This window comes from Durio zibethinus, chromosome 20 (genome assembly GCF_047325235.1).
Source record: "Durio zibethinus cultivar Kanyao isolate XHJ-2024 chromosome 20, ASM4732523v1, whole genome shotgun sequence".
In the NCBI taxonomy this organism is placed as follows: domain Eukaryota; kingdom Viridiplantae; phylum Streptophyta; class Magnoliopsida; order Malvales; family Malvaceae; genus Durio; species Durio zibethinus.
In genome coordinates, this window is record NC_143181.1 from 5,180,726 (window position 1) to 5,252,814 (window position 72,089).

At 29.0% G+C, this 72,089-nt stretch overlaps 4 protein-coding genes and 1 pseudogene across 8 annotated transcripts in view; 2 read left to right on the forward strand and 3 right to left on the reverse strand.

The window, feature by feature from the left end:
- Positions 1 to 1,402: 1,402 nt before the first annotated feature.
- Positions 1,403 to 4,587, reverse strand: LOC111314972 (G-type lectin S-receptor-like serine/threonine-protein kinase At5g35370). Its single transcript, XM_022916588.2, has one exon. The coding sequence runs from the start codon at positions 4,395 to 4,397 to the stop codon at positions 1,689 to 1,691; it is 2,709 nt and encodes a 902-aa protein (XP_022772323.2). The 5' UTR covers positions 4,398 to 4,587; the 3' UTR covers positions 1,403 to 1,688.
- Positions 4,588 to 19,832: 15,245 nt separating this feature from the next.
- On the forward strand, positions 19,833 to 25,851 carry LOC111315619 (DIS3-like exonuclease 2). Of its 2 annotated transcripts, none has more exons than XM_022917482.2 (7): positions 19,833 to 20,359; positions 20,700 to 21,100; positions 21,655 to 21,708; positions 21,800 to 21,868; positions 22,000 to 24,189; positions 24,715 to 24,786; positions 24,874 to 25,851. In XM_022917482.2, exons 1-7 carry the CDS (start codon positions 20,245 to 20,247, stop codon positions 25,264 to 25,266), a joined length of 3,294 nt encoding a protein of 1,097 aa, XP_022773217.2. In that variant the 5' UTR covers positions 19,833 to 20,244; the 3' UTR covers positions 25,267 to 25,851. The 2 variants fall into 2 exon arrangements, with proteins under 2 accessions (XP_022773217.2, XP_022773219.2); XM_022917484.2 differs by having other exon boundaries at positions 20,700 to 20,782.
- Positions 25,852 to 34,303: 8,452 nt separating this feature from the next.
- LOC111315622 (E3 ubiquitin-protein ligase RZF1-like) lies at positions 34,304 to 35,410 on the forward strand. The gene has a single exon (XM_022917489.2). The coding sequence runs from the start codon at positions 34,444 to 34,446 to the stop codon at positions 35,278 to 35,280; it is 837 nt and encodes a 278-aa protein (XP_022773224.2). The 5' UTR covers positions 34,304 to 34,443; the 3' UTR covers positions 35,281 to 35,410.
- A 594-nt stretch (positions 35,411 to 36,004) lies between these two features.
- On the reverse strand, positions 36,005 to 41,258 carry LOC111315621 (uncharacterized). Of its 3 annotated transcripts, none has more exons than XM_022917485.2 (12): positions 41,113 to 41,258; positions 40,547 to 40,606; positions 40,395 to 40,448; positions 40,219 to 40,279; positions 39,990 to 40,066; positions 39,476 to 39,525; positions 38,555 to 38,637; positions 37,904 to 37,974; positions 37,619 to 37,817; positions 36,709 to 36,851; positions 36,526 to 36,624; positions 36,005 to 36,302 (listed from the first exon to the last, which is right to left on the reverse strand). In XM_022917485.2, the coding sequence occupies exons 1-12, from the start codon at positions 41,149 to 41,151 to the stop codon at positions 36,231 to 36,233; spliced, it is 1,008 nt and encodes a 335-aa protein (XP_022773220.1). In that variant the 5' UTR covers positions 41,152 to 41,258; the 3' UTR covers positions 36,005 to 36,230. The 3 variants fall into 3 exon arrangements, with proteins under 3 accessions (XP_022773220.1, XP_022773222.1, XP_022773221.1); XM_022917487.2 differs by having other exon boundaries at positions 37,670 to 37,817; positions 41,113 to 41,256; XM_022917486.2 differs by having other exon boundaries at positions 37,664 to 37,817; positions 41,113 to 41,256.
- Positions 41,259 to 69,737: 28,479 nt separating this feature from the next.
- The window catches only part of LOC111314974 (ethylene-responsive transcription factor ERF014 pseudogene), a 3,035-nt pseudogene continuing 683 nt past the window's right edge, over positions 69,738 to 72,089 (reverse strand). The window contains exon 1 of the transcript XR_016330680.1: positions 69,738 to 72,089. This exon is cut by the window's right edge and continues 683 nt beyond it. The product of XR_016330680.1 is annotated as an ethylene-responsive transcription factor ERF014 pseudogene (transcript).

Genomic DNA, 72,089 nt, shown 5'->3' on the forward strand with positions numbered 1-72,089 from the left:
GTCAATTATTAATAAATTTTTTATGCTTGAAGTTGTTAAGAATTAAATCTTGGTTACTAGCAAAAACAAAATTATAAATTTCATCTTAGGAGTTTAGGATAAATCTACCATAAATCTATTTAATAAAAATTTTAGTTAAAAATTTTAAATTTGAATAAAACAATAATATTACTATATCAAAAAATTATCTTATACTAGAATTGAATCCTCATTTTTTTATGAGAATTTATTGTTAAATATATGATTATACATATTTTATCAATAATTACCAAAAGTATATGATAAGTTACCAAAAAATTACTAAAATTACATTAAGAGATTACCAAAATTTTATAAAAAATTATCAAAATTTATCAATGGTTACCAAGATTATATCAAAAGTTACCAAACTAATATTAAAGGTTATTAAAAGTGTATCAAATGTTACCAAAATTTTATCAAAATCAAAATTATATCAAAAGTTATCAAATTGTATCTATAGTATAATAATATAAATTAAATTGTTAATATTTTTCATTATTATCAAAAATATATCGAAAGTTATCAAATTTTACTTATATTATATCAAAATCAAAATTAAATGGTTAATATTTATTATTATTATCATAATATCAAAAAAATTATTTATTGAGATAAATTTTTAAAGATAAAGTTCACACATTCCTAAAACTAGTAATAAGAAAAACTCCATGTATGGGTTGCCTTCAATCCCTTTCTTGAATTTGGAAAGTAGAAAATGATCAAGTTTCAATATAGTAGCTGAGGTATAAGGGTTTGCTTCAGGCGACAACAATAAATCAGGCGGAATAAAAGCAAAATATGTTATCATCTCACCAATCAAAATTTAACCCAAACCAAATAAATATATAGATATATATTAGCTGATTGATATGTCCAAAGAATAAATCCCAAGCATGTTTAAAAGCTTGCCTTCAGCTTCTTGGTCTTGGTTTAATGAATGACAAAGAGACATTAAAGAAGATGCTGGCCTTCGAGCCAAACCATCTAAAGAAGGCATGGATGCTTGGGTTTGAACCAAGCCATCCCCATCCCCATTCTGATCCCCATCTATCAAATTCCATAAACCAAAGAAATTTAAACAATGCATAAGGAAGGATAATGTAAATTAGATAATAAAAAAATTTCATTCACAATTCATGTCTTCCTTGCATATTCAATTCCAGCCAACAAATTACTACTGCAAGGAAGAGAATAATCTATAAGGAGTCTGGTCAATCAAGAGCCTACACAAACAAAAAAATTAATAATGTAACTAAACAACCAAAGACCAAAACAGCATGGTAACCACACTGTGCCAGCCCCCTAGAGCAACGCTCAGCAAGGTGGCACCCTCGAAACTTTCAGCAGCCCTAACACTATAGGTCAGCAACAGTAGAAAAAAAAAATAACATCAAGTTCAAACAGATAAAAAAACAGAGGCAAAATGAACATCTGATTTCCATGTGATCCTAATATTTACTCGAGGAAATATTTTACACAAGCCGATTAAAATACATTCACCCACCCACCCACCCTACATTTGGATTTTTTTGAGGAGACATACAAAATATTGTCAATTCTTGTTCATAGAATAGTGACTTAAGTTTAGTTCCCAATGACAAACACCTTACAACCTCGCATTCGCTACAATTACTATATGCAAGATGCATAAGTTGCAACCATTCACGTTATCTAGGGCCAGAGATTTGTTGTGAAGAGACGTAAGAAAGGCAAGTATTTGAACCAGTTGTACTACTATGAGAAGCATTTGCTTGTTGGAATAGTATGAAATCACTTTGCCCACTTTGATCTTCTATCATCGAAGCCTCAGTAAATCTGCGGCCATAAAAGCGCAAAAAATTCAAGGATTCCAATCTTGGCTGGCCTAAGGGAAGCCCACCTTCCAACATCCCAACAACAGTGGCCATACTCGGCCTTAGTGCTGGCTCCTCGTGAACACAACACAAAGCAACACGGACTAATTTCTCCACCTCCTTATTTGTTATCCGCCCCTCAAGTCTTGGATCTGCAAGCTCCAAGTATCTACCTTGTTCATGCATCTCTAGTGCAAATAGTGGAAAGTAAACCAATCCCGTCACTGATGAGGATGACGAGTTGCCTCCACCACTGTTAGTATCATCCATGCTAAGACTTTGTGATTTCGTTGAGCAATTTTTCCTCCCACTCACTAATTCAAGCAGTACCATTCCAAAACTATAAACATCAGTTTTTTCAGAAATCGCAGAGTTAGTGAGCCATTCAGGTGCAAGATAGCCACGAGTGCCTCTCATTGTTGTGAACAGACCGGATTGTTCAGGGCTTAGAAGCTTTGAGAGCCCAAAATCAGAGATCTTTGCCTGAAAATGATCATGCAAGAGAATATTTTCAGGTTTGACATCACAATGAATGATCTTATGTTCACAGCCGCTATGCAAGTATGCAAGGCCACGAGCAATTCCAAGTGCTATATCAAATCTCGCTTGCCACTCTAAGAAAGGCCCACTGCCAAAGAGGGTTCTGTCCAATGAGCCCTGGTTCATATACTCGTACACCAAAAAGCGTTGTCTCCCTTGGGCACAAAATCCTCTCAATTTGACCAGATTGACATGGTGAATATTTCCAATTACTGCAATTTCTGTACAGAATTCTTTTTTCCCATGGATGCCTGGATTTGTTATCTTCTTGACTGCCACAACAGTTTTATCAGGAAGTGTACCTCTGTATACAGCACCAAACCCACCCAATCCTATTAGGGTCTTAAAATTATCAGTAGCCACCTCAAGTTCTTCATGATCAAACTTTTGTGGCAAGCCGGGAATGTAGAAGTCATCCAGATCTCCTGAAGAAAATGAGTTTAGGTGGCCTAATTTTTGCTCTCCAGCTTTATTGAGTATCCATCTTTTCCACCAGAGAAAAACTAGAGCAGCTAACAGGAAAAACCCCGTGGAAGGTAAAAGCACAACAGCAGCTATGGGAAACTGTTTCCCTTGATTGCTAAAACTATTGTCACCATCGGAATCTGTAGAAGTAGGTCCAACAAGTACTTTAACATAGACCTGAAGATCATTTTCCACTGTATTGCTCAATATAATGGAGCCTAAGTCATTTTCAAGCACATAGCAAGAGCCAGAAGAATTGTCGTAGAAAATTCCCCAGCAAGCACAGTACCCCAAGCATAAATCTTGACAAACTGAAGAATTTACACCATATCTTACAGGCTGAGAGAAATCGAGAGAAAAATAATCCATACCAGATCCCAGTCTCAGATATGAAACAGCGGAAGAATTTGACTCACTAACATTAATGGTTGAATCACAAGCAGTAGGTAGAGAAAAAGAAGGGTTATTTGGCAAACAACCACCAATATTTTGTGAAGCTGAATGGAAATCAGATGGACATGAACAAGTGGGGGCATTTGACGTAGAGTCAATCGTACATAATCCCATTTTGCCACAGCTGGTTGGAATTTGACAACCATCAATTGGCCCAACAAATTCCTGGACCCATTCACCACCAGAAAAACTACGTACAGTAAACTGACCCGAAAAATCCAAATTGGCAATCCGGAAGTTGGTCGGCAACAAGTTAACCTGAATTATAACAACTGATCCGTTACGACCAAAGAGATAAAGGCCTGTTTTGTTTATTGCCATATACTCAACTACATAATCAGAATTCATATAGGCCTTCGTATCCATTGTCAGCTTCCAATATACCTGTCCATACCATTTTAATATTGCATCAGAAGCAGCAACCATGAATCTGTAATCACCAGTTGACAAGTTACTTCCTGATACAGCACTTGACAGATTTGCCCCAACTGGAAGCTGTTGTCCTATCACAATTGTATCTGTTGGATAGTGGAAGCTCTCCCAAAGAGAACCACTAAATTGATCAAGTAGAACAAGATTACCCATCTCTGTCAGCAGTAATGCATAAACTGTTGCTTGTAATTGTGGAGTTGACCATTTGAGATTACCAGCTGGATCAGCAATGCTAATTCCATTGTTAGTGAGATCCATATTACCAGAGTCGGAGATAGGAGAATCACGATTAGCTGACCAGATGATGGTGTTGGATTCAACATGTACGACGCACAAGTAAAAGTTGGTTTGAGCTTCAGGATTGTAGATAGCAGCTTTGAATGTTTCATTCTTAGAGAACAAGAATGCCCCATCTTTGTCGACAAATTGAAAGTATGAAGCACTGAAATTTGGGTAGATAAATTCTGAGAAAGAAATCCCAGAGACAGAAGGATAGAAGAGAAAACCAATGATAAAGAACAAGAAGGATCCCATAGAGGTGTAGAAAAGAACAAGGAGTCCGTAACAATGGAGGACTCGTCTGTGAGGCTGGAATATGTCTGCCTTGGTTTTCTGCTTTTTTTTTTTCTTCATTGCCGGTGCTCAGTACACGTTGACCAGGGAAGCTCTCTCTCTCTCTCACTTTCTCTCTCTACATGTTTAAATCCTGATTGGTAGAAGTAAATCATTTCACCGATGCTAACATCAGCTTGGGACTTAAGACAATTCCAGCGCTGGTCAAACCTGAGGAAGTTTTTATCTATTCTAATTAATCGGATAGGTGTTCCCATGCAATGAAGCCACCTTTCTCACCTATATTATTCCTTCTAAACACCTTCCGTCCTTTTTTTAGTGTAATATGCGGTTGTGTAGGTATATAAAATTTCCATAAAATAAAATAAAATAATATTATAAATTAAATTAAATTAAATAATATTATTTTATTATATATTTAATATATGTAAAAAATAAAATAAAATAATTTTATTTATAGATCAAAATTATTTTTTTAAAATTTATATAACTTAAATATATGATATAAATTTTATGAGTATAATATAATATAATTTAATTTTATAATTAAAAATAATTTTTTTATTTTAAAAAAATGAATCATTTTATAGCAAAAAAATTATTAATCTTTTTCACGATCTTCTCTCTATCTTAAGATATAAATTAAATATAATATAAAATAATTATTATTTATTTTAAATAGCACAACAGGAGCTATCCTACCAAGTAAATGCTTACTTTCCAGTCTGTCCTAACTAGCTTCTTCTTTATTCCAAAATCATGGATGTGGCCTGCAGTAGTACACTTCATAAGTCCCTCAGTACCTATATTCTATTCACTCTCAAGTCTCAATAATTAATCAAACTCTTGTCACCAAGGCGACGCTTCAACGATTAAAACTTCAAACTTTAAACTATGAAATAGTATATTCAATCTTGCAAAAGGTGTAAACTTTTATAAGAAAGGAGAAAGTTAACTTGGTGTATGTAGCCCTAGTCAAATGCGCTTTCGGCCTTTCACATGGACCAAAATTTATTAAGGGAGGCAAAAGATAAATTCAAAGAAACATCGCCTACTATTTTAAAAGTGAATAAACAAATAAAAAATACCAAATTTATTTAAAAAAAAAAAAAAAACTACACTAACCTGCTGAGTTATGATGCTACCTTCCCCAAGTGCCCAAAGCGACAAAACAGCACGATGATCGGTCCCAACTGGATCGACTCCAAAATGTCCAAACAAGCGACGGTCCTCATAAACAACGATATGGCTTCCATATATGTTTAGGATAAGCTTTGGTCTGAGCTTCAGCTTCATGTGAGAAAGCGATGAGGTTCTGCCAACGAAGAGGGAAATCGGGCAAAAGGGCATTGGAGAAAAGACGAAAACATAAAAGGGTCATTGAGAAAGCGAGGAGAAGCGTAGTTCTTGACTGGGGTGATGGGTCTGAGTGGAGAAGGATTTTAGGTGGAGTGAGTTGACTCGTTGGGAAAGCAGCTAGTCGGAGTGAGTAGGAGATTTCAGAGAGTAGAAAATCAGGGTTTTACTGAAGAGATTTTGCGGAAAAATTGGGGTTTCACTCAGAATCAAGCTGTGAGTAACAAAAGCAGCTAAGCACTTTTTTTCTGGTTCGTTGACTGGGTAATAAAATTGTTAATTGGTTGCAGCAACGGTCATAAACAGTTAAACTTAAGAGTATTTGGCGGGATTGAGCAAAAGCGCCAATGCCAAGAGTTTCTCTCTTCATAATTTTTCTTTTTTTTTTTTACCATAAGTTTTTATTTGTTTATTTTGTCTGAGAAAGAAAATACAAAGGTAAAAAATTAATAAATCCTGCCTTTATGTGACTTTTTAAAAAATATATATTTTTAATATTTCACCTATAATTATTGTAGTACAATTAATCAATTATAATTTAAAATTATATAAAATTCACAAAAATAAAAAGCATTTGAATCACAATTTAAAATTATATGAAATCCATTTTAATTTTATATAGAGCCTATGTTTATAAGTGATGGATCCTTATATAATTGTTTATTATTATAATTAAACAATTGTAATATTGTAAAAAAAAAATTATAAATGATATGATCACTTTATGTGAAGCCAGCTCATAAATAATGAAATTCTATATAATTTTTTATTATAATTAGATAATTGTAGAATTATAGTAAAAAAATTATAGCTGACATACTCCTTTTCTTTTGATAATTTTTTTTTTCTTTGGTGCCTCAAGCTTGAATTCATTGAAAGATTAGAAAAGAATAAATTTTTATAAATTTATTAGGTTTGATATAAATAAATTTATTTGAATTAACATAAAAATAAAATGTAATTAATGAAATTTAAAAACCTTTTACCGTTAAAAAAAAGTTGTAAAAAAGATACAATTAATAGCAGGTAAGATCATGTTGTATATCTTATCATATGGTGAAATTAATTTTGAAATTTCAATGGTTATAAAACATTTAATAAAATTAATTTGATTAATCAAGGGTTTGATCATTGTGGGCATGTTTAAATCATCACTTTGGTACTAGACTTCTTTTGGTGATTAAAATATATTTTGCAATTATTTGTTTAACAAATTATATGAGCAATGGTTCCATTTAAATTTGTGAAATTTACCATATATTTTTGATGTGAAATTATTTAATAAATCACAGTTATTATTCATAATAATATAATATATTCATATAATCTTAATTAATTTTGATTTTAGTACGTAATTATCTACTAAACTTAAAAATTCGTTGTTCGTAGTAATATTATCGAAAGCATTTTACCTATAATTTTACATCTGTCTAATCATAATAAAAAATTATATAGAAATTCAACACTTATAAATATGAGTTTTACATAATATTTTAATTAATCCTATATAATTTTAAATTCTAATGATCAATTGTAATATAATTATTATAAGTGCTATGCTTCTTATCACATTAAATTAATTAAGTTTTGATTCCTACAAACTATAATTTATAAGATGCTTACCTGTATTTTTTTTTTTTTAATGAATACCATAGTCCAAGGAGAAATAATTACAATCATTCTCAAGATTACATGTAGGAAATCGATAAATTAAATCAAATAGAAAAATTAATCAATGAATTAACATATAATTGAATAATTTTAATATAAAATTGAATAAAATCCAAATATAATGAGATTAAACTTGAGATGTTCCCAATATAAAGACTTCCTCGAACTTAAAATTTAATTTAATTAATTTAGATAATCATTTTTAAAAATATTATTTAATAAATTTAAAATTCAAATATAACATTTACAAAAAAAATTTAATCTTAAATTATGACTTTTTTTAATAAAAAAATTACTGATTATTATATATCCTAAAAATAGGGACAGTTGGCGAGTAGAGATTGCATTGATTGCCAACCAGCCTACATTTTTTATTTTGGCCTGCCGAAGGTGCAAAGGCTCAATCCAACTCTTCGATCGAGTGTCGACCACCCAACAGCACGTTGTTCCATTCGATGATTATATAAATTTAGAGACCTCTTGAGATGCATGAATCTTCGAGGGTTCCTCGGCCTGCATGCCCAGAATCCCACCATAGCTGGTGGCGACAACTAGGATTCATCCCCCTTGTTTTTGTCGACCCATCTGTTGAAATTGAATGTCAATTATTTTAGCATGTTCTCTTTCTCCACGAGTTTGCATGTTTCAAATTTTTTTTAGTTATTTCATTATTTATTGTTTTCTTGTTGAGACGCATTATCAATACGACTCTGGCAGTCCTTCAATGGGCCTTTTGGGCAACTTTGGACATGACACAATTTTGGGACCTGATTATATTATTATTATTTTTATACAAAATAAATAAATTGAATTTAGAATTTAATTTAATTTATTTATATAATTTTTTTTAAAAATAATATTTAATTTATTTGAAAATTTTTAATCATTAAATTATGATATTTTTGAAAAAATTGATTTTATCTTTTAACTAGTGTTCAATTTTCAAATTTAAAAACTTGTTATATAAGAATGAGAAATTATATAATAAATAGGTGTTTAATTCTTTTTCTTTTTCTTTCTTTCATCATTCATTCAAAAATTATGTCGTTGAAATCTTGCCAAATTGCCAATCATATTTGTTTCACCTAATTATTGAATGAATAACATCAACTTTTATATTTATCTAGTCAGTATATGCTTGATTGTCATGTCACCGTTAAAAATGATCGATAAATAGACTCCTCATCATGATACAAATTCGCTTCTACTTACTCGCCTACCAAGATTTTTTCATCCATAGAAAGAGTTTCTCCGACTACCCTCCACTAACATTCTATCAGTGTATCACTTCGGTACATATTAATTGTCTCTAACTTGTTTGATGTCATTAAATATAATTTAAGTTTATATATGATCATTAAATATAACCCACGCTCACCCATGTAGATGGTGAATCCTGAGCTTCATATAAATTTTTCATCAACTATCATTAACTCTAATCACATCATTATCTATTTTCTCATATATAAAATAAAAAGAATACCTAAATACACATTATGAACTATTCTTCTTTAAGCTTCTTCCATACTTTTTGTAGCCTACCTTCTTCATTCAAGAAACATTAACAATCAATTAACTTAAGCATTGAAACGCATCTTAAAGAATGATATCCGGCGTCCCTCATCGTGGTTTTTTATCGTAGATCCAACTAAATTTACGAACCAGCTCACCACCTCCATAAAATCACCATCAACAATATTATTTAATACTATCAATGACTTTTGCATGTCAAATGAAATATTCCACGAGATATATAGTATATGTTTAATAAGTTTATAATCAAAACTTCGTGATCAATGAACATGACTCCTAGAATTCTATGGCAAGTAAAAAGTCGAATCCAGATTTCAATACAATAAGTAAAAGATTGAATCAGTCTAACCATTAATTTTTTTTAATAACAAATTTTAAAATTTTTTCTAACTTTTGTATTTCAAACTTTTCCATATGAGCAGTAACAAACAAGAAAACAAAATGTTTCCCTAGGAACCGTCCACTATGACTTTGTCCAAATATAGAGTAACAACATTCAAAATTTAATTCACAATAATAAAGGTGTAAGTGATAACAGTTTAATAACAAGAAGTTTTTAATTAATTAAAAAAAATATATTGCTATCTGAAAATAAATAAAAAAAATATGTGTTAGAGATTGAATCTAAAATTTATTAAATTACAGGCTCGTAATTTTTTAAAAATTTCATCATTAATCAAATTTTTACTTATTTCTAAATTATTATTATTGTTAAAAAATAAAAATATATATTAACAATTATTTAATTATATGAAATTATATTCTTGATATTTTAAACCTTTAAGTTTTCATCAATTAAAAATAATTAATATATAAAAATAATTAAATAAATAAAATAAAAACTCATGCAAGGCTATAGAAAAAGTGAACCGAAGATAAATTAAAAAAATGTAAAAATTAATATTTGAATCTCACACTTATTATATCTCATTTTTAAAAAATAATCGCATGAATTAATCAATTTAAAACTCTACAATTAGTGTTTAATTGAATTTGCCTAACGAGACAACATGGATGACATACATAAAGGTCAAAAGAAAATGACAAAAATATAAAAATATTTAAAGGTTTTCAAAAATAGCTACTGTCAATTTCATATGGTATACAGTCAGATGATGTGAGTGTACACTAATATATAAAATGAAAAATAAAGAGCAATTAAAATTTTTTTAATGAATTGTTTATAAATGATTACAAAGAAAGAGTCCACTTAACCTAAGTCGTGCCCTCAACAGTTAATAATATAATGTGGGGAGTTCACATTATAAGCTAGAATGGGATTCCATATCTTTTTTCCAAGCATTTTTGTACTAATTAATGTAAAATTAAGATCGTAAAAGATATTGTTCAGGAAAAAAAAATAAAGGTGAGGTGAGAGTGGGATGGATGTGTAAAGGTGTCAATGAATTTGATTATTTATAAGTTTGTGGACTTAGCTGGACTCAGGTTGAGTTTTAATATAATTTTTTGAGATTTGGATTTGATATGATATGATCTAAAAATATTATTATATTAATAAATATTTTATTTTATTTTATTTTATTTCAAATTACAAAAGATTAATATTAAATACTGTAATAATAAACCTAAATTAATGAGTTGAGTTAATGTAACACTTCCCCTGACCTATTTTTTTTATATATTTTAAAATTATGCTTAATGTTTTTTTGAACATATAAAATTTTTATTTTTTTTCATATTTTAAAATTATTTTTTTATAATTTTTTAACTGTTTGACATTAAAAACCATAGGGCATTTGTTTAATAAAAATATTTTAAAATTTAATATTAAATATATTAAAATTAATTTTTTTATATTTTATAAAAATTAATGTATGACAAATATTTTAAAACAAAAAAAGTATTAATAAATATACAAAGATGCAGTCATCGATTCTGGATTATTTAGGTAAGGCCAGCCTAGCCCACGAATTGATGCCTTGTACTTGGGCCTCATTTTTGGAGATTGGAATCAAGCTTGATTTCTTATTACTGTGTGACAAAATGATAATTTCACTAAATTAATTATAGTTTTATTTATTAATTATTTATTATTATATGTGAAATTTAAATGAAAATTATGGGATAAAGTATTGAGTAATATTTTATATTTTAATTAAAAATTTACTATTACCATAATTATTTTGATTATTTGAAGACCATGGTATCTTTTTTTTTCCTATAATGATTATGACATTACGATTTTTTTTTATACAAAAGAAAACCTACCTTGAAGATTTTTATTTTCTCTGTCATTGATATGAAATTAGCTTGCTTGTTTAATAAGCAAATAAATTAAAATAAGGTAAATAGGGTAAAGTAAAGGAAACAGATTAATATAGCTAAGGAAATTAAAACTTAATTAATTGAAAAAATAGAAAAAGGAAATTAAAAAAAAAAAACCAAACTCGTGCAAAGTGAAATAAATAAGGAAATTAAAGTTGAAATTATTGCGCATGTGAAATGTTAATGTCGGGAATCTTAGCGGGGGAAGAGAGGAAGCTAACAATTCAACCCAAGTAATCAATATACCTCTATATAAAAAGTATCTCGTAAGGGATTTGAGATTGTCACGTGTACTTTTTTTTTTTTGTTCTTTTATAATTTCTTGTTATTTGATTGGAATAAATGGGATGTTTATCGAGATCAAAAGCCAAAATGTTTTTTGACAAGTTACACGTGTCTTCCTTTATTGTTTTATGTTTGACACATATTTTAAGTGAACTTTGAAACTTATTTCTCGGGTTTTTATTATTGTTTCAGATAATGAAATTTTAATGTTAAACAAAGATTTTTCTAGGTTCTTTCCTTATTTTTTTTTTTAGGTATTTTTGGATAAAATTTAGTGTTATTTTTTGTTATTTAATTGAATGTGGATTTTATTTTTTTGGGTTGATTTTGTTATTACACATTTTTATTTTGTTTAATGGAGTTTGATTGTTAAATGAGATTTGGGTTTTGTGATTATCAGATGTACGTGTTGTTGTGAATATGTATATTTTTTTGAAAGAATTTCTCTTTACATATTCTATGTTGGATAAAAATCAAATTGTTATTTATAGAAACATAGTTTTGTAGTGCACAATTTGTGCCTTTTTTAAGAGTATTTTGTTTTGTATGTTGCTTGAATAAAGTTGTAATTTTGTTTTCAATTCATTTTTTTTTTTTTTTGCCTTAAGGTTTCTTAAAACTCTTTGGATATTAAATTTTCAAGTTAGTATAAATTGTATTATGTGTTATTTTCTTTTATTTATTATGTATTTTGGTTATATTTGATTTCTGCCTATTAGGTAATTGACCTATCTTTTTCAAGATCAAAGAGTCTTTTTTTGGAGATTCCAAAATGATGCCGTTTTGGTGGTCGATATCATTTTAGCATTTGCCTATGCTATCTAATGTTTCTTAGTGATGGTTATTCCTCCAAATGTTCCTTCCATTGATGTCGATGCCTCTGATGGTATGTATATGGATACAAAACATATGTATAAAAAATTATGCTTTATTTATAAGAATTTTTATACTTGCTGAAATTAATAATTTTTTCTTTGAATTTGTTTAACACAATGTTGGATGGCGAGAACCAAACTTAAGAAAACAACTTTATTTATGTGGGTGTATTTCTCAATTGCTTATTTGATTTTTTTTAATTATTATTTGAATTGTTTTTCTTTTATTATCTGATTTTACTCAAGAGATTCTAAACTTTGATATGATTTCTGAACGTGTCATAACCCAATTTTTCTAGTAATAATAATAATGTAAATGTTTATAAAAGTCTAGCTTTTCCCTTCATTTGACATTCGTTAAATCATGCTACGTACATGCATGACACATGGATAAAGCAAACCCTAGATCAAATTAAAAATTACTTTTTATATATTATTGATAAAATTTTTAAATTTTAGAGAGTAGTTTGTATATTGTTAGAAAACACATTACTTTTTAATTTTAAAGTTTCAATTTTATTCTTTAAAGATATATTTTATTTTTTTATTTTGATGTAAAATATTTTATTTAAAAATTGATTTATTTATAAAAGAAAGTAATTCATAATTTTAAATAAATTGTTTATTTGATTTATTTTTTTTATACATTTGTTTACAAATTGGTAAAATTTATAATTTTGTAAAATTTTTATTAGTATATGCTTAAATATGTTTATACATTAATAAATATGATAGGATACACTTTATATATATATATATATATATATATAAAACTAGTGCATAGAAAAAAAACATTTAAAACTAGAAAAAGTTCTTCCACAAAACTTTAAAATACCACATGAGAATTCTGTTTCACCAAAAAAGAAAAATTGTAAATAGTATAAATAAACTAAAAAACTAAGTATAAATTTTAAGTTATTAAAAGATTTATCTTTAGAAGTTGAGATTAAATAACCTTTAAAGTTTTTCAAACTTTAAAGTAGCAAAATCTCTTTAACTTTTACTTTAATCTATATAAGAAATTAATATTAAATAAAAAAACCATTATAAAATTTTAAATATATAACAAATAGAAAGAAAACATGAAAGTTACTTACCTTTTTTTTTTTTTAAGATTATAGAAGTTTCAGTACTAATCACTACCACAAAGCAACATTCGCACGGTACCAGTTCCCAAATATGAAATATATGCATCAATAACTCTATTATTAGCACTAAAAGTTGATTCTAAAGCCATTGTGGTAATGGGAATAGACAAAATTTCACAAGCTATTTTGGACAAAATTCAAAACTTAAGGTTATTTGTCTTCTGTCATTCTAAAGCATCAAATTTCTTAAAAATTTTCTTGCAAATGAACATCCCTTCTTCTAAATACATATATATATATATCTAGTTTAGACTTAACATTGTGAATTGTATCCAAACTCCTAACATAATTCTCATACTTGGACCTCCTTATTAAAACAACTTTTCCCTTCCCAATTCCATAAGTTGTAGAAACATTGGTGGTAATACCACTTTTTTATGCATCATTTTTTATAGGTATACCAATATTAGTTGTTGTATAAGCATTTACATATTTCTTATAAAGCTCATATAAGTTGTCACACATAATTCTAATATGTTTAAGAGCTTTCTCTCTAGAATAGATAACATAAAAGGTAAAGTTAATCAATGTCATCTTATTCCTAGAATCTAGCACAACAACAATAAAGATAAACAAATTGTATTCACCTCAATATTTATCAAATTTATTTTGCATTTGCATAGCCATTAGTCTCATCCAAGGTTCTTCACTTATAGATTTTCCATCTAACAATTCTTTTATACTCTAAAGCTTAAGAAGAAATAAATTTGATGTTGGATATTCAGAACCTAATAATTATAAAAGAAATAAATAGTTAAATTGAATGACATAAAATTATAACATAAATGAAAAAAAAAATTCTAAACTTGAAATATTAAATGTTTATTACCTGAGATGATATTGGTAACTTTATTAAAAAGTGCTAAAAAAGAATAAACTTCCTCAAGTCTCATTTAATCTTCATCAGTTGGCAAGTTAAAGTAACTTGAATCTTTTACTTTATGTCATGAAAGTACTTCTTTGAACTCTAATGTACATGACAACATAGTATATGTTGCATTTCACTGTGTGTAACAGTCTAAAATTAACCTCTTATTAGGCAACTTAAGCTATTTGATAATATCACTGAATATATTCAAACGTAAAGTCGATGTTGTTATGTGCTTCATATTTTTTCTTACATTTTTAATTATGTCTTTAGTCACAGAAAAATCATCATGCACCTAAAGATTTAAGATGTACGCATAACACTGAACATGAAATAATTTTTCATCCAAAGAAAGCTTTTTATAAAAAAAGACTATCTTTCAACAATTTTACGGTTAGGTTATTTTAAGAGTTATTGTCCTCACTAATTATGCATATTTTTCCTTTAATAACCTATTCTTACAAGCATTTGTATAACGTATCATAAATGACAACTCCATTTTGAAAAGGAGGTACATCAACAAAATTCAAAACTTTTTTTTGTAACTTCTAATCAGAGTCCATAAAATGAAAAATCAACACCATGTATTAAATATTCTGACCTGACTTTCATATATCAGTTGTAATGCTACCTCTGTCAATTATTTTTTGCAATGCATTTAACCTCTTTTTTTTTTTACTTCATAACTTGTCCAACAATCAACATTGGCTGTTGTACGAGAGATCCTTTAATAATGAGGACTTACAGTTTTCATCAACAAAGTGAAAAGCTAATATTCAGTAAATATAAATGGCAACTTATGAACTATAATCATATGAGAAACAATCTCCCTTAGCATTGTTTAATCATACTTTCAAGTCTAAATACAACTTATACTATCTAATTTAGGTGTTTGCAATAGCAAATATATAGTGTTTTGCCCATGTCAGTCAATTACTGTTTAGGACAGCTAGTTAAATGCCTCTTATATTGCATAATTATACCCTTTTTATTTTTGCCAAGCTTGATTTTACAATGATTAAACTACATTTTTAAAGTCTCATCAGCAAGTTTAATTATTGTAAATTCTTGCCAAACATTTGATGTCTTATTTCTTGGATTTTTTACAAATTGACAATTTCAACTTCATCCTCTTTGAGACCAATATGTCTTTCATCATTGACCATTTCATTTATCTCAATAGAAGCCACAGGAATTGATGATAAATTAGCACTAGAATAAAAAAAAAGCCAACTTTCCACAACTACAGATAATTAAGAAGTTGAAGTTGAACTAATATGATTTTATAGTAAGTAACAAGACATACATGAAAATTAGTAGTTATATATAATTATTAATGAGTAAAAAAAATACATAATAAAAAAGTTTCAAAAGAATCGAATAGTATTTTAAAAGTATAGATAAACTGGCATTATTATTTAGCAATTTTACTTCTATACATAAATAAACATGTAAAAGGCAATTTTATCTTAAAAACTTTTTTTTTATGTGCTAATTTATTTTTTAAAAAAGTTAAAATTTGTTATAAATAAAGTATTGATAATAAAAAACCCATAATAAAGATAAACAATGAGAAAATACCATAAAATAATGACTGCTAAATATGATGGTGTCTCTCTAAAACTCTTTGTGGTTTCTTTGTAGATCATTTTTTTAAAGAGACTGCTAAAAAGAGTCGATAGAGTGATAAGAGATAAAATAGATGTAGATATGAACATTGCTAAAATTTTCTATAAAAGGAAAAATTAAAACAAAATACTTTAAACATGACAACATATGGAAAGTGCACATTAAAGAAAAAACAATGGGCTGGTGGTGCTAAAGATTTTAACCTAACAGCAAAATCATATTGTTAATAATTTATAAAAAGCAAAATCACATTTGTATATGTTTGGTTTATATTCAAACTTGATACAAGAATTGATAAAATTTCACATTTGTATATGTTGAAGTTAAGCTTTTGAAAGTGCAATCCCTAGGCTGACAAGAACTAATAAAAATTAGCTAAGGTGGTTTTATACTTTTATTTGATTTCATCCTTAGTTATACCAAATCAGGTTTTGAACTTATCTCTATTTTTCAAGCCAGTTTAGGAATATAATTGTGTTTGTGTGTGTGTGTGTATATAAAACTTGTCTCTATTTCTCAAGCCAGTTTAGGAATATAATTGTATGTGTGGGTGTATATATATATATATTTTAATCTAAAACATAATTCATTATCTAACTACATGAAAGAATGTAAAAAAAAAAAAAAATCAAAATGCATATCAAATGAATCAATGTTTGAACTAAACCAACTTAAAATAAAGATTTTAAAAAGTCTAGAAAAGAAAAAAGATTAGAAAAATTCATCTACATAAAGAAAGAGAGAAAAATTATGAAATTCGAACTATGAAGAATACTTTGTTATACATTGCTAAGTTGCTTAATGGCTTATGCTAACAACAAATGCACAAAATCTTGCATACAGTGCTAGAAAATCACTAGGTATCAAAAATTTCATAGACAATGAACTATGCACAAAATAGAATCGTATCTTTAATTGATATGGTTCATTACACAGCTAAAATGTACCATAAATCCATATCCTTTTAATAAAGTTTAAATTTGATCTCTATTAGAACATAAGCTTGAACCTTATCAGTTTGTAAGTAAATTACACACACATACACACACACTTTAAATCCCTATCACCATTACTTTTTTATATATAACTAAAACCTCTCAACTAGTCTAGTGAAATACACTAGGCTTAAACACACTAGGATATTGTAAATACACATATCTTTATGGAATAAAGCCATCATAAGTGCACATTTAGCAAAAATGAAAAACTAAAAAAATTAACAAAACAGGCAACATCCCAAATCAACTAAATGTTTATAAAGGTATGGATTGACACATTACCAAATAAAGTCAACCTCTTAACCTAATCTGTATAGTATAGAAATGTTAGGTAAGTCTACTTTTGATAACTAGCTTGCATGATTATTATCAGCTGTTTCAATTAAAAGATCAACAGAGTTTTTTTCCTCACTTCGACAAATCAATTAATTCCCACATCAAAAGTACTTCCAATTCCTACATCAAGTACATAGCCATTAAAAGCATGAAGCAAAGTGTTTCAAAAGCAATAGTGAAGGTAAAAGTTATATTATTTTTAAAAATATATTGAAATACAAGCCAACCATTAAATTTAAGAGAAGCACACTGAAAAAACTAAGCACATAGGCTAAAGTGAAATTAAGGTAGGACGAACCTTGGGGTTTTGGCTTTTGGAAAGTGCACTATACATATAAAGATTTTTCTTACAAAAAATACGTAACCCAAACATATACCAATTTAACTAATTATTATTCGAAAAAAATGTAAAAAAAAAAACTATAAGTAGCCAATTTCTTAAGTCAACCACATATTGGAAAGTGCGTATGAATAGAAAACTTGAATAAAAAACTTTACCTGATGAGGAAAGAGGCAAAGAGCAATGATTTAAAATGAGACGATGAAGGATCAGTAGGTAATTAAATGAAAGGAACGACAATAGCAACAATAAAGGAGATAAAGAAATGATCAACGGTGACGATGATAAGTAAGGGAAAAGAAAGCAGGAGGTGAGTCTGTGACAAGAGGAAATTGGGATATGGAGTTGAAGTTTGAAAAATTAAAAAAAAAATGTATGATGTTGAGAAAAAAAATTGAAAGTGGGTAAGGGACTAAGGGTTAGGTAATAGGAATATTAGGGTAAAGGGTAAATATGTAATATTGTTATTATTATTATTATTATTATCAAACAAATGAATAATAAATGAGCGAGTTTTAAATGAACCTTAAATAAGTTTATTCGTGAATATAAATAAACGAACAGATGACCATTTGTGTTTGGTTCGTTTAATAAACGAACATACAAATGGTATTCAAGATCGTTTGTTTAGTTTAGTAAATGAATATAAATGAAAGAAACCGAAAATGTTCACAAACAGTTCGTTGAAATCTTTATTCGTTTACACCCTATCACCAGTGATGTTAGATTACCATATTTGATATAATATTATAAATTATTGGTGCTTTTAAATCACTATCTTTGGTATTATAAGAAAAAAATAAATCATATAGTATAAAATATTCAAAATAACCTTATAAAAAAGTAACATATTGAATACTTATTAAATTAATAATTTATAAAATATTTAAACGGTATTCTATAAAAAAAAATTACAAAGTATAAATCAATTTTAATAAAAATAATTTTTAAAAAATTATTAAATAAATTCATTATATTTTTTCTAACTAATATAAATTTATAACATAAAACTTTTTTAGAATAAGTGATTAAAAAATCGATTTTTTAAAATTTTTAATGGCTTGTTTCTTAAAGTAATCGTAATTATATTTTTTATAAGAGTAAATTAGTCAAAAAAATAATATTAAAAATTACTTTTCTATGATGATAAAGCTTTCTTATTCTTTCGATTGAAAATCATATCACTCTCTAAAATAATAATTTTATCACCCCATTAATTTAAAATTATTGTCACATAAAATTTTTAAATTATTATCAAAGAAGATGATGCAATTACTAAATGTAAATTATTATGATTTTTAAATGAATCACTCCGTACTAAACATTCTCTTAATCTTTTAAAAAATGGTAGTAAGCATGCATAATTTTTAAATTTAATTATAGTTGAGTGATTGTTAAGTATAATTTTATATTTCACAATAATAAAAGATTTAAAGAGAAGAAATCCCCAACCTCTATCTAAGGTACTTTTTAAAGTCATATGAACTTTTTGTTGCACTAATGTGATTAGAACTACCATTATTGGAGCATATTTTATTTGGCCAAAAGCACCTAACTTTCGTTTGCTAAAGTTTCTTTTTTATTATTAAAAAAAGTAATTAATTATGCTCCATCTAATTGGTGCCTTCATTATTTATTAAAAAAATAAATAAATAATAAATAATAAATCTATAAAATATTTAACAAACAAATTTAATAACTTTTATTTATGTTAAAAATAAGAACTTTTTATAACAAAAAATAAGAGCTTTTAATAAAGTAATCAATCAATTGAATATTGAATATATATATATATATATATTAGTCATATTTTAAAAAATTATAAATTTAAAAGAATTTAGGCATAAAAATAAAAATATTTAAATTATAAATAAATAATTAATATATTATTTACTTTTAATATATATAATTTTAAATGATGATTTTTGAAAAATAAATAATCATTTAAATATTATATTAATTAATAAATTTATAATTTAATTATTATATTAGATATTTTTAAAAATAAAATATTATTTTAAATATTTTATTATAATTTAATGCATTATATTAACTAAAAAAAATCATTAAAACGCAGCGTATCATGATAATTTACGACTCATAATCTGACATCTGTCCCAAGTCTAGCATTCTTAACTCCTCAGCCTACTCCACTCTTTCCTTCTTTCCTAAAGAATTACTGAGAGAGAAAAGAAGTTAAAGAAAACTAAAGAGAAAGAAAGAGAAAAAGAAAATGGGGAGGAAAGAGGGAAGACAAAGGAATCGATAGTTGGCGCCCAATGTTTCCGCCGACCAATTTTCACGTCATTGTCTCTTCCACTACCTCCACTCTCTCTCAATTTTTTATCTCTCTAGAAGCTTCCTTATAGAAACCCTAGTCCTTTTTCCTCTGGTTTTTTCTTTTAAATCCCCTAATTTGTTTTTTTTTTTTTTTTTTGGTTCGGTTTCTTCCGTTATATTTTTTTAACTCATCGGAAGTTGCCAGAGTTTTTATGTGATCTAGGATTTTAGTTTTTCTTCGTTTTATTAGATTTCTTTTGGTTTTTATCTATTTTTTGGGTATTTAATTTCTATAAAAGAATATGAGGGTTGGTAGCGGCGTCGCAGAGCAATCTGTGATTGTTGAGAAGGTCGAGGATACTGATAAGGAGAAGAAGAAAAAACGACGATCTAATCGCCGATCCAAACATAACTTAGGTATTTTTTTTATTATTGGACTGAATTTTCCTGATAGAAACCTTATCTTGTAGATTCGAACTGAATTTTTTAGTTGTTTTTACCGGCTATTTATTAGAATTTAGTGAATTTTTCTATGTATTTATAGATTGTATTTTTTTTCTAGGTATTTCTAGAATTTGTGAAATCTGTTTTCTTTTTTTTTTATTGTCTTTTTATTTTCTGGGTGTTTCTTGAAGTATAGTGAATCTTTTTATGGTATTGGATTTTTATTATCTCATGGTTAATTTGATTTGTGTGAGATTTAGTGAACTGGGATTTTGATTTTGTTTTCTTAATTTTAATCTATGTGGGGATATAGCTTGTAATTCAGTGAATGAAGCACGCGGAGAGTCATCAGATAGCTTGAAAAGTGAAGACAAACCAAAAAGTTTGACATCATCTGTGAGTTGTTCTTCGTCCAAACAAGAAGGATTAGAAATGGCTTTGAATGAACAGACTCCCGATAGAGCATCTGATGTTGCTTTTAGTTCTATGCCTGCGATGCATATAAATGAACAAGATGGCTTTGGTTTTGATGATATTGCTGTTGCTGTTGGTGGAAGAACTTTTTCGAAATCGTGTCCTGAACCAATTGCCTACATGGGGTCATCTAAAATGTGCGTAGATGGTTTTCTTCCTTTCCACCAGGTTGAGGGTTTTGCTCAAAGGAAACTGTTTACTCCATACTGGCCTATAGAGGCTGTAAATGAGGCATTAAAGGTCTGTTCGAAAATTGCTCTTATGATTTACAGCCTTTTATACTATCTAATTCTCATTAAAATTTATAAATAGTTTTTATTAATCAATAGTCCATTAGTCCTTGTTCTATAAGACTAAAACAACATACAAGAGAGTGATAGATCCTAAAAGTTAGAAAATTGAATTGAATCTAATTAGTTTAATAAAACAGCTCTTAAGTGCCCAAGGGAACACCTTAGTGGTTATAACTCGAGTTTCCAACTTGGAGGTTTCTAGTTTGAACCTTAGGATGTGTGTCTGTATAAATTGAACAATTAAACTTGAGTAAAAAATAATTACTAGAGTTCATAATCAATAAATCTCCTATTTCACTATGATAATTTTTTAAATAGTATTATTTAAATAAAACAATTAAGATTAAAAATATGATTCATGTGCAAATCACTTATCTAATAAAAACCAGTAATTGAAATATGTACTTAATCCTCTGTAGTTTGTATTGGTTTTTGGATGCATACGTATGGTTTTATTTGTGTGTTGCTTTCTTGATTACTTGTTGTTTAACCCTTTTGCAGAAAGGGGAAGCTTTCAAAGCATTGTTTCATGTGAATGCTCACAATCGACTTGAGGTTTCTGATAGCTAAACTTCATTTTATTTTATGATGTTCCTTACATTATAAATCTTGTATGCTAACATGGAAAACTGTTTTATACTGTTAGGCATATTGCAAAATTGACGGGGTACCTACAGATATTCTCATCAACGGAGTATCTTTGCAGAATAGAGCTGTGAGTATGAAATTCTCTGGGTTTATGTTGTTTATGTTAATTGTCAACGCTGATGTACCTTTCTATGTAGTCTACTCTACTAGTTTATATGGAATTGGTCTAATTGGCAATCTATTTATTCTGTCTTATAGGTTGAGGGAGATATTGTGGTTATTAAGGTTGATCCTTTGGGATTGTGGACCAAGATGAAAGGGTCAAATGGGTCCTCAAACAATTCTGCACAGGTAGAAGATTTTAATTTAGTCCAAGAAGTCGATGGACTGGCTGATAATAGCTACAAGGGTAAAGGTAAGGTAGATGCAGATTGTGAGTATGCTGATTGTAGAAGTGGAGTACTCCTTGGTAAAGCGTATTATGATGAGAAACAAGTGACTAGCACAGCAACTTACAATCATGTTAATGGGCACCACCAATCTAGTTCAGATTCTTTGTATATGGGTCTTTTGCCTGGGCAGAATGAAGGCATAAATTCAGTCGATTGGTTGACTGTCATGACTAGTCAATTCCCTCTGAAACGACCAACTGGGAAGGTTGTAGCAATTGTTGAAAAGTCTCTTCGAAGAAATGCTATTGTTGGTTTTCTTAATGTCAAGCAGTGGTTTTCCAATCGAGAACTTGGTAGAAAAGATGCAAAGAAAAGTTCAGCAAAATTTGACCATGAGTATGTTACATTGACCCCAACCGATCCAAGATTTCCCAAAATGATTGTTTTTGTGAGAGACTTACCAGACTGCATAAAGAAAAGGTTGGAAGATGGTGATATAACAATTGAGATGGAGTTGCTAGCTGCCCAAATTGAAGATTGGACTGCAGAAAGTCCTTTTCCACGAGCTCGTGTCTCTCATTCTTTTGGACGGGGTGGTGAATTGGAACCACAGATCAATGCAATCCTCTATCAAAATGCAATCCATTCTGCTGATTTTCCTCCTCAGGTGCTGTCTTGTCTTCCAGATATTCCTTGGGAAATCCCACCAGAGGAATATCAAACTAGAAAAGACCTTAGAGACTTGTGTGTGTTTACTATTGATCCTTCCACTGCGTATGATCTTGATGATGCTTTATCTGTTGAAAAGTTATCCAATGACATTTTTAGAGTAGGTGTACACATTGCGGATGTGTCATACTTTGTGTTACCAAACACAGCCATAGATATAGAAGCTCAGATTCGATCAACCAGTGTGTACTTGTTGCAAAGGAAGATACAGATGTTGCCATCTTTGCTCTCGGAAAAGCTTGGTTCACTTAATCCTGGTGTAGACAGGCTTGCATTTTCTATGTTTTGGGAATTAAACGGCACAGGGGATGTTTTGGATCGTTGGATTGGCCGGACAGTGATAAGATCTTGTTGTAATCTTTCATATAAGCATGCTCAAGACATCATTCAAGGGATAATTGATGTGGAGAGATTTAATACTTTAGAATACCCCCAATTGCATGGCCAATTCAAATGGACTGATGTTACTAGATCTGTTAAATTTCTTCATGAAATTTCAAAAACTTTGAAGGAGAGAAGATTTAGTGATGGTGCTATACAGCTTGAAACCTCTAAAGTTGTTTTTGTATTTGATGAAGATGGGGTTCCATATGATAGCAGGCTAAATGAGCGGATGGATTCAAATTTTCTTGTTGAAGAGTTCATGCTTTTGGCAAATATGACTGCTGCAGAAGTAATATCTAGAGCTTTTCCCGATAGTGCATTATTGCGGAGGCATCCTGAACCTAATATGAGAAAGCTCAAAGAGTTTGAAGCCTTTTGTCGAAAACATGGTCTGGCATTGGATGCTTCCTCTTCCGGTCAGTTTCGTCAATCCTTGGAGAAAATACAGGAAAAACTAAAGGATGATTCTGTTCTTTTTGATATTCTCATCTCTTATGCTTCAAAACCGATGCAATTGGCTACTTACTTTTGCAGTGGTGAGTTAAAAGATAATTTGAACGATTGGGGTCATTATGGGTTGGCTGTTCCTCTTTATACACATTTTACTTCACCCCTACGTCGGTATCCAGACATTGTAGTACATCGGACATTGACTGCTGTAATTGAAGCGGAGGAGTTGTATTTGAAGCAGATAGGGTTGCTTAAAGGTGACAAGGAGGATGAAGTGTCAAGGTGTTTCACTGGTATTTATTTTGATAAGGAAGCTGCAGTGTCTCCACAAGGGAAGGAAGCATTAGCAATTGCTGCATGGAAGCATGGAATTCCTTCCTCTGAACTTCTTGTTGATGTTGCTGCATATTGCAATGAAAGAAAGCTGGCCAGTATTCATGCTGAGGATGCCTGTGAGAAACTCTATATGTGGGTTTTGGTGAAGAAAAAGGAGGTATGTAATTTCTTCCTTGTTTATATTTTTAGTGTCAATAGATTTTATTTCTGTACTATAAGCACCTACCACTTTGGATTTATATTTTGGTCCATTTGATAAGCTGTCCTAGCTATGAGACTTCCTCCATCTATTCCTGTTCAATCCTTAAACTCTGTGTTTGCTTTTTATCTTATGCCTTTTGACTTTTATCTACTTAAAATGAAAAAGGGATCCTGCTAAATTCATACTCTGATTTTCCACGAAATTAAGTTATAACTGATGGTTTGTCTTCCGTTATTATTGAACATTAATTTTGCTGAATAAAACATCCTCAGGCCTGTTTCTCATACTTTTTCTTTAAACTTGTAGATGTTAAACATAAATAGCAGTTTAACGGAAGTAATGAAGGAAATCTAATAGGAGACTACTAGATATAGAAAATTAAATTGTGGGAGTTTAATAATTATTTTTCTTTTATGCTATTGCATTTTGTTGGGGTCTGTATGTTTGCATTTGTGGCTGATGCTTTTTTTTTTACCTTAGATTTTGTTGTCGGATGCTAGAGTCTTGGGATTGGGACCGAGATTTATGTCTGTTTATATTCAGAAGCTGGCTGTAAGTGATTTATTTCTTATTTTCTTATTTCCGCCATACCCTTCATTGTCGTTGGGTTTTTCAGTGCTCATGTTGTTACGTTTTCAGATTGAGCGACGAATATACTATGACGAAGTTGAAGGGTTAAATGTGGAATGGCTTGAGTCTACCTCAACGTTGGTCCTTAATTTATCAGGGCAAAATCGGTTGTTCAAGAGAGGTGGCCTAGGGAATTACATGGCTTTAGGAAATGTTGCATGGGTTGTAAATCCTTATGATCTAAGTGTGGAAACAGGTGACCATGATGCAACATGCATGGTGAATGGTGGGGTAACATTCCCAGATTTGGAGGCAATCTCAAAATCTTTTGTTGATCCTGGAACATTTCCTTTGACAGTGCGCTTGCTTTCAACAATTCCCGTGGCACTATATGCAATTGGTGGTGATGATGGACCCCTTGAGATTGGGGTACGCTTATACATGTGTTCATATTTGAAGTAATTCATGAGAGAACTGAATTGAATGACCTCACGGAGACAAAAGGTAACATAGCCTTGTATGGAATGAACAGGTTCTGTCATAGATAAGAAATTAGTGTATAGTTAATATATAAGTTCTGAAGAGAAAAAGAGAAAAAAATGAAAACCCGTGGTTTAGATTTACAGGTTCTTCATTATCTGCTTGATATTTGACACTAAGGCATGTGGTGGTGGAAGGTGTAGATAACGGTTGGTTCTGGGGGTTCGTTTTTAGGTTTTAGTGGCTGTTTTTAGCAAAAGCTGCTCTTTGGAATTGGCCCTTGTTTTAACCGGCGAGTTCCATCTAATATCCAGTAGTAACTCTTATTATTCGACACTAAGCATGCATTTGGTGCTTTATGCTGTCTCCGTTCGAATTTCTTGGACTGCAGCCTGAAAGTGTTTTTCTTTTTGGAGCTTGGATGGCTAATTTTTGTTGTTTTTAGATTCTTTTGTTTGAGACATTTGCAGTGTGTTGCACTTTCTTATTTAATTATGCTTTGAATAACGTCGACTTTCTCTCCACGAGGCGAAATAAAAATGCTTATCTAGTTTCTGTTATTGCTTATATTCTGTGTTTCTCGCTTCAATGCTACAGGGATTTTCTCGTGATAGTTAGAAAATACTAGTAAAATATTTTTTTAGGAGCTATTTTATAATTGTGAATAGAAAAAATTGAAAATGGCGTGACAGAGACAAAATAATTATGCAAAAATCCAAACTGTTTTCTATTTTTTTATTTTATCATAGCATATTTTGTTTAAGATAATATCAAATCATAATATTTTTACCTAAAATTATAAGTTTAATAGTTAAATTATTTTAAAATTAAAAGTATGATTGTAGAATTATATTTTTAAAATTATTTTTTGAATTTTAAAACAAATTGTGTAATAAAATATTTTTCAAATGTTATAACTTAACTAAGTTTATTTCAAAATCAAAAGTATAAGAGTAAATTTGTTTAAAGATTGAAATTTAAATAATAGTGATAAATTAATAGAGGATAAATTATATAAATATATCTTAAGGGTTAATGTGATTTAAATTTGTTTCTTAGATTTAAAAAGTGTTACTTAATCGTTTTAAGTTGTATATCTATAGCATTTCGTTAGTTTTTTTAATATCATTAATGCTTAATCAAGAAATCTCAACTCTTTTCCAATTTTTTTGTTATTTTTTATATTTAAATTTTTTAAAGAAAAATTAGGCTAGTAGCATGAATTTTTTATAATCTTTAGCAAGTGGGGATCAAATGGTGAAAAAATATGCTATTGTGATGTAAAATCACCTATAAGAACATTTAAAACAAGGAACAATGGTTAGGAAAATTTTATGAGTGTGATAAATTTGAAATGAGATGTACTTCATTTAATCTTGAAATAGCTTGTAAGATAATTGAAATAATGTATTAAATCGTACATTTTTGTTAGGGAAGTTGAAAATGTGATTTCTTTCAGTGGGTGGATGAAATATCATGTGATTTTCTACAAAAAAAAATAGTTAAATTAGAAGAAACAATCAAGAAAATGTAATATGAGAATTCCATGTCAAATTCAAAGAAGCAAGCATTATTTGAAGAATTTATTTTAGTTTCAACAAAAAAGATGAGTTTGCAAGAAGGATTAGTTGAAACAGAAAAAATGGAGTTGAAATGGAGGGCAAAACTTGCTAACACTCAAAATAGAGGAAAAAATGGGGTGTTTTTAATTTGTTTAAGTATTTCGCTTTTATTTATAGTAATTTTGTATGATTACTTTAATATAAGAAGTTGTAGAAGCCAATTTACGAAACTAAATAATTGAAATTCTAGTGTTGAAGTTAGTAGAAAAGAGTTAATACTTTTGTGTACCAAGTGTTTGTGGAAATAACCCAATGAACTTTGTGATTAATATATACCGTTTTCTTCTATTGTAGCTATGTTAAATCATTTCTTCTATAATAGCTATGTTATTTGATTTATAACACAACTGGTAAACCTGTAAAAAGCCACATTTTCCATCAATTACCACATTTCTAACACCTAATAACCACATTTGCAAACAATCACATTTCCATTATAAACATTGTTTGATTAAGAACATAGCAAAGAACATGAAAGCTTTCAATTCATATTGATATGAGAAACAAATTGTGCTTTAACAAAGCAACATGCACGTAATGAAATTGGCTATAAATAAAAAAAGATTATACCCTAAATAGTTCATTCATATTTACCCAAAAAGAACTATACCACATTCACCTAAAAAGAACTATACCCTAAATTGATTCCTAACTTCCACCCAACAAGAACTATATATCAACATATATCATTAGAATAACATGTACGAACCATTCCCAAATTGCACCCAAATTCCTTGGCTACTAGTTTCTTGGCTGCCAATTCTTTAGTTACTAGTTTTTTTATTTCTGTCAGTAGTGTGATTGCCAACTGGTTGGTTACCACCAACAGTAAACCTATCCTTTCTTCTAATTGGTGTAACTTTTGGCCTAAAATTTCTTCTTTTTCTTCCTCTAATAACATTTACATAGCTTTTCCCATTAGATTTGTGCCAAAATTTGAAGTCGTAGCAATAGTTGGAATTTGTGTATCAACATTTGCAATATTTCTTCCTCTCATACTAACATTGGCATTAGTTTTTCCTCTTGTAGTAACATTAGTAGTAGCTTTTCCTTTCATACCAACATTGTCATCATTTATTCCTCTAAGCTATTATGGTCATAAAAAACTCTAAACTTAACAAAAATAACTCATGTATAAAAGCCCTACAACATATTTGTAATTAAGTTATTCAGAATAAAAAAACTTTAAATTTCTTAAATTTAATAAACCCCAAATAGATGATTTCAACCAACCTTAATGAAATGGAAGTGAGAATCGGATATGCCTTGTTAATTTGTGAAAGTTTGCTCCAATACACAGTAATTATGCCCCACTATTTATTTGCCAAATGGTTTCTAAAGTGCTTTGACTACTATCTTTTCAACCAATTTTTGATTGATTTTAGCCTAAACCTTACCTCAAAAAACTCCTTTTAATTAGAATTAAAAGGTTTTTTGGTTTGATTCTTAAATGAAAACGTTTGATCACTTTCAAATGAGATGATTTGATTGTAATTTGAAAGATGATTTGATTGTAAGTAACAAAGTTTTTCTTTCCATTTCAAATGCTTCAAGAACTAGCCATGGGTTTTGTAGCAATAACGATATTCTTATCATTTTAAGATAGATGGCGTTCAAAGAATACTAACAGAATATCATGGATACACAATTTAAGATGGTTAAGTGTCACTTTTTAAATATCATGGAATAAACTCAAATTGCGCTAAATTTCAGGGTATATTTATGTAATTTACTTATTTGTATATAATATTCATTCTAAAAATATTCAAATTGATTTCATAAAAAAAATTCAAATTTTTTTATGCATAAATTCTCACATAATCAAGATTTAATGAATAATAATAATAAAAAAACAATTGGAGGACTTAATTGAAATCATATATAATATTATATTACAATATATATATATATATATATATATAAACCTAATAAGGTTTGCTTACATGTATGTTTAGGTGGATGATTTTTTTTATATACGTAAAAAAATTTTAAATTTTTTTTTATAATGACATGTAATATATTTTTTTAATTTTAAGATAGTTATAAATATATATATATTTAAAAATTATTTAATTATTCAAAAATTTCAAATTTAAGTGAAAGAGCAATTCAATTATTTTTAAGTTGCTAGCAACAAAATCTAATTTAAATATATTATTTTTAAAAAATCCATTTTCAAATAATCTAAATATATATTTTTATAAATTTAAAATTTTCAAATATAGTGTTATATTATCTTTTAAAATAAGTTTGCTAATAATATTAATATATATCTTTTTAAACTTAAAAATCTCAAATGTAGTGATATTATGAAGTGAATTTTTTATAATTTAAATGCCATTTTAAATTTGAAATTTTAAAATATAATTTTTATTTTTAGAGATTTAATAATAATCATTTATTGTTTGATTATTTTAAAATTTAAAAAGACTAAATCTCACATATATTAGAAGATCATAATATATTCTTTAATGATACTTTTAATGGTAATTCTATTTCTCTTTTTTTTTTTTTTTTAACTTTTATGCTTGCAAAGAAATATTTTTTTTAACTTGTGAGATACATTAATTTTTATTATATTTTTATAATTTTTTTATATATGAGATGCATAATTTTTTTTAATATTTTTGTAATATGTGTACTTGCGTGTTAAAAGTTAAAATCAATGTTTTTTTACTTTTAAAATTTTTATGAAAACCTTCAATATTTTGTTTGTTTAAGTTGTATGCATGGATCTTATAAAAAAATTTATGATAATTTATAGATGGAGTAGAGGAAGAAGATCGATTTGGCACAATAATAACACTTTTGAGGTATTTTGACAATTGAGAATAAAAATATTGATTTAATTACTTAAGCATTATTTGTTGGTTTTATTTATTTATTTAGAAAAGATTGTATAGGTTTACTTTTAATTATTGATTTTGTTATGTTTTTCTTGTATTTTTTTAAAATTATAAATAAAAGCAAATGACTATAATGTAGTACTAATTCTAACTTAATTGTTTTATATAAAAGTAAAATTATGTTTATTTATTTGAAATTAATTTTTTATAATTTAATTTTTTTATAGTATTATTGATTTTTTTTTTTGAAAGTGAAATGTAAGTAGTAAAAGTAAAAAACAAAATTTTTTACCTTTAAAATTGATTATAAAATCTTGTTAATGAGAATTGACACATTTTCATTGAAACATTTAAGCAATAAGATTTTAAAATAATTATTCAAAATTTAATATTATTACTTAAAATTTAAAATTATTTCATTTCAACTTTTACATTAACATAATTTTGCATCAAATGTAGTGTTTAAAACAAGTCACTACAAAATATTTTTCATATAGTGACGGTTAAATTACATTAGTAAAAGAGATTTTATTGATGAATTTTTAATGCCATCAGAATCTATCATACTTATACTAATATTTTATTTAATCGTCGGTATAAATAAATTTTTTCTGATGGTATATGACTAACTAACAGTATAAATATATTATATATTGACGATTATTAATGTAACTGTCAGTATAGGCTCAAAACAAAAAAGCTATTAGCTTACAAAAAATTAAATAGGATTATTGAAAGTATTTTTAGTAAAAAAACGCTTTCAATAATCCATTTAAAAAATTTTAGAGAGGAATTATTGAAGGTATTTTTAGTAAAAAAAAACCTTCAATAATTCATACAAAAAATTTTTGTATGAATTATTTACTGACAATTAAATTTCATCAGTAAAAGAGACTTTTATTGATGATTTTTTAATACTGTTAGAATATACTATACTTATACCAACATTTTATTTAATCATCGGTATAAATAATTTTTTTTATGGTATATTGCTATCCATCAGTATAAATTTGTTATATACTGACGGTTATTAATGCAACCGTCAGTAGAAGCTCAAAACATAAAAACTATTGGCTTATAAAAAATTGAATGGATTATTGAGGGCGTTTTTGATCAAAAAAGCCTTTAATAATTTATTCAAAAAATTTTGGTGAGAGAATATTGAAGGTATTTTCGATCAAAAACGCATTCAATAATCTATACAAAAAATTTTGAAGGAAATTATTGAAGGCATTTTTATCCAAAAACGACTTCAATAATCAAAACAAAAAATTTTGTTGAGGTTGAGAGTGTTTTTAGCCAAAAACGCCTTCAATGATTCCTAAAAAAAATTTGGAAGGGATTATTGAATACGTTTTTGACTAAAAACGCCTTTAATAATTTTCTTAACAAAATTTGGAAGAGATTATTAAAGGCATTTTTGGTCAAAAATACCTTTAATAATCCCCAAAATTTTTTTGAAAGGAATTATTGAAGAAGTTTTTTGCCAAAAAATTATTGAAGGCATTTTTTTATCAAAAATACTTTCAATAATCTCTCATAAAAACTTATTGAGGAGATTATTCAAGGCGTTTTTGACTAGAAACGCCTTTAATAATCCTATTGAATTTTTTGTAAGGGATCATTTAAAATATTTTTGGTAAAAAATACCTTGAATAATCCAAAAAAAATGGTGGGCTTATGAATTTAAATCATTTTCTTTACCTGCACCTCCCACCAACTCTACATACTTAATCTCCACTCTCACCAACTCTCTCCATCTCTCACCAACTCCAAAAGCTTAAACCTATTGGTATACATTTTGTTTTAGAGTTGAATCAAAGTTGAAGCATCAAAACTCTTGTAATTTCTCAAAGATATTTTTTATTTTTTGCATTTCAATTTTATGTCATCGGTATACATGAGGTGCATGCATAGAAGATCAAAATTTCTTGCTTTTAACCTTCCAAAATTTGTGAACTGGGTTGATTGTGAGAATTTTTTTTATGAATTTCATGAAATAAGTAGTAGTATAACAAGTTGAAGCACTATAGTGTTGTTCTTCCAATCTCACATGGAAATGCTAGTCAAAAACCGATGTCAGGATTAATTTCTGAAATTAGTATAAAATGAAATACCCTTTTAAATGTATGGATTTTAGGAATGACCAATGTGGGATACTACTAAAGAGCATATTACTCTTGTCATTTTCCTGATTTTTATTCCCACCTTAGATAGCTTTTAAGAAGCTAGCAATTTTATTGGAGCTTCCAAACGATCTGAAGGAGAGCAGGAAGCTTCATAATCTTTCTAGCATCAGGAATCCGTGGAAGTATTAATTTGATTCAGACACCTGTTAATATAGTAAAACATAGGGAATACAGCTGTCATATCCTGGTTTGAATCTATCATCATTTTGATTTCGAGATTCAAGAATTTATTGAATGTGAGTGTGGCTTTATGCATATGGTTACTTATGTTTCTCCACATATTGATATGCTCAAGCAACATTATTTCTTTGGTTAAACAGTTTGTGATATAAAGTAATGGTCCTCTCCTTAAATCCTAGATTTTGTGTGAGACTAAAGCATCATTTCCTTTCTGTGTTAAAAAATCAACTCATATGTGGCTGTTTATATAGTTTCGTCTGTCTAGTAACCTAGTACATTTTCTTAGGTTGCAAAGCAGTTGGAGAAGTTCAAAACTACAATTTTTACTCGGAAGAGTATGCTTGCTATCAAGCATGGAGCAATAAACCTTGGCCAAGGCTTGCCCAAATTTGATGGTCCAGATTTTGTAAAAGAAGCGGCAACTCAAGCCATTAAAGATGGGAAAAACCAATATGCTTGAGGATATGGAGTTCCAGACTTTCATAACACCATAGCTGTATGCTTGAAGAAGGATGCTGGACTTGTAATTGGCCCTGAGAAGGAAGTTACAGTACCTGTGGGTGCACTGAAGCTTTTGCTGCAGCCATGAATTCCTTGGGGATGGCATTCTCCCTAACAGGGTGGAAAATTGGGTGGGCAATAGCTCCACCACACTTGGGGAGTGCAGCAAGCGCCCTCATTCCTTACTTTTTCTACTTCTGCTACAATGCAGCTGGCGGCTACAGTCGCTCATTGAGCCCCAGATTCCTACTGTTTTGAGCTAAAAAGGGATTATATGGCAAAGAAGGCAATTTTGGTACAGTGGTTGAAGGATATTGGTTTTAAGGTATTCCCATCAAGCAGAGCATACTTTGTTGTGGTAGATCACACCCCTTTTGGTCTGGAGAATGATATTACTTTTTGTGAGTATCTGATCAAGGAAGTTGCAGTCGTGCCAATTCCTAAAAGTGTATTTTACTTGAACCCAGCAGAGGGAAAGAATTTGGTGAAATTTACCCTCTGCAAGGATGAAGAAACTTTGAAGTCTGCAGATGAGAGGATGGAGAAGCTGAAGAAAAAGTGAGTAAAATGTATGGAACTAGGTTTTTTTGGCCAAGGTACGTCTCTAGATTTGGGTTTGATCCACCGAGGGAGGTTGTTAACCTCCAAAAGCAATCTAGATTTAGGTTGAGTAATGATTCAAACCTAACCTCTATAACTTCTATTTGAATAAATAGGATTCCGCGGAGGTGTTAACTGAGTTAACTTTGAGCAATGCATGATTGATGAATGAGTACACGCTAGATTGTGCTTACTACTTGCAATGAATCGAAATTCGAATGGTACCTTCATTAACAGTTATATCTCCATGTGTTCATTTTAATGTTTTATCTTTTTCTTCTCAGATTCAAGCCATATTCCTTTAAATGTCCAAACATATGCTAAGAACTGAACAGTTCTTTGGAGCTCAGTGAAATTCCTCTCTCTCTCTCTCTCTCTCATGCATGTTACTGTCAACTAGCCTTTTTTATTTTTTTTGTTATTTGGTCTCATTAGATAACTGATATATCATAAACAAAGGTTATATTTGCCTCGGAACTAATAATTTTTGATAATTTTAGACACGATATAATGAGATATAATACCATAATATCATTTGAAAATAATAAAAAAAATGAAAATGACAGTTTAAAATCTTGATAAAAATCGCATATAAATTGGATAAAAACTAAAAAATGTGTTTTTGTTGGACATGTCGACATGAATTGTGATACTGTATTTTACATTTGTTTAACACAAAATAACATGATATGGATGCATGAATTTAAGGATTTAATTTCAAGCCAAATCTGAATTTACAGGTCTAATCTCAAGCCAAATCAGATTCTGTTCCTGATATTTAGACGTAACTTCTAGCATAATTTGGTGTCACAGAATTCCAAATGGCATTTTTATGGTCTGAAAGCGTTGGTATTAACGTCTCTTCACGGGAAAGTTAACCGTTAAAATCCCTGGCAATTCAAAATTTCTACAAGACTAAGGCCTTAAAACCTTCCTAAAACAAAATCCCTTTTCACAAAACCTTTCTCATCCTTTACTTTGCATGGACGATAACAATGTGAACAGAGAAGCCTGGAAAGCCAAACTAACATCTTTACAGAGAAACATTAGCATAAAAGAAAGCGAAACCCAGAAAGAAAGAATTACTTTATACAATCCTAGAAAGCGATACTTTTCTGCTAATCTTGGTTCATGTATCAGTGTATGTTATTTCCAATATAATGATTTCTTAACCAAATTCAAGACAAAAAAAAAAAAAAATCTAAAAACCATAAGGAGATTATGTCTCTAAGACTACCTAGCGCCCCAGGGAGGAACTACCAGCTTTACTGGTGCTACCAGTGCCATCAATCTGTCCGGATTGCCTCTACAAATCCTTCAGAGATCATCTGCCCTCGATGTTTTGGGCAGTTTGTTTGTGAGATGGAAATCAGCCGGCCAAGGATGGTTGTTGATTTCACTGCTTTTGATCCCTCCCCTGAAGCTCGTTTGTTTGAAGCACTCTCACTTATTATGGATCCTCCAATCAGGCTATTTAATCGTGATAATTCTGATTATCAAGAACCTCTAGGCTGGCCTTTGTTCAGGCATCGGAACAATTTACTAGACTATGAATCTGAAAATAGGCCCCGCGAGCGTCTTCATAGGAGTAGAAGCCGTAGTTCTGATGGAAGTGAAAATAGAGAACAACAACCTGAAGCTCTACGTCGTCCTAGGACTTGGATTATTGTTAGACGTGTGGGTCCTTTTGGTCCAGGCATAGCTGAACCAACTTTGCCGCAAGAAAACCCTGCACGCCCTGGTCTTGATCCAAGAAACTTCTTTTTCGGACCAGGACTAAATGAGTTGATTGAGCGACTAACACAAAATGACAGTCCAGGAGTACCTCCTGCTCCAGAGTCAAGAATCGATGCAATTCCAACTGTGAAGATCACGGGAACGCATTTGAGCAACGGCTCCCAATGTCCAGTTTGTAAGGAGGAATTCGAGGTTGGTGGAGAGGCAAGGAAGCTGCCTTGTAACCATATATTCCACAGTGACTGCATTGTGCCATGGTTAAGGCTTCACAATTCTTGTCCTGTTTGCCGCCAAGAGTTGCCCGTTAGCTGTGATGAATAATCTAGCAGTGAGTATTTCTCTGAACCTGATATTTTTTCCAGAGATGGCCGAAGATGTTGGGGGCTTAGGCAGCTGGCTAGTAATTAGTTGAATTTCCAACGAAGGTATCAGAGAATTAATCAAAGTGACAGAATTGGTTCTTCTAGTTATGAAAATTGATTTTAAGTGATTACATATTATCAATATGAATAAGATTGCTATCTGTTGGCAAGTTCATCAGTACAATTGATATAGATTCGCTTCCTTTTATCCAAAAAACGCCTGGATTTATTTAATTTTGAGATACTCTTTAATTTTTCCAGAAGTTGAATCAAGGTTACACTGTTGCTGTATTCTTTAACCTTTATGTGCAGCTGTTCTTGGTTATCCCAAAAATTCATGTGAACTTTGTTGCAAAACATGTTTGCTAGGTATGTGAACGGCAGTACTGGTGCGTGAGGAAAGCTGTGGAGCTGGTTAAATCGACCGGATTCCATGTTCACTGTTTACAATCTCAGAAACTTTAAATTTTATTAATTTATTCAGTTCCCATTGTTCAGCTTGCATCATGGGCTTTAGGCGTATGCATTACCATTTCTCTCATAAAGGCCACCAGCTGCTACCATGGCTTTTCACTCTCTAATCGTATTCTAACATAAATTGAAGGCTCTCTAAAACATCAAAATGTCTCAGAAACAGCTGAAATAAATGTCTGTCTGAATGCACCTTCACTCCACACAATCACTTGCCATTCGAAAGCTACGTCTGTTAAATAATGTACTCAATTAACATGAACAGTACAAGCAGTTTTATCCGATTCTAAAACCAGGGTATACATAGTTTCTATTAAATGAAAGTGTCACGAGGAAAATTGAGAACTGGATTTCTCCATTTGATATTTGTTTTTGGCTTCGAAACTTTTTTTCTGGTAAGCAAAATGGTCCGAGGGAGTTAAACCATCACAAACAAGTTCAAGGTCGCTTGGTTTGATAGTGAGTACCAGCATAAAACCCTTCTGTATATGCTGTGTTCTTGAATATTGTCTGCAATGGAAAGCCATCATTTTCATTAGGATAAATTTAAAAATACACTTGGCACCTGTGGGTTGTATCACTAAATTCTATTATTATACAAAAATTTTTAAACACCCTAACTGCTTCTTTAGGTCTACTATAAAGGAATGGGAAAAAGACTTTCTTTTTGGCAAGGGAATTACAAATACTAAATAATGAAGGAAATATTTAACTGTTACCACATGATACTTACAGCAAGGTTCTTTAGATCTTCTGTAAGACATTTTCTAAAATTGTTTGCTACTTCAGCTCCAAGCAGCCCACCATGTTGCTTGATGGAATCCTCAGAAATCTGTATTTGTTTCATAAGTCTTAAGTAAAAAAAAGAAAAAAACACCAAGGTTGGCATTGACCAAAAGTATTACATTTAGCTTACTTCTGAAAGCAGTAAGGCAGATGCTCTATCCAGAAGCTCTTCCACAAATTTCCCAGCATCTGCTGAAGGAATTGATGGCCGCTGACCATCAACTGATTTCTTCTTAACATTTTGTACATTAACAGATGGTTTAACAGCTTTTGCTACATCAAGAGTAGAGAAAGGGTTATATTATTTAAACCAAATTGAATCGTACATCACTTAGTAATCAACTGCATAGCTAGATGCTCAACTGTCATGCAAACAACATTATAGCTCTTCTCAAATTTACAAGACCAATATATATATATATATATATATATATATTCGTTTCCTAGATGAAAATGACAACCAATTTTACTCCTGACAAGAAACAGATTTCTAATTGGAGATTGGCACCATTACTTTGCTACCACTGACATTAAATCACCACCCTGATCAAAAGAAAATAAAAATTTTCTTAACCATAATGGCTTTTCAACAAAGTCCATTACCATTTTCTTGATGCAGAATTTTGTCATATTTATCATAATCTTAAGTTTATGCAAGCAGGTCCTATATCTTCCCTCCTAGGTTTCAGGGGCATCATTAGTTCACAACCGTTAAATTTGGCATCCTTGTGCCCATGTTGCCCTATGGATACCGACACATTCCAGTTATTAGCATAGCAGCTACTACCATTAATCATTTTGCCCATCAAACTGCTAGTCTATAAGAACAAAAGGTAGACTAATCCTTAGAACCCAAAACAGGTGTTGGCTTCGGGATCAAATAGAAATAGGGGACTGGTGAACAAGATTTCAAGAATGTCAAATTCTGAACACCATAGTTGCTAATTTAATAAAAGGAAGCAACAGATAAACTTAGTTTTACTTCTCCCAGAATGTTACAATAGGAACAAAATTCAGGAATTTTTGAGTGAGAATCTTACAGTGGAGAATCGAGTGGTAAATGACAATTCTTTTAGATAGAATACCTGTACCTGATGCAGAATTGTTACCCGCACTAACATTTCCAGTAGAATCTTGCAAAGAAGGTGCTTTTTCAGGAAAATCTGGCAGAACTGTGGAACCCGATGGAACCAAAACAGCTAGATCGGGAGGTTGATCTTTCCCTACAAGAGGGTTAGCCTAACAATAATAAACTGATATTAGATTAGCTAATTAGACAATTCATTATTGGTGAAATGAGACACAATAAGAAAAATTAAAATCACCTCCAGATCGATGTAAGATGGGTCTCTCCCAATTGATTTAAGAAACTTGTCAAGACCTTGGACATTAACAGCTGGGAATAAATAAATTAGTAGTTAGTCCAAACAGGCACCAAAAAGATAAAAGTTCAGAAGCCAAGGGATATAGAATGATATTGACTAAGTTTCCTAATTTATTTCCAGTTAAATAAATCCACAGCCTAGTAAATCAGTCCCCTTTTTTCTATCACAGGAGTTCTAGGCCTCAATAACTTGCACATACCAGGACACTTATAGCATTCATACTCAAAATGTTAATTGAGAGGAAGGACAGAAAAGGAAGCATCAAGAATTGAATTGATAGTTCAGCATAATTTGCAATTACTATAATTTGCATTACCATAACCCAATAAAGGAGAACAATGCCATGCAGGCTTATGTTGTCACTATAGAAAGCCAATTAGGTTAAAACAATTCTAAAACATAAGATATTTTCATTTCAACTGGCAGTTCATTGCCAAAATATTCCATCTCAAAATAATCTCCTACAACCACTTGATTCATTGTAGGTAACAAAGTGAAGCATGAGAGTGAATTCAAAAGAGGAGGATGTGAACATATCTTGTTGCAGAAAGGTGACAAAAAGTTGTATATTCTTTTTTTTTTTTGACTTACAGATTGACATGTCATTGGAGAGCGGGTGAAAGAAGCAACACTCCTGAGTTTTGAGTCCTTTATCCAACAATAGTGAGACATGACTTCAAAAAATGACAAATCAGAAAATTAACGCTAGAAATACAATAAAGAAAAGTAGAAAACTGCCAAAAAAAAAGCAAGTAATCTTTACAAATAACCAATTAAGCATAGAATCTATAACAGAGAGATAAGAGAAAGGAGAACGGAGAGAGGCGGCACTTTCATGTAAGATGTAAAGAAGCCATACTAAAATTTTGGCCCAATGATCATTATTAGAACTAGACACATCTCTCATTGCAGAAGTTTTTGCAGTGCTAGTTATAGTATTTATAATTTTTTCACATTGGCATAGCCACTTTCATGCACATATGAATGCAAAATGGAAAAAATTAGCAACAACAGTTTTTCAGTTTATTCAAAGATGCTAATACATCAATAAGAAAGGAAAAAAAAAAACTAATCCAGTCATCTCATTTCAAAGCTATCCCACTCATCTCATTTCAAAGCTAGCTTGACATTTTTAAGACAAAGGTAGCACCATGAGGTACACTTCTTGAGAAAAAAAACATGAAAAACATGACAATATTCTTAAAATTTCACACAAGCATCCAATAATGTGTATCCATGACTAAGTCCCTTTGAGGATGAAATCCAGCAACACATAACATCACCTGAGCATTAATGCATATGCATAATTGGGGACTTTAAAAATTGAACACCATGTCGTCCTAATTACAGCAAAAGACAAACACAAGAACTAAAAGCTTCAAGGACTTCCCTTCTAATGTACGCAGCCAATGGAATTATGGGATCCTAAAGAAATTAATGCTCCATGTACTATTCGGCACTAAAATGAAAGTAAAATTCAAAGCCTGAAGGAAATAAAACTTAAATGGATACCTTGCAGATTCATTTACTACAGCAAATGGAGTAACACATCCAAGTGGCACCTTAAGAAGTAGAAAACAGAAGCAACAACATAAAAGAACAAATTACAATCTTGCTATCATATATATAATGATCATAAGTGAAAAGAAAAAGAAAACGAAGCAACAACATAAAATAGTTAATTACAATCTAGCTATCATATATTTGACAATCACTATTGAAAACATACTTAACACTGATTACCTTTTTTTTCTAAGAAAAGAAAAAGGGTAATATCATTTGATAAGTAGCTTGCCATTTTTCTTTATATCCTTTTAAATTGGATGAAGGCATAACTTTTAAACATTACAATAGATTTTAGAAAGGAAATAAGCTATTAGAAGCAATCCACTCAAATAATTAGAGTAGATTCAGTAGAACAATAAACAAGCAGGCAAAGACTTCTAGACTAAATCCATATACTTGCTCATAATACAATCTCAGAAAATTTTGCAACAAATTAGTTTAGAGTAATACATATACACACCTGAAGTATCTCACCTAATGCCTCTTCTGGAGCCATTCTTAGACCACCTTTTCCTAAACCAAGCCTCTGAGATAAAACTGCACAGCTTTCAAGCCACACAAAACTCTCATTAACATCTCAAAATTACTTCAAATTTGCCATATTGAGACTAACATGTGAGACTAATAAACTATTTCCATGCATTATACAAAAAGATAATGAACATTCAAGCGGGGAAGAAAGTATGTACCTTTCATATCTACTTTCGTATCAGCAAGGGCAGAGACAATATAGTACCTATGTTTTTTGTCCTGCATGGATAACCATTTGCAATCAACCACAAAATTATAAAAAATTGATTGGAAACAATGCCAAGATTCATTTAGTGTAGAAATCCAAGTAACAATACAGAATCTTATATTATACCTTCAAGAACAGATTTTTGCTCAGTGCACCTCCCATATTCCCAACATATTTTGCCTGATGAGAAGAAATATTCTAGTTTTAGAATCCATGAAATGCATGTGTGTGTCTGTTCAAAGGGGATTCATGAACCAAGTTTAGCTCTCTTGTTTTACCTGAGCTTCAACGTTCAAAACAACAGGATGTTCATACTGGGAAAAATCTATTTGAAGCTCCTGAAAGATCCCAATGTACATATCAGTCACTGAAGAAAATGGTACAAAAGAAGCATGGCTACCCTAAACTAAACCAAGGGCAATATCTATAATTATGTACTCCATTGATGCTATCAGAGTCTCACTTTCTCTCAGTAGGTTGTAGAATTCATATAAATTCAACCATAATCAGAAACAAATAGAGAAATAGTGCTGAACCAAAACCATATAACTAGAAGGTTTACAATTCACAGTATTTTCATATATTCATGGCGCAAATATCTATAAAAGTTCATAATTTCAGCACATAAAAACCATATTTTAACAACCTAATTTGGGTTTCAACCCTCTACTTGCTCTATTCTTAGCATGAAAAAACCGAATTTAAAGCAAAATAATGAAAACCCAAATCAAAATTGAAGTGTAAATAATGAATCATTTCCTAAAAACTAAATGGGTATTGAAAAGTAGATAATAAAATGGATAAAGATCAAAATAAAAATTATCCAAAAATTCAAAAAGAAAACCTTTAAACGAGCAAGCAGCTGGTCCTTGGAATATCCCATCCTCTTGGTCAGTCTCTGGCTCAACAAAATACAAATCAATGATGTGTTCGGAATAGGTTTATTTGTTACTACAAAAGCACTGAGTTAATTGGACCCACTCAGGTATTGTTGGGCTGTCGTTGAGTTGGACCCAAAAGAAGGAAAATGAAAAAATAAAATAAAATACAAACAAATAATTGGCAATAATGTTAGTGATTACTAATTAGTTTCTTTAAAAATTTCTATCAGAAGTCCAAACTTAATTATTAGTGAAAAATAAGAAAAAAATATTAATTTTAACGTTTTATTAATTAAAGTATTTTATTTTATGTGAAAGTATTCAAAAACTAATAATTTTTTCTTATTTGCCTAAATAACTTTTATTTGGGATAATTTTTATGTAATAGTGGGAGTATAAAGATGAATAACATATGATGTAAAAAAATGAACAGAAAGGAAAATACCTTACTTATCCCACTGATATCCTTACAACTATTAAGCATTAATTAATTATTATTATTATAACATACAGATCTATAAACCTATCACTAAATATAAATTTTAGGAATTACCATCAATATTTTTTATATAAGTGCAATCGATCATCTAATTGAATTTGTTTTATTTAAAGAGAAGTCCTAAATTTGATTTTGGTATATTTAAATAGTAAATTTTAGTTTACAAAATTAGATTTTAGGTTCAAAAATATAATTATACGTGAGAAAAGTTATAACACCCTCACAATGCTTATTCAAAAGATGGTACCTGTTTGATTTTAAATTATTTAAGCCTTAAAATATTTTTATAATTTTACTAAATAATTTAACTATTAGAAATTGATCATAAAATTACTTCAATAATTTGATAATAATTTAAAATAATTTTTTCATTTTAAGAGTATTCATGAAGACTAGTGTCACATTTTAAAAAGGTTCTGTCATTAAATTTATTAACATATTTTATTTGAAGAAATAATTAATAAAATTCTCCGATAGTTTGGTAAGATTTACTTTGATGTAGATATTCCAATAGTTTGATGAGATTTTATCGTAAAATTATTTATAAAATTTATTTTAAGAAAATTCATTAAACATTTCAATAGTTTGGTAAGATTTAATTCAAAATTTAAATCCTCTAAAAATTTAGTAAGATTAAAACAAAAAGAATAATGTTATGAAATTCTCTAATAGTTTAGTAGAATTCATATTTTTTTTTAAATTTAAACCCATGAAAATTCTTCTAATAGTTTGGTAGGACTTATGAATTTATTTTATTTTAAGAAAACATTTTTAAATTTTAAGAAAAGATAAATAAATAAAAAAATAAACAAAATTTAGATACAAATAAATAAATAATTTACCAAATAAATTTGATATAGCTTGGCTCAGCTATAGGCACAACAGATGGCTCAGGATGGCATAGCTCGGGTCTTGGCTTGGCTTAATAGGTGGTTGTTGGAACTGGATTGCAAATCGAGTCCTGCAAGAGATCAGGTCAGGTAAAAGCAAAACACATGGATCATGGGTTTTATTGATGCTCAAAACAACATCGTTTTAAGAAGTTATAAAACCTCCAATTTCTTTTTTTTTTTTGGTTAGAATCTCTTCTGTACACACACTCTCAAACCCTTTTTCTTTGCCTCTATTTCTTTAATTGTTTAAACCCAGGCAATTGAAAACTAGGTTTTGTCACCAGTATCTAGAAATTTCACAAGAGTCTCATTAAAAACTTTAACTTTGGCCAAAAAATTCAATTCAGAAATTCAAATATTCATCCAATTTTCAAAATTTTCAAAAAATTCTAAAAAAACTACCCAATCCCATAATTCAAATGACTTCCCAAAAATCAACCCAAAAACTTTAAACGACAAACAAAATTCAAAACCAAAAACTAATTCCTAAAATCAAAATTCTAGGATTAAAACCCTAAAAACCTAGAAAAACTTTTCAACACCTAAAGCTTGCTTACCAATTTGCCTATCATCTTCTTTCTATGTGTTGGAACACGATTTATATAAGGTTTTTAGTAGTGATTTTAGGTATCTCATTAAATACCAAAGATTGAATTTGTCACAAACAGATTCAATCCTATTTATTACTTGATTTATTCTTTTAAAATCAATCTGATTGCCATTACCATGCCTTGTGATTTGGTTTCATCTTTTACTCAGTCTTGATTTCTAGGATTGAATCCCATAAACCAAATCAAATCTTTTGATTCCTTTTTCTTTTTTCTTTTTAGTTTTATTAAAGTAATAAAATAAAAAATAAAAAATTATCAATAAAAAAGAAAAAGACTATTGTCGAGCCAAAGCTTAAACACCATGTAAATGAAACTGAAAATTCAATTACAAGCTTCGAACAAATTGGGTGTCTATAATTGTTTTTCTTTGCACATCCCTGTGAAACAGAAATGATATAAAGACATAGATATCCATTATGTTCAGGTTTGAAAATACAATTACTTGGATCAAGTCAAAGTTCAAAGTTAAATGACTTGGACAAGGTCAAAAGTAAAAAAAATGAAATGAGTTGGTTTTACCCAAAGTCAAAAAATAAGATGACTTGGTCTTGGCCAAAGCTGGAAAGATGAAATGACTTGGTTTTAGTTAAAGTGAGAAAATGAAATGACTTAGTCTTAGCGGAAGTTGAAAAAATAAAATGACTTGATTTTAGCCGGAGTGAGAAAATGAAATGACTTGATCATAGCTGAAGTTGAAAAAAATAAAATGATTTGATCTTAGCTGAAGTCAAAAAATGAAATGACTTGGACTGAGCCAAATTCGAATGTGAAAATGATCGGACTGAGTCAAAGTTGAAACAAAGGTGACCAAACTGTGCCTATATAAAAAAAAATGAAGGTGACTAGGACTGAACCCTAAATCAAAAAATTAAATGACCTGGATTGAATTGAGGTAAAAAATGAGTGACTGGGACTGAAACGCAAGTCAAAAAATTAAATGATCGGGACTGAACCGAGATAAAAAATAAGTGATTGAGACTGAACTGCAAGTTAAAAAATTAAATGACCTAGACTTAAATGAGATCGAAAATGAATGACCGAAATTAAACCACAAGTCAAAAAATTAAATGACCTAGATTGAACCGAAGTCGAAAATAAGTGATCGAGATTAAGTAGCAAGTCAAAAAATTAAATAACCTAGACTGAACCGATATCGAAAATGAATGATCGAAACTAAATCGCAAGTTAGAAAATTAAATGACCTGGATTGAACTGAAATTGAAAATGACTATGTTTGAGTCTAAATATGAGATCAAATGATCTTGAAAATAATAATAGTAAGTTTTAAAGATTATGCTCGTAGGTCTTATATATCATGCTTGAAAGTCTTATAAATCAAACTTTGAAAAATCTTTTTTAAAATAGAGGTTTCACTAATTTAAAATTTGAAAAATGCTTTTCTCATTCTAGGATTCACAAGTTCAAAATTTCTTCCCACCAAGGTTAGAATTTTGTATGTGATAAATGATAATGCAAATGCCTTTTAAATAATGTAAATACAACAATCCATATTCTCATTAAATGATGCAAATGCATGTCCTAAACAATAATATAAATGTTATATTATGATTCAAATATTCTCTACATAATGCAAACACATGCCCCAAACATGACATGATTGCAATTATTAAAGATTCAAATATTAACCAGATTATGTACATGTACTTGTTTAAACAATAATGCATGTAATGCAAATGTCACTAAATCAATGCCATTCCAATTATGGTAATAAGGTTCTCAAGACTTCTTCAATTCATATATTCCCTTTTCAACTTCTCAACATTAGTGATTTCAGATTCACTTTACAAATTCTATCAATTGATTATTTGGTCACAACTAGCAACTTTCATCATTTGGTCTGCAAAACATCTCTTCAAGTTTCTTTCGCATTTCATTTTTTTCCTATCAGTCTAGATTTCTTTTCAAAGAAATGGAATTGAGCTTTTCACCTTTTTTGTTTCTTTTTCTTGTTGCCCTAGTCTTTCTGGACCAAGTTTTTTACTCATTTCATCTCTTTTGCATGTGATCAAATTTTTTGAAAATCAGTGATTATTGCCTATAATGAAAATGATGAATAACAACTTGGTCTATCCAAAAGGAAGGGATGGTTTGGCATATTATGAAGGATCTTTATTACTAAAGGAATGAGAATAAGAACATCTTTTCATCTGGGTTCACAAATAAAATTTGTCTTTTAAAGTGTAATATATTTTTACACTTTTTTTATATGTGATATTTTAATAAATGTCAAAACCAACTATGGTAGGTTCAAAATTTCAAGTTTGAAAGATGAACATGGCCTAAATTTAAAAAAAAAAATTATAATGAGATTGATCTCTTTGGGTTTTTAAATAAAAGTCTTCAACATCCCTTAATTTATTCAAAATGCCTTTTGGTGATGCATGAAGAGTTATGAGTTGCTTTTATAATTTCAATATTACTTTAGACTGTCATTTTGGGTTTTCACCCTAGAGTTTCATTCTTTTTTTTTTTTTTTTTGTTGGATTATTCCATCATGCATTTGAGCATTCAAAATTCATCTAAAACCAAATTATAATGATTTTTTAAGAAATAAGCTTTCAATCCTAGGTATCCACAAATGATCAAAATAGACTTTTTGAAAGACATAACATAAGCCAGGGTTTAAAGTTTTGAAAGAAAGGATAAATAAGCCCAAAAATATATTTAAAGGTGATTACACCAAAGATTATTTCTTTTTCACAAACATCTTTCCTTTTCTCAAGTCATGCTTTTTTACCTTTCACTTTTTTTTTTCTTTTCTTTTCTTCTTTTTTTTTTTTTTTGCATGAATTCAAAATTTTTGGAACCCATCTTTTTTAAGTTTACCTTATCAATACAAGATCACATGCCATCTTGATAAGATCCTTCATCTTTTTTTTTTGAACTTGCCCTTATGTTTAAAGGGTGATCTTTAATTAGGGTTCATTCAAAAAAATAATAAATAAGTTCAAAAGGGATAGCAAATAGATTTTTTTTTGCTTTTGTAAAGGGAATTTGAAATATGATCATTTTTCATTTCAAGTATGGATACCTACTAAAAAGTAGCTATCAGGAGACAACTTATTTTTTGATTGATTTTAAGTTCATTTGAATGACTTACATGCATTATTTCACAATCAATTCTTTTTTTTTTCTTTTTGCAACTCATACTCATAATGTATTTTGATAACAAACCCATATGGACGTTCATCAATCAAAATAGTCAAAATGGTTATTTGGGACATCAAATGAATTTACCTTAAGGTGAAGATAGAGAATCGTGTGGTGAAAGATAAAAAAAGGAGAAAAATGTAGCACAAGTCAAGATACTAAAAGAATTTAGGAAAATATGACTCAAAGAATTTGGGATTTGTGAAGGAACTTAGGTGGTAAAGAGTTTGAAATAGCCTTGACATTTATTAAATCACTAAAATTCAAAAACCTTAGGAGAGTGACTTAAAAAATTTACAAACTAATTAACCATCTCATTACTCATAGCCCAAATGAAAATCAATAACTTTCAAAGTTCATCATGGTCAAATGGAGTGAAGTTTTGAAACTTTCATCCTTAGAAATTCTCAAGGTTTTTAATTTTCAAATTGAAAACAATATAATGTTCAAGAAAATGTCTCAGAATGTTCATTCTTAATAGTAATCATCAAAATTTTGATATTTTTTTGCATGCATATATAAGAACCCCAAACAATCAAAACTCATTAGAAACTAATGACTTTATGTTCAAGAGATCAATATACTAAAAACAAACAACCTATGATAAAAATAACTTTCTATTACTCAAAAAGCTATTGCGTCAAGATGCCACTATGGATGAAGCTTTCAATCTTCTTTTTCAATTGCCTACATTTCTCAATCAAGTGTTCAATTGCTCTCATGTGATAATCACATTTACCATTTGAATCATAACTTTTGGCGATGGATTTGGAATTGCTTTCAAAAGTATTAGGGTGAGGTATTAGTATTTTACTAGTAGAGGTAAAAGATTAAAAATTGTAATTATAATCTTCTTTAAAATGTTTTTTAATCTTTTTTGACCCCTCAATGGTCGAGATGCAGACTAGGGAACTGACTGTTGGGCTGGCTGGTGAAAATAAAGTTTCTGAGAGATATTATTTATGATAGGGTAGTTAGGTTGTTATATCGAATGTAGGGTAAAACCTCCAACATGTTTCCCTTTATACATCACAGTTTGAACATCTTTTTTTATTTATTTTGGGTACATCAACATTTTTTACACCAGTTGCATTATCTTTTAAGCTTTTCACTTTTTATGAAATTTTTTATTATCTTTCCTGATATGACCACGTCAGTAAAATTATTTATTGCATTCCCTATCATCTTATCATAATAGGGTGCTTTCATAATACTAACAAATAGTGTTGTAGCCTTCTTCTTAGTTAGAGATGGTTGAACTTGAGCAGCCATATCCCTCCACCATTAAACATATTCTTAGAAGGATTCTATTGCCTTATTCTTCATTTTTTATGAAGAAATGTGATCAAGAGTAAAGTTTATGATATGACGATATTAGGTAATGAACACCCAAGCAAACTCCTCTCAATAGTGAATATAGGTTATATCCAATTAGATGTACCACTTTATAGTTGAGCTAGTAAGGCTGTCTAGGAACACATGCATCAATAACTTTTCATCATTGGTGTAAACGATCATTTTTTAACAATACAATATAACAAATGTGATGGGACATTTCATACTATCATATTTTTTAAATTTTAGAACCTTAGATTTTAGAGGAATAACAACATTCGAAACTTAAAAAAACCCAATTGTATCCACAGAACCGTAAAAATCAATTCTTTTCATGGCTTGTAATCTCTCTCTTCAAGCTTGTTCTTCTTTTGATCAACTTATAAGTCTTCCAAAGATTTGACCACTTTCAGCATCAACTTCTTCTTTTGATCATCCAAATTAGGGACTTAGACTATTCTATTTCTTTTTCAATGAAAAACATGATTGATATATCCTTCAACATTTTTTTGATTTGGTATAAATGGTATTTTTTTAGTAAGTATACTATGTAGGAAATATGAACTGTTGTGATGAAATGCTTTGGATGGGCTGGGTTAGATATGAGCCATATTTAGAAAAATATAAAAAGTCAACAACATCTGGGAAAGGATGGCCTTTAAGGCCAGTATCTTCTTCTACTGCTTTCTTTTTGTTCAGCTTGCCTAGTGTTTTAAGGATTTTTTTAACTTTTTTTAAAGCTTTTTTTGTCTTTTTTATTTTTTCAAGGTGACTTTCTGTTCTTTTGCTCCATTCTTTTGACTTGAGTTTGAGTGTTATACTAATGTTGAGTTGGTTAAGCTATCCTTAAACCTTATATACTACGATCTTAAATTAGTAGACTTATTATTAACTATGAATGAATGCAATGATATGCATGAAAAAAGAAAGAAAGAAAGAAAGAAAAATATTTGCTTCTTAAAGATTTTCAATAAAATGAACTTTTATTTATTTCACAAAAGTCTGTTTTACACTAAGTCTATTATTTTCCACTTAAAAATGTTTAATTTGTTTATATTGATTGTTGGCTCATTTAACAAAATTCAACAGCCGTTACCCATGTTCTCTTATTGGTGTAACCAATGTTCTCAATACCTTAGCCTCCTTAATCATTTCTCCTACTTTGATCATTACTTTACTTATCTAAGTCATAAAGTGCTTTATATATCTTTGTCTTCCTAGATTTTTTCTTTTGCCAAACAATGCTTGGTAGGATAGCTCTGTATGCTCTTTTGTAAGTGTCATGATGTGATCCCCTTATTCATTCGACTTTTACTTCAATGTTTAAATATACCTTCAAAGCATCTCATTCTCTTTTTGGGCTTCAACATATTCATCCTCTATTTGGGAACCTTTATTCTTTATTCAACTTTTCATTCTTACAAGTCAAATTAGTGATGTTTACTTCTTTAGACTTTACTTGGATACATAACCTCTTATGCTTTTAACATAGATCCATCAACTTATTAAAGGTAATGTCACATTCTCTAACAACCTTTTAGGCCTTACTCTCAGCTTCTAACTTCTTATATTGTTAATGTAGTTCAACCAAATTATTAACCACTATATTGCACTTCTTGAAGATCTTGTGGACTTTAACTTTTAGCGTTTTTGCTTTGTCTTTCCATTTTTCTTTCTCTTCTTAAAGTTTTTGAATCTTTTGCTTCATCATATCTTTTTTAACTTTAAATTTTTTTTCTTGCAAATTCTAACTCTAAAGGTATCTCATCCAACTTCTAGTTAACTCGTTGGTAATGATCTTTAAGAGTAAACACAACCTCTTTGCCCCTTTTAGCTTTTTATACTAAATATCTATGAGTGATTTTGTCAATAAATGACTTAAGACTAATTCCATTGGGCTTTTTTTAGGCTTTGATTATGCTATCAATCTTCTAAAATGTTTTAAACTCCCTATATAAGCAGTCGAATTGGTTAAGCTTATGTGTCATGAAAATAAATTGTTTAGCTTCATACTGCTTTCTCACCATAAACGATGCATATCTTGTTGACCCCTATAAGCCTAAAATGGGATTCATGTTTCATCTCTATATTGATACAACATGGGTTCTCGATTTATCCATGAGACTAACTATTTCACTTAACAGGTTATGAGCTTTTGCAACAAATACTCTCATTCTTCCTTGGACTTCTCTTCTAGCCATTGGCTTTCATAGAACTCCTTAACTAGATTCGATTACGAAGAGAGAGTTTAGAGAAAGCACTCTTTCTACATTTGAAATAGCTCTTCATCTATAAGTACAGTAATTGTGTGTAACCGAGAAAGTATGCTTTATCATTCTATCTATAATAGTTCAATGACCTGATAGTTTTTGCTAATATTATCAGTGAAGGTATCCTCTTTCAATTTGCTTAAACAAATCTACTATTTTTATCTCAATATGACCTAAGACTTTAGGGAAGATCACCATTTCATATATTGCTAAAGCTAACACATTGATTTCTTAGTCATCGTCGGGGTGTTTAGTAATGAAATCTCAAAAAAATTCTCATGGAATACCTTTATGCCCTTATTTTTCTTGGACATGTGAATTTATGAGCTCATTTTCTACTCCTAAAATATAGGTCAACTTTTTATGATATTCAAAATTTTATTTTTTCACATAAACCCTGTCTAGAAATTGGAGATGCATATTCATTAGAATCAAATACTTTTCTAAGGTCAGCATCAAATCAACTTCATTGAAGATGAAGTAATGATAGGAAAAGTCTCAAAACTACACCATTACCTTAATAAGTGAATTTTCATCCTTCACCGACAGAAGGTGTGCAATATGCTCAAACTTCTGATAAACAACTTGTTATCTTGAAGGAATAATGTTATTCTATATTTGAAAGGGCTTTCAAATCATTTTGTTTGATGAACAATTGAACTTTTTTAGGCAAGATAAAGACAAAGCCTAGGGGTAAATAGCCTTTTTCCTTTTTGCTGCCTTTTTTTTTTATTTTATCTTCGAATCATTAGGTAACTCAAACTTGAAGAACACATATGAGGTGCAAACTAGACATTTAGTGGGTTTCTTAAAAGCTTTTGTTAAAGATATTTTTAGGGTAGGGATGATATGCAATCTATATGCATGTTTATGAATATGCAAAAAAAAAAAACAAACAAAGAAATTGGTTAATTATCTTAATATAAAAAATAAACATATTAATAAAACAAAAACAATACAAGACAATAACATCGTGATTCTAAATTTGGGATTAATTTTAAAAGGTAAATAGAACACGACTTTACCTATAAGTTAAGCTTATAAGATTTACTATGTGTAGCTTAGGTTACTTCTAAAAGTTTCTAAATTGTTCCTTACATCATTGTCTATTGTAGACTAATAAGGTACCCCAATCCTCGCCCATTATAGACTATAAGTGGAAAAGGGGTTTGAATAAGAGTATTTCGCTAGCTTATGTAAAGATATGAAATCTCACGAAAGTAGAGGTACTTTACTCCCTCATAAGGAACTAAACTTGGGTGTAAAATTCATGTTATGTACATGCAAATGAATGACAATTATGATTAAAAATAAATAAATAAAATTAATACTGACATGAAGAAAATTTTTTAAATTTATTAAGTAGGCTTGGATAATAAAAAATCATTTACTAGCTTTACTCTCAACTATCCCTAGTAGAGTCGTCAAACTGTTATAACGAATAGATCCGTGGATCTATTACTAGATATAAACTTTCAGAGTCACTGCCAATATTTTTTTGTTTAGGTACGATTAGTCACCTAACTGAATTTATCTCATTTAAAGAGAAGTCTTAAGTTTGACTTAGGCATCTTTAAATAGTATATTCTAGTCCATGAAACTAGATTTTAGGTTCAAGAGTGCAATTATGGGTGAGAAAGATTATAGTACCCTTGCACCATCCATCTAAATGATTTTACTAGTTTGATTTCAAATTATCAAAATCTTAAAATATTTTTATAAATTTATCAAATAATTTAATTATTGTAAATTGATCCTAAAATTACTCTAATAGTTTGGTAGCAATTTAAGATAATTTTCTCACCTTAAGAGTATTTATGAAGACTAGTTTCTTACTTTGAAAAGGCTCAATCGTCGGATTTATTAACATATTTTATTTAAACAAATAATCAATAAAATTCTCCAATAGTTTGGTAAGATTTACTTTGATGCAAATTTATTAATGTTTGATAAGACTTTATTGTAAAATTATTTATAAAATTTATTTTAAGAAAATTCATTAAATCTTTTAATAGTTTGGTAAGATTTAATTTAAGATTTAAATCTTCTAATAGTTTGGTAGGATTAAAACAAAAAAAAATTATATTTTGAAATTCTCAAATAGTTTGGTAGAATTCATATTTTTTTTCAATTAAATCTATGAAAAATCCTCTAATAATTTGATAGGATTCATGAAATTTTTTTTAAAGAAAACATTTTTAAATTTTGAGAAAAGATAAATAAATAAAAAATAAACAAAATTTAAATACAAAAAAATTAAGTAAATAAAAAATTTACCAAATGACTTTGAAGTGGCTTAGCTCAGCTAGAGGGTACAACTCGGCTACAGGAACATTAGACAACTTAAGATTGGCAAGGCTCAGGTCTTGGCTTGGCTCAACAAGTGGTTGTTGGAAACGGATTACAAACCGAGTCACATAGGAAATTAGGTCTGGTAAAAGCAAAACACTGGATCTTAGGCTTTATTAATGCTTAAAACAATGCCATTTTAAAAAGCTATAAAGCCCTCTAATTTCTTATTTTTTCTTTAAAATTGCCTTTGCACACACTTTTTCTCTACCTCTCTCTTTAACTGTTTAAACCTAGGTAGCCATAAATTGGGTTTTATCATCGGTTTATGGAAATTTCACCAATGTCTTGTCTGAAACTTCAACTTGGTTGAAAAATTCAACCGAAATATTTAAATATTCACACAAATTTTAGATTTTTCTAGAAAATTCTAAAAAAACTATCTAATCCCAAAATTCAAATGAATTCCCAAAAATTAACCTAGAAAACGTTTCAACACCTAAAACTCATTTACCAATTTGCCTATCTTCCTCCTTCGATGTGTTGGAACACGATTTATATAAGGTTTTTTAACAGTGATTTTAATGATCTCGTTGAATACCAAAGATTGAATCTATCACAAACAGAGTCAATCCTATTTATTACTTGATTTATTCCTTAAAAAACCGGTCTGATTGCCATTACCATGCCTTGTGATTTAGTTTCCTCTTTTACTCAAGCTTGATTTTTAGCATTGAATCCCACGAACTAGATCAAATCTTTTTATTCCCTTTTCTTTTTTCTTTTTTATTTAATTTTTATTAAAGTAATAAAATAAAAAATAAAAAACTATCAATAAAAAAAGAAATATTGTTAGGCCAAAGCCCAAACACCAATGAAAAAACCCAATTATGTTTGCTGGATTCAAAAGAAAACCATCTGTTTGGGTTAAAGCCTAATTACAATTGAATGAATTTAAAAATTCAAGTACAAGCCTCGAACAAAATTAGGTGTCTACAATTATAAAAATCAAAATTATCCATTTTTTAATAAAAAAATATTATATAACAATAAGGAAAAATTACTTTTTTTTTTGTTTATAAAAATTATGTGCGTTTCAACAATAAAATTTTGAACACATTAAGTTATCTTAAATGAGTATGCTCTTAAAATTATCTTACGAATAGACTAAGCTTTGGCTAAAAATATCTTGATTGCATTGTGAAAAAAATTAGAAATTAAAAAGATTGAATGCCACATGAGAAATTTAAACAAATTTTTATATTGATATTTGAATTCCAACCAAATTAAAAAAAAATTATATTGGAGAAAACTACGTAGCATATTCCATATAATAGTAGATTTAAAAGATTACAAAAACATATGCATAATACAAATCTTGCATGATACTTACTTAACTTACCAATCTTCATCCAACAGCTAACTCAATGGCATTTTGGTTGCCACAAAGAAATTTTTATCTCCGAATCGTTGCTACCTCATCATAGATAATCAATCTATTTATTCCAGCCATTAGAGCATGTAGCCACTCATTTGATTAGGAACACTAGTCGATACATAGTTACTAGATAGCATTTGCTGATATAGACACTTACGTAAAAACTTTTTTTTTTTTACATGTAAGATAATTTCTAAAATTTCTCATTATGATGACACATAAGATATTTGTTAATTTTAAATTATTTATAAAAAATATATTTTAAACATTATTAAATTATCTAAAATTTTAAAATTTAATCAAAAGCCAATTTAAATTATAATGAAATTCATTTCTCTTGTACATCATCTTATCTCAATTTAAAACTAATTTTAAAGTAATTTATGTTTTTTAATTTATTTGCACTTAACATGATTATTTAAATTTATCACAATTTTTAAAAATATTAATTAATATCTTTAATATTTTTGATAAATAATTCTTGTATTATCTTTAATTTTTAAATATATTAGTTATAGATAAAGATAATTTAAATAAACAATCCACCAGTTTTAAAAAGTAGATTTAGATATATCTAAATTAAAATAAAATTTAAATTTAAATCAATATTTGTCGTAAACTTTTAATATTAGATTTTAAGAAAATGTAGAAAAAAAAGATATAAATACTAGAACAACTTCAGGAAAGCTTTCATTTGTTAATAGTTCTTAGTTATAGCTTTTCCAATATCACATGAAGTATATAAGCTAAATGTATTTTCCTACTATTAATTTAATCTCTCTTTTTATTAGTCTATTCTTGCTATAGAAACTAACATGCTTTTTCTGATGATAGGTTCTATTTCACTGAACATACTATTCACTCTATCAAGTAAGATTTTTTTTTTCAAATCAATTGTAACATCTCTTTTTTAATTTCTCAATTCATAATAAATTTAATTAGAACCCATTTAAGTTAATATCTTTTTTATTATGATTTAAAAACAAATAAGAAAATAAACTTAATAAATTTATTTTATTTATTTATGCAGATGAAATCACAGTGCACAACTAAATAATAGTAAGAAGAAAATATATGTTAGATAACTTTTAAACTCTAATAAGCTACGTTGGTCACTTTGATGAAATTTCTCGGGTCTAAAGTTATCAAGTAATTATTTGATTAGATATTTCTCTTTGGAAGATAAAGGTATAAAACACCAAAATTTAAATATTATTATCTGATTAGATATTATCATAGATAAAATTATTATTTAAATATATTTATGGATTAAATAAAATTATATAGCTTGAATTTTTATTGGCTTCCCATTCAACTTATTTTCCAAACAATATTCCATATTCTCACATATTTTCGCATTACTCTTTTATTGCTCTTCCATTTAAGGTGGATTTTTTTTTTCTATTTGGTTTAGGTAAGCTCTTTTTGTTTAATTTTGACTTTTTTTTTTCATATATTATGATATACAAAACTACAAAAACACATATATTCTTATATTTTTACCAGTGTAGTTTGCAGACCTTTTATTTTTTCATGGATTCTTCATTCAATCAGATAATATATGTTGTCTTTTAATTAATTATTTATTCAATATTCTCTATTCGTATAAAATAAAAATAATGCTCAGATTAATTGATATAATAGAATTGAATACCAATTTGATTTATTTCATTTTTTTCAATAAAAAAAGTCATGGAACTCTTTCTTTCTCTACAGATGTTTTATTTTTCAAATTTTTGTTATTGAATAAAATTTCCTTTGCTATTTTTTTTTTTGGTAAAAGTATTATTTTTTCTAAAATTTTAAAGTTTTATCAAGTTGAACTTTTTCTTTTGTTTTGATTTTTGTAATTGACGATGGATTCAATGGAGGTGGAAAAAGTCATGCTATAATCAAGCTTACTTTTGGTTGGTTTCTCATGGTATATTTATTCTTTCTCTTTGTTTTCTCTTGAAATTCCTATCATATTTAGTTATCCTCTTTGATTAGCTTAATAATTTTCTTTGCTAGCTTTTATCGGTTATGCCATAATTAGTTGTAATTTTATAGTCTTACCCTTGATTTGAATTCTTATCCCAAGAATTCTTATGTGTAGATAGTCTCGAAAATCACTAGTGATAACATGTAATGAATGTCATTCCACAAAAGTATAATAGTTCCTTAATATAACAACCAAGTTCCATCACTATAGCATAAACAACAACAAAAATTAAAGTAACAATAAAAAAAAAGTTTACGCATTCCCAACCCCTCCTCCAAGGAAATAATTAAATTAAAAAATTATCACATTAATTAAAAAAAAACCAGAACATGACCAAATCTTAACCATTCTGTATAACCCTACAAAAATCATATATATATATATTATATTACAACATATATATACATCTGATACAGTTTGCTACATGGATACTGTAGATACCTTATTTTGTCCGAGATTTTTTTGAGACGAAAATGAGCTTTGAGCCCAATAAGAAAATTTTTAATTTTAATTTGATTTATTTGTTATTGTTATTATTATTTTTGGTTTAATTTTACCTATTAAAAAAAGTTCAAAAAAAGAGGAAGTCAGAAAATGAAAAGGAAAGTTTGAAAATCTTGGATTCGATCCTTTTGGGCTTTATTTATGCATAATCAAATTCACAAGAATAAAATCACAATTAAATCCTAGATTACTAGAATCACAGAAAATCAATGAAATTAACCGAGATTAAATCCCTAAATATACAGAACAATTACAGACAGAAAGTGGGGGGAATTTTTTTTTCTAGAATTTTTTGGAACTTTGGTCTTTCTGGCATTCATTTTTTTATTTGGGGATTGTTTGGGGAAAAGAGGAGATAAAAAAAAACACAGAGTAATCTCGTATATTGTAACAACTTCACATAAAAAAATCCCAACAACCCAAAAGCAACCTTGCAAACCTAGAACCTGTGATAAGCAATTTCAAGGTCAAAGACATTAACATAAGCAATCAGTGAACTGAGTTTCACAGCAATTTGAACACAGAAAGGAAATTTCAAAATCAATCCAATCCATCATCAAGAAAAAAAAGTAACATTAGTTTTTTTTAGATATTAGGTTTTTTTGGATTTTCGATAAAAAAAAAAAGAAGAAGTTTCGACAAAGACTTGATGCAGCACATGATAGACCAAAGAAGGAAACAACGATAATGGTCACCGGTAATGAGTTTTGATTGTTCTTCTATTAAAGAAGGGGAAAGTTAAAGTTTTTGAGAGAAGTATAAGTTTTTTGAAACTGTTAGGAAATGGTTTAAGTTTTTCAAAACATACCATTTTAAAGAAAACAGGTAGTCATGAACCTTGTCGGTGGAGGCGACACTAGTCTCATTTGGTGGCCAAAGTTTTAGTTTAGTAAGGGGGCTACATTTTTGGTTTTGCAAAACCAAGGGAGAAAAATAAAATGACAATGGCTTATTAGTTTAAAAAGTTGGCTTGAATCTGAAGGCCTAACCCAAGACCAAAAAAAAGGTTAATCTTTAACTTGATCAAAATTTTGGTTTAGGCCCAAATTTGAGTTGGTTAGTCCAAGATCAGATTTGAGTTGATCATGCTAAGCTTTCATAATTTTTCACTAGGCCAAAGTTTGCACTAGGTTTAGTATTTCTTGTAGATTTCATTTTGGTCTAGCTCAGCCTATTTAGGTCATTTTTATAGTTGGCTTGTATATTTATTTTATTGCTTATTTCTTTGCATGCATTTTTAAATTGATAATGTTTTCTGAAATATCTAAATTATTTTTTTGTATAAAATCCTACCAAACTATTTGAGGATTTTTCATAAATTTAAATTTTTATGAATTCTACCAAACTATTGGAGAATTTCATAAATCAATTTTACAAAAAAAATTATTATTAATAAAATATTTTATTTTCATCATACCAAACTATTGAAGGTTTGCATCTTAAATTAAATCTTACTAAACTATTAAAAAATTTAATATATTTTTTAAAAGTAATTTTACAATAGAATCTTTTTAAAATATTGGGAGATTTGCATCAAAGTAAATCCTATCAAACTGTTGGAGGATTTTACTAATTATTTTCTTAGATAAAATATATTAATGAATCCAATGATTGAGCCTTTTCAGAGTGGGATACTAATCTCTATGAATACTCCTGAAGTGAGAAAATTATATTAAATTACTATCAAACTATTGAAGCAAATTTAGGATTAGTTTCTAATAATTAAATGATTTGGTAAAATTATAAGAATATTTTAAAGCTTGAATAATTTGAAATCAAACTGGGACCATTCTCTAGATAGGCACTGTGAGGGTGTTATAACCTTCCTCTTGTGTAATCACATTCTTGAACCTAAAATTTGATTTTGTGGACTATAATCTACTATTTAAAAATACCTAAATCAATCTTGAAACCCTTTTTAAATGGGACAGATTTTGTCAAATGATCAATCACACCCAAACAAAAAGTATTGGTGACGACTCTTTTAATCCATGTTTGGCGATGGATCCATGGATCTATACATTATGATAGTTTAGCTACTCTATTAGGAAAATTAACAGTCAAGCCAGTAAATGATTTCTTATTATCCAAGCCTAACCTAATAAATTTGAGAATTTTATTTTTCTTTCCTTGTTTGTTATTTATTTATTTATTTATTCATTTTCATATATCTGTCATTCATTTGCATATGTAAAATATGAGCTCTGTACTTGAGTTATGTCCCTTAGGAATGAGTCAAGTACTTACGCCTTTGTGAAATTTTATGTCTTTGCATGGGCTAGCGAAAAACTCCTACTTAAATTTAACCTTTTTTGCTTTTAGCCTATAATGAGTGAGGATTGGGATGTATTACTAGTCTATAATGGATAATGATGTAAGGAACAATGTGAAAACTCTTAGACTAAGAAATCTTTGAACCTAGCATATAAGTAAACGCTAAGGGTCAAAACTTAAGTTAAAGCCATGCCTTCATTTATGTTAGAAAATTTTAAATAGCATACATGATAGGACATTTATTTTGCTTGTAAATTTATATATATTTTTTGTATATATTATTTTCATACTAACCCTTTACGTTGTTTTTTTGTATATATTATATTGTTCTTTATATATATCATGTTTACTAACCACTTTTCTTTTATTGTATATACATGAATTCACACCATTAAATCCTTTTTATTGCAATCATGTATTTTTGCATTCAATCTCATACATAATTGGATAGTTCCATAAACATCATTTTAAATATGCACCTTAATTGTGGTATAGCAAAGTTCAAAGATAACTTAACTAACTCACCATCAGTATAACACTCGAGCCCAAGCTAAAAGAATGGAGCAAAATAATACGAGCCGCATTGAAAAGTTGAAGAGAGCCCAAGAAGAGCTTAAAGAAAAGTTAAGCAAAATTTTGGAAGAACTAAACAAGCTAAACAAAGGGAAGACTATAGAAAAAATGGCTAAACCTAAAGATCATTCATATTATGATGTTATTGATCCTTTGTATCTTTATGGTTACAGCCCATAGCAAGCCCAATCCACTTAAGGTACATCACTACAATAGTTCATATTTTTTGTAAGGTACACTTATATAAGAAAGCCATCTACACCAACTCAGGGGTAATTTTAAAGTTTTGCTAATCTTGCCTTAACTAAAAAGATAATAATGTCAATCTTGATTCCTAATTTAAATGACTCCAAGAAGAATAAGAAGCTAGAATTGAAGGCGGTTGAAAGTTTAGATGACTCTAAGTCTGAACATAAGATGAACTTACTGGAAGAGAGACTACAAGCTGTTAAAGGTATAAACTTTTATGGCTCCATAGATACAACTGACCTCTACTTAATCCCAGATGTTGTAATGCCACCAAAGTTTAAAGTTTTAAAGTTTGAGAAGCATAATGGTACTAAATGCTTGATCACTCATGTCACTATGTATTGTCAGAAAATAGCTATTTACACTAATGATGAGAAGCTATTGATACATGTGTTCTAAGATAGCCTTATTGACTCAGCTGCAAGGTGGTATATTTAGTTAGATCGAACCCATATTCGTTCTTGGAAGGAGCTTGCTCAAACATTTATTAATCAGTACAACCACATCATAGACTTGGCTCTTAATTACCTTTTTTTACAAAGCATGAAGAAAAAGGCAACAAATTCTTCAAAGAATATGCCTAACAATTAATAGATATAACTACTCAAGTTTAACCTCATTTGACTGAGAGAAATAACAGTATTGTTCATTAGTACCTTAAAAGCATCATATTATGAGAAAATGATAGGGAACATAGTTGACATAATGATATCAAAGAAGATTATTGAAAATACCATAAATAGTGGCAAGCTTGAAGAGAGAGAGGCCAGTAATGCCAATAAAGGTGGAATGCCTAAGAAAAAAGAAGCTGAAGCCTAAGTGGTGAGTTTTGAGAGGCAACAATCCAGAAGTTATACTCCATATCCACCATATGTCCATCCTACTAACTACTTAGCAACCAATAATATTGTACAAGTCTCTTACCGGCCTCTTTGCCTAGCCATGAACAACATCGCTCCAAGTCCCTATCAACCAATTTTTCAAACAACTACATATGGGCCTAGTTTTGTTAATACGTTAGTTTCAAGGCATTACAATCAAACAAATAGTTTGGGAAGATTTAAGGGCAACCAAGACAAAGCTCATATTGATTTTGTCTCTATAAATTATACTGAGCTATTTTCAGAATTAATCAAGAATGACCTAATATCCCTAATCCTTTTGGAGCCATTAAAATCACCTTATTTCAAATGGTACAATGTTAATGTCACACAAGATTACCATAATGAGAATGTGGGTTACTCTATAGATATATGCCCTGTTTTCAAGCACAAGGTGCAAAGTTTAATTCGAGTAGGCTCAGTGAACTTGAACAAGTCATAAAAATTGAATGTCAATAAATACTTTTTGCTCAATCACCCAGGGGCATGATTTGAGAAGACTGATTAAAACTAATTATCATCTTAGAAGTTTTTGAGAATATGTATCTTTTTTATGTACTTGGATTTCATCTGATTTTTTATCATTTTAATCAAAGTGATAAATTTGATGCATTTTCATGACATTTCTTTTTTGTGTGAATCCTCATTATGTATTTTTACTTTCTCATATCTTTTCTCATATCTATTCTTTGATTTCAAATAATGAATGTTCAAATAGTTATGACGATAATTCATAATTTGATTTTGAAAATATCATTCATGATGATCTGAGTGATAGATAAAGATTGTTAATTCATTGAGACTACTAAATAAAAAGAAGATAAATTTGGTTAAGAGTTTTGAAAGTGATGTAATACATGATCTTTGTAATTGTTCATTCACAAGTATAGTCTTGATCAATAAATGTTTTGCATAAAAAGTACTCATGTTCGAGATGAGAAATAGTTATCTTTCTTTTATCATTCACAAAAAAAGTAAAATTATCCTTTGCTACCCCGTTTGAGCTTTTTGAAATTTTTTTGAAGAACCCTAATCACGGATTACGCCCACACTATAGGCAAAGTTTGTAAAGCTTGTTTATCTTTAGTTATTTCAGGGGCAAAGCCTTTTGGTGCTCAAATTTTTCTTGAAAAATGATGAAAAAAAAATTGATGGGGAAAAATGTCAAGTTGCTTTACATAAAAAAATGATCTTTGGTTTTATTACTCTTCAAATATATTTTGAGCTAATTTTATCTATTTATTTCATAACCCATCACTTTAGCCTACATTACCTCCTTAAAAGGTCTATTTTGATCAAATATGGATATTCAAATTGAAAAATCATGAATTGAACTAAGTCAAATTTGCTACTGGATTGTTGAAATTTTGATTAAAATATCACTAATGGATCAAAAGGAGAAGAGAAATGAGAAAAAAAGTTGAGAAAGTGAGGTGACAAAAATGAAAAATGAAAAAAAAAAGTAAAAAAGTAAAAAAAAAAAGTAAGAAAAAAAAGAGAAAAAAAGAAAACTTAAACTGAAAACCCAAAAAGACGATTTAAGTAATAACATATATAAATAAAATAGAGACTTGGAAAAACAGCTTCATTTGAAGATCACTAGGATATGGATTTTGTTCAAAGATAAAAAATGTCAATTGAATGTGTTTTTGAAGAAGAATTCTAAGTTAGATTTTAAAATTATCTGAACAATCATTATTCTGTTTTTGATATCCCATTTAAATAGTCATAACTTTTTGCTTTCATTTATCTTTGAGTTATTTTTTACCATATTTTTTTCAATAATGATGGCCCATTTCTCTTATTCTTTACCTAGTGTACATCCCTTGAATGAATTGAGAAAATGTATCATGTTTATCACGAATTAGAATGATGATAAATGAATGAATGATGAAGTTCATAAAAAATTTTTCATTCTTTTCAAAGAAATTCAGGATGATAGAAGCCTTAGAAAATGATATGAAAAGGGCAAATAAGGTGATCCGGGGATGAATACAATGATTAGTCAACATAACCTGTAAGTTAGGATCAGATGAGAAAAATAAATGGATCGAATGATGGGATTTGCTATGAGATCTTTAATAATAAGAAGTTGTGAAAGAATATATGAGCTGATAGAGTCTTTAGAACCTCGTTACCACAATTAAAATTTCATGCCATTGATTTAGTAACATTTGCATAACATGCATTGTGTTTAAATCCATGATAATCACATTTGAATCATGATTGGGGCATGCAAGTGGAGCACATTTGAATCATTGTATGACATTTGCATTTACATCATTAAGTGAGAATTTGAATTGTTACATTTGGAAGGTATTTGTATTATTAGCATGACATTTGTTTTGTTAGGAAAAACTATTTGATTTTTGATTCCTCAAATGAGGAAGATCTTTCATTTTTGGACAAGGAATATTTTCCAAACTTTTAAAGTTCTAAAACCTTGGTTTAAAGGAGCTTTTCGAATTTAAATCTCAAAAATTTTTGAATGAGAATATTTGAAATTTTGGATAGGAATTCCTAAACTTTTTTTATGAGAATCTTTAAAAATTTGGTTGTGAAATGTTAAAGTTTATGAAGGTGAATTTTGAAAATTTTGATGCGAATCTCTAACTTTTTTCAAATAAAAATCTTTAACTTTTGAATGTGAATCTCTAAAATTTTTCAAATATAAACTTTGGATGTGAATCCGTATAAAAATCTTTAACTTTTGAGTATGAATCTCTAAAATTTTTGAATAAAAATATTTGAATTCTAGAGATGAGCTTTGAAATTTTTGATGTGAATCCATGAATTTGTTTATATGAAACTTTAAATATTTTGAATGTGAATCTTTGAATAATTGTTTGTGAATAATAGTTTGTGAATTTTTACAATGATGAAATTTTTTGCAAAACAAAAAATTTTATAAACGTGAAGTTCTTGCAAATCTAAATTTAAGCGAATCTTAAATTTTTGCGAACCTAAAAATCTTGCTAATCTGAAACTTTTTGAACCTAAAATTCTTACAAACTTGAAACTCATGTAAATGTGATTTTTTTGTGAATCTGAATATCTTGCGAACCTAAAACTCTTACTAATCTTTGAATTATTATAAACCTAAAACTCTTACAAAAATTGGAATTTTTGTAAACTTTTGTGAATCTTGACCTTATATGAATCTTGAAATCTTTGTGAATTTTTTACGAAACTTGAAATTCTTACAAACCTTTGTGAATATTGACTTTTTACGAATTTTGAAGCCCTTATGAATTTTTTGCAAAACTTAGAATATTGGGATCTTTCAACTTCTGTTATGAAACCTTACAAATTTTTGCAGTTTTGTGAACCCTTGAATTTTCAAATTATGAATCTTTGGATTTCAAGTTAAAAGTTTTTAGTTTTTCTAGACTCGAACAAAATGGACGAAGAGAATATTTTTGAATTTTAAAATTGTAAAGGCATTTATTTTAGAGTATTTTTTTCTCAAAGACATCTGGAGATGATCTATAAGACCTTCGGGTATGATCTTTGAAAATTTATTGATCATTTGATCTTATATCTCAATTTAGACCTAGACTTAATTATCTTTAACCTTAGTTTGGTCCAAGTTATTTTATTTTTTTGATTTACGGTTCAATTCTGATCATTTATTTTCGAACTCTGCTCAATCCATATCATTTTATTTTTCTAACATGCGTTTCAATCTCGATTACTCATCTTCGACCTTGACTCAGTCTAGGTCATTTTATTTTTTTAACTTACGATTCAATCCTAATTAATCATCTTTGACTTGACTTGATCTAAGTCATTCATTTTTTTTACCTATGATTCAATCCCAATCACTTAATTTTGATCTCAGTTCAGTCCAAATCATTTTATTTTTTGAACTTGTGGTTCAATCTCGATCATTCATCTTTAACTTTGACTCAGTCTAGATCATTTAATTTTTTGACTTATAGTTCAATCCTAGTTATTTATTTATTTTTATCTCAACTCAGTCCGATGATTTATTTTTTTTGACTTGCGGTTCAGTCCCAGTCACTTATTTTTTACCTTGGCTCAATCTAGGTCATTTTATTTTTTTAACTTGTGGTTCAATCCCGATCACTTATTTTCGATCTTGGTTTAATCTAGATCATTTATTTTTCTGACATATGGTTCAATCTTGATCAATCATATTTAATATTAGCTCAATCAAGATCATCCATTTTTCTGACTTTGTGACTTGGTCCCTTGTTACCTTTTTTTTTATACAACGCGATCACTTTCATATTCAGCTTTGGCTCAATCTAGGATATTTATTTTTCTGACTTTACAATTTAGTCCTAGTTACCTATTTTAAAGTTGTTTAACCTTTGTTTAAAAAAGCCTATTTCTTGATCTATTGTATGCTTCTATTTAGAGGATCCTTAAGTTGACTTAAACAAAAATGGATGTTTATTGTTTTTATGCAATTCTAGTTTTACAGAAATTGTGCAAACAGTAGCAACTGTAAACACCTTATTTTGTCCGAGATTATTTTGAAACAAAAATGAGCTTCAGGCCCAATAAGAAAATTTTTAATTTTAATTTAATTTTTTTGTTATTATTTTTTTTGTTTAATTTTACTTGTTTAAAAAAAAAGTTCAAAAAAAAATTAAAGAAGTCAAAAAATGAAAAAGAAAGTTTGAAAATCTTGGGTTTGATCCTCTTAAGCTTGATTTACGCATAATCAAATTCACAAGAATAAAATCACAATTAAATCTTAGATTACTAGAATCACAGAAAATCAATGAAATTAATTGGGATTAAATCCTTATATAGATAGAACAATTACAGACACAAAGTGAGGGAAATTTTGTTTTTTTAGAATTTTTTAGAACTTTGGTCTTTCTAGGATTCATTTTTTGATTCGAGGATTGTTTGAGGAAAAAAGGAGACAAAAAAAAAAACATAAAGTAACCTCGCATATCATAACAATCTTGCATGAAAAATCCCAACAACCTAAAAGCAACCTTACAAACCCAAAACTTGTGGAAAGTAATTTCAAGGTCAAAAACATCAACACAAGTAATCAGTGAATTGAGTTTAACAACAATTTGAACCTAAAAAGGAAAATTCAAAATCAATCCAATCCATCGTTAAAAAGAAGAATGTAGCAACAATTTCTTTCAGATATTAGGTTTTTGTTGGATTTTTGGCAAAAAAAAAAAAGTTTCGACAAAGACTTAAGATAGCACTCGGTATACTAGAGAAGGAAACAGTGGTAATGGTCACCGGTTCTGAGTTTTGATTGTTCTTCTGTTAGAGAAAGGGAGAGTTAAAGTTTTAGAGAGAAGTATAAGATTTTTGAAACTATTAGGAAAGGCTTTAATTTTTTCAAAACATACCATTTTGAAGAAAAGAGGTAGTCGTGAACCATGCTGGTGGAGGTGACGCTAGTCTCATTTGGTGGCCGAAGTTTCTGTTTGGTAAGGCAGCTGTGCTGGTGAAAGGGGGTTACGTTTCTGGTTTTGCAAAAATAAATGAGGAAATAAAATGAGAAGGGCTTATTGGTTTAAAAAGTTGGCCTGAATCTGAAGGCGTAACCCAAGACCTAAAAAAATGGTTAATCTTTAACTTGATCTAAATTTTGGTTTAGTTCTAGATTTGAGTTGATCGTGCCAAGCTTTCATAATTTCTCATTAGGCCAAAGTTTGAATTGGGTTTGGTATTTCTTGTGGATTTCATATTGGTTTAGCTCAACCCATTTAGGTAATTTTTATCGTTGGCTTGTATATTTATTTTATTACTTATTTCTTTGCATGCATTTTTAAATTCATAATGTTTTCTGAAATTTCTAAATTATTTTTTTTAATAAAATCTTACCAAATTATTAAAGGATTTTTTATGAATTTAAATTTTTATGAATTTTATCAAACTATTAGAGAATTTCATAAATCGATTTTACAAAGAAATTATTATTAATAAAATATTTTGTTTTCATCCTACCAAAATTATTGAAAGATTTGGATCTTAAATTAAATCTTTCCAAACTATTGAAATATTTAATATATTTTTTAAAAATAAATTTATAATAAAATCTCATTAAATTATTGAGAAATCTGGATAAAAAAAAATCTTACCAAACTATTAGAAGATTTTACTAATTATTTTCTTAGATAAAATATATTAATGAATCCGATGATAGAGCCTCTTTAGAATGGGACATTAATTTTCATGAATACTCATAAGGTAAAAAAATTATTTTAAATTGCTACCAAACTATTGAAGCAAATTTATGATTAGTTTTCAATAATTAAATGATTTGGTAAAATTATAAGATTACTTTAAGGCTTGGATAATATGAAATCAAACAGATACCATCTTCTAGATGAGTGTTATGAGAGTGTTATAACCTTTCTCACCTGTAATCGCACTTTCAAATCTAAAATTTGATTTCGTAGACTAGAATCTACTATTTAAAGATACTTAAGTCAATCTTAAGACTCTTCTTTAAATTGAATAGATTCTGTTAGGTGGCCATTCACACCTAAAAAAAAAGATTGATGACGACTCCTTTAATTCATATCTAGTAATGGGTCTACGGATCTATACGTTATGATAAACACTTATGTAAATAATTTTTTTGAATGACATGTAGGATAGCTTTTTTAAAAAAATAAGATAGCTTTTTTAATTACAAATTAGATAATTTTAAAAATTTTTAAATAACAAAATTTTCTAAATTATAATTAAAAATTAAATCAATTTAGATATATGTTTTTTAAAATTAAAATCAATATTTTCACCTAATACAATTGTCTTTATAATTTTACGATTAATGTTTTATTTGTCATTTTTAAAAAATATAAATAAAAAGTATTTATATATATATTTATATTATATAATATATTTTTAAAATTTTATTAAAAATATCAATTAATTTAGTCAATTCAATTATTAATTTTAAAAATAAAAAATCAATCAAATTAATTGATTAAACAAATTTATTTAATCAACAAAAATGGAATCAAACTAATCAAATCAACTTGATCAAATTCAATTGATTTGATCAATTAAATAGATTAAAATTACTTATAATCAACTTTAATAATACATACTCAACTTCTCTCAAACTTAATCTCTGCTTTTTTAAAATAATTTTCCATAATTTAATACTATTATTTATTCAAAATTTAAAACTATTTCATTTCAATTTTTACAAGAGCATAATTCTATATTAGATATCAACCTCAAAATAATTGAAAAGCACAAATATTTAGAAAGCCATATAGATGTTGAAAAGTATGATATTACTGAAACTCTTACAAAAATAAATACACATGAGTAAGTTATCACATATATTATTTAAACATTTAAAATTATTATTTCCCTTAAATAAATAAAACTTATCTTAAAATTACAAAAATCTGCGAGTGTATAAAAATTATAAAAGAAACTAGAGATGATATAAATTGAATAAAGTCTAGTTGAAGTGATAAGACTTTTAGTTTCTATTTTAATATTTTGTTGGTATACTTAATAATATTATTCACAATATCTTCTAGATGTTTTTGCTTTCTCCAATATTATTTATCGTATATTTTAATATTTGTTAAATTTTTAATTAAAATTTTTATTTTATTATGATTTGATATTTTAATTATATTATTTATATTTTACATATATTTTGAACATTTAAATAATTTAATAATATTAATTTTTATTTTTATTTAAATTTAAATAAAATAAAAATAATTTATGTATCGTACAAATAACAAGCTAGTAATATATATATACATATTGGTTTTTTTTTAAAATTCTATTACTCGAATCTAATCATTAAAATTAAAATTGTTAATATTTTATTAACAGATTGCAATGTTATTGCGTAAGATTTAAACAATAAATATCTCCATTATTACTTTTTTTTTAAAACCTTGATATTATAATCATAATAAATTAACTAAATTTCGTTTGTCTTAATGAGTCCAAACCCATATTATTGCCTGTCACGACCAATGTTGGATCTAACTTTTGAAATGAGTAGCAAAGATTCCTTGAACAATGCAAAAGGGAAAGGAAAAGGAAAAAGAAAGGAAAGAAAAGAAAAGCAAAGCAGTCTCCAAATAAATAATCAACGATCATACATAAAATTCCTATTTTTAAGTTAATTACTTACTTCATTTTGCATTGACATATTTCAAAACATTAGATAAATAAAATAAAATTCAAAATTTGTTCTCTAATTTAAAAAGATTAATGAAAAATTGAAAAAAATTAAAATTCAGATTACAACATCTGCAATGTTTTTTATCGTCAAATTGTATTTTTTTTATATATAAAAACACCCCATTGTATGGCATAAAAAAAAAACTCATTATATAAGTTCACCGACAAAATCAACAAAAGTAATGATGATATCAACAAGTGATTAGTTCAATCAGTTAAGGTTATTTTTTTCGACACCTATCTTAAACTGTCAGGTACGATGACTTGCAGTCACATGTCTTAAGCTATCAGATATGATCCATCTTGTCCTGACCTGAAGGACTGAACAACCTATCTATTCTCAGATTTTTCTTTAAAAAAAAAAAAGTAATGATGATGATCCATTATATATTATCATAAAGTATTCCAACTACATAAATAATGCACTTCACAAAAGAACAATAAAGTTTTGTTTTTGGGCAATTGCAGTACTCTACATGACAATCATATATACTTTGATGAACAAAGATTAAATTAGGACATTATAATGTATTTAGGAATAGAGAAATCTCAGATTGATTGATGCTCTGCATCACATTTTCCATCCCGGTCTTAGAAGGGTTGCTGCTAAGATCACATGATGTGTTGCAAATTTCTCACACTGAAAATTGTCCTGTAGGAATTTTCATGTGCTTCACTTCAACAACAACTTCATCCCCTCATTTGGACCAAAAAAATCCAAAAATTAGACCCCAATATCCCATATTCAATATAGAAGAGATGGGGTTCCTTCTCAGCAAACAGAGATGAAAGGGAGCAGCATAGCCCATAGAGAGAATTAGAGATCAAAGCTATGAGCAGAAAGGGGACCAAATACAATGTAGAAGAAACAATTGGAGATGAGACCCATGCCCTAAGTGATGGATCCAAAATTTTTTTCTAAGCTATCTATTTGTAATATATATAATGCTTACGAATTTATCAATTTTATAAACGAAAAAATTTAAAAATTTTAAGGTATATTAGGAAAATTTTTCTTTAAAATTATCTTATTTTCACTTTTTAAGAGTATTCATAGAAAAATTTTAAAAATTTTAAAAGTGTCAAAGAAAATTTTTCTTTTAAATTTTCTTGTTTTCATCCTCTTCCCCTGCATACCTTCCATTTCACTAGAGGACAGGAGATTACAGTGCTCTAAAAGGCAATGTCTGCAGTTTTTCAGCTTCTAGCATCTGCTTATATAGGCAACGGCCATCTTCATGCTTAAAATTTGTCAATTGCAGATAGATATACGATTTCTATACATAGGAGTTTTGTTACAAATTTTTGGACAGTCAAAAGTTTGCGACCATTTTACAGATCCTGTGTTTTTTCTGTCTGCTTACTGATGAAAGATTGTTAGTTTTTGTCATGCAAAACCTAGATACTAGAAAAAGTTGCAGTCATATACCAACATCTAAATCTAATGTAGATTTAGATGTTGTGGTCCATTAATGGAAATTACTATGGTTGGCAGGTAAGTAAACTGTGAATTTTTTAATAAGAGCAGCAGCCACTTATGGTCTCAAGTTTCAACAGTTTGTTCCTAGTGACAGTGACATTTTTGACAATAAACAAAATAAACTGGGGGCTCCCACGCATTTTCCAAAGACCTATGAAAATAGATGGAGTAGGAATAGCATGAAAAACCCTAACATTTAACCGTAAGCATATAGAAAAGATTATTGATTACATTGAATATGACACACTTAATTTGCATAATTGATACATTATATAAATTGAATATGTAGAAACCCCCACTTGAGATGCCAAAAAATGTTTTCATCTCCATGTGGATTTCTTCTCCTAAATCAAAATATTACACTAAAATATGAATTTTGGTCACTGTCAGTAACATCTTCAAGCAACAACTGAAGATCATCAATGAATATATAGGAATGGACAAAAAGAAAGGTGTAATGCCTTGACTTTGCTTTTTGTTTTGAATTTGTTTTTGCCTTAGCAAAAACTCCATAGACGAATATCGCCTTCCTCATAAAAATCATCTATCATTGGTGGATCAAATGGGGCTACATTGAACATCTGATCAATATACTTGGGAGATTGTAGGCTGTCAAAGGAGTACCAGGGTTCCATCAAAGAAATAGGCTCGTTGTTAGCCACAAGTGATTGTATTAGTGACACATCATCATCAACTTGATCAGATGGTGAGGAGGACATTGATGGGGAAGAGACTGATGATGACGGGGATGTTGAGGGAGGAGGTGGCGATATTGATGGGGTAGTGGCATTGTCAACAAAACTATTTGCAGCTGCTGCTGCCACCCTTTGTATCGACTTAGGAGACATAATGGTATCTGGAATGTAATGCGAGGATGTAATTGGGAAGTTAAGATTTGCTGAGGAACCTTTGAGGCATAGAAGTGCAGCATCATAGGCTCTAGCAGCTGCTTCTGGTGTTGAATAAGACCCTAACCATATTCTTGTTTTCTGATTTGGAGCCCTAATCTCTGACACCCAAGAGCCCCAACTCCTCATTCTTACACCCTTGTACTTCTTCTTTTTGCAGGTTGATGATGATGCTGGAGATGTTGATATCATTTGCTTTGATGGCTCTGGTTGGATCTTGTGCTCAATCTTCACCATTGACAAGGAGCTATCAAGAAAGATCAAATAGAACAACGAACAGCAGTCTTCAGTTATCAATCAAGTGTTGAATGATCACTGCTCTGACGAGAAAAGGATCAAATGCTTTGGTAGCTTTTGCTTTTGGTTTCTTGTTCTTCTAAAAGTGACGAAAGGAATGAGGTAAAGAGCTTAATGTGGGAAGAAAGAAGGGTGCTGCTATTTATAGATTGGGAACTTGAGTTTTTAAAGTTGGAAATCCCTATCAGTATGGTTCCACATATGAATACCAAAATGGCTGACAGATATTTCAGCTTTATATAAATGGAAAATATGTATTACTTTCCTGCTTCATGGTAAAACCCCATTCCTCTATGGCTGGTATTATAAATATTTTCCACCAAACATGTGGAAGAAAAATATTGTGATTAATGACAGGGAAGAAATGTCAATTTGCAAACCTCAGCACTCAACCTACTTTTTGATTTGAGGAGGGAAGATCAAGGAAGCACAGATGGTTTGTACATTAACAAATTACAGCTAGAAAGCATCTTTGAATATTTCAATATCACATCATTAATGTAGACAAGTTATTTCTTAGACTTTCTATAGAAAGATTTAACAGCCAGTAGATCAACAAAGACATTGTAACATGCTATGATTTGAAAGTTGTTAGAAGTGAATGATTCAAACTAATATTGATCTGACTTTTTTAGGAGGCATGCAGTTAAAATGACTGAAAAGAATTCAACTTGAAAGTCTACAATTAATTTCCAAATCTATGGCTGTAACTTTTTTTTTATTTGAAGCTATTAGGATTTGAACCTAGTAGCTAAAATTAAAAGTTTAACACTTCACCAATAGATCATCAGCTGCTATAACTTCAAATGGAAAAGGCAATTGAGTTGAATTGGATCAGGAAACCCGTATGAACTCATGCAGCAATCAAACACTAGCAAATAAATCTTAATAAAAATTGAAAGTTAAATGATTGTTTGTAGAGTTCCTTGACTTACCTGGAAAGTCACCCCCACCCAGAGATGACTCCCAGCAAATGCACAATAAACAAAAACTAGACCAAGGGCAAACCAGAACTTTTTTACCAGGGTGTTTATTATATTATGTTTCACTGTTCATGTTCAAACCATTTATGGCTAATCATATTTTGTAAAAATAGATTGATTATGGCAAAA

What these genes read in the sequence shown, in the direction of transcription:
- LOC111314972 (XM_022916588.2), bottom strand. Translation starts at nt 4,397, where the DNA reads ATGAAGAAAAAAAAAAAGCAGAAAACCAAGGCAGACATATTCCAGCCT.
- LOC111315622 (XM_022917489.2), top strand. Translation starts at nt 34,444, where the DNA reads ATGTCTCTAAGACTACCTAGCGCCCCAGGGAGGAACTACCAGCTTTAC.
- LOC111315619 (XM_022917482.2), top strand. Translation starts at nt 20,245, where the DNA reads ATGAGGGTTGGTAGCGGCGTCGCAGAGCAATCTGTGATTGTTGAGAAG. An exon ending in ATGCTCACAATCGACTTGAG is followed by an intron (nt 21,709 to 21,799) that starts GTTTCTGATAGC and finishes TTATACTGTTAG; the next exon opens with GCATATTGCAAAATTGACGG. An exon ending in TTTTGGTGAAGAAAAAGGAG is followed by an intron (nt 24,190 to 24,714) that starts GTATGTAATTTC and finishes TTTTTACCTTAG; the next exon opens with ATTTTGTTGTCGGATGCTAG.
- LOC111315621 (XM_022917485.2), bottom strand. Translation starts at nt 41,151, where the DNA reads ATGGGATATTCCAAGGACCAGCTGCTTGCTCGTTTAAAG. An exon ending in TACGAAAGTAGATATGAAAG is followed by an intron (nt 40,067 to 40,218) that starts GTACATACTTTC and finishes AAAGCTGTGCAG; the next exon opens with TTTTATCTCAGAGGCTTGGT. An exon ending in GTAGTAAATGAATCTGCAAG is followed by an intron (nt 38,638 to 39,475) that starts GTATCCATTTAA and finishes CATTTTTTGAAG; the next exon opens with TCATGTCTCACTATTGTTGG.